This window comes from Candoia aspera, chromosome 4, assembly GCF_035149785.1.
Source record: "Candoia aspera isolate rCanAsp1 chromosome 4, rCanAsp1.hap2, whole genome shotgun sequence".
NCBI classification, from domain to species: Eukaryota; Metazoa; Chordata; class Lepidosauria; order Squamata; family Boidae; genus Candoia; species Candoia aspera.
In genome coordinates, this window is record NC_086156.1 from 89,495,995 (window position 1) to 89,565,660 (window position 69,666).

General features: G+C 37.1%; 8 protein-coding genes across 10 annotated transcripts; 7 read left to right on the forward strand and 1 right to left on the reverse strand.

Annotated features, from left to right (window-relative positions):
- Positions 1-3,514: 3,514 nt before the first annotated feature.
- LOC134497291 (olfactory receptor 6B1-like) lies at positions 3,515-13,495 on the reverse strand. Of its 3 annotated transcripts, XM_063302955.1 has the most exons (3): positions 13,486-13,495; positions 8,984-9,016; positions 3,515-4,449 (listed from the first exon to the last, which is right to left on the reverse strand). In XM_063302955.1, the coding sequence occupies exons 1-3, from the start codon at positions 13,493-13,495 to the stop codon at positions 3,515-3,517; spliced, it is 978 nt and encodes a 325-aa protein (XP_063159025.1). The 3 variants fall into 3 exon arrangements, with proteins under 3 accessions (XP_063159025.1, XP_063159026.1, XP_063159027.1); XM_063302956.1 differs by lacking the exons at positions 8,984-9,016; positions 13,486-13,495 and adding an exon at positions 12,003-12,012; XM_063302957.1 differs by lacking the exons at positions 8,984-9,016; positions 13,486-13,495 and adding an exon at positions 7,410-7,421 and having other exon boundaries at positions 3,515-4,435.
- On the forward strand, positions 10,422-11,357 carry LOC134496088 (olfactory receptor 10A5-like). Its single transcript, XM_063301845.1, has one exon. It carries the CDS (start codon positions 10,422-10,424, stop codon positions 11,355-11,357), a length of 936 nt encoding a protein of 311 aa, XP_063157915.1.
- A 10,277-nt stretch (positions 13,496-23,772) lies between the features above and the next one.
- Positions 23,773-24,696, forward strand: LOC134496443 (olfactory receptor 6Y1-like). Its single transcript, XM_063302171.1, has one exon. It carries the CDS (start codon positions 23,773-23,775, stop codon positions 24,694-24,696), a length of 924 nt encoding a protein of 307 aa, XP_063158241.1.
- An 8,164-nt stretch (positions 24,697-32,860) lies between these two features.
- Positions 32,861-35,390, forward strand: LOC134496444 (olfactory receptor 6Y1-like). The gene is made up of 2 exons (XM_063302172.1): positions 32,861-33,781; positions 35,335-35,390. Exons 1-2 carry the CDS (start codon positions 32,863-32,865, stop codon positions 35,388-35,390), a joined length of 975 nt encoding a protein of 324 aa, XP_063158242.1. The 5' UTR covers positions 32,861-32,862.
- Positions 35,391-39,683: 4,293 nt separating this feature from the next.
- On the forward strand, positions 39,684-40,616 carry LOC134496445 (olfactory receptor 9S13-like). The gene has a single exon (XM_063302173.1). It carries the CDS (start codon positions 39,684-39,686, stop codon positions 40,614-40,616), a length of 933 nt encoding a protein of 310 aa, XP_063158243.1.
- A 6,640-nt stretch (positions 40,617-47,256) lies between these two features.
- On the forward strand, positions 47,257-48,189 carry LOC134496446 (olfactory receptor 9S13-like). Its single transcript, XM_063302174.1, has one exon. It carries the CDS (start codon positions 47,257-47,259, stop codon positions 48,187-48,189), a length of 933 nt encoding a protein of 310 aa, XP_063158244.1.
- A 4,865-nt stretch (positions 48,190-53,054) lies between these two features.
- On the forward strand, positions 53,055-53,981 carry LOC134496447 (olfactory receptor 9S13-like). Its single transcript, XM_063302176.1, has one exon. The coding sequence runs from the start codon at positions 53,055-53,057 to the stop codon at positions 53,979-53,981; it is 927 nt and encodes a 308-aa protein (XP_063158246.1).
- A 5,244-nt stretch (positions 53,982-59,225) lies between these two features.
- Positions 59,226-60,152, forward strand: LOC134497292 (olfactory receptor 9S13-like). Its single transcript, XM_063302958.1, has one exon. It carries the CDS (start codon positions 59,226-59,228, stop codon positions 60,150-60,152), a length of 927 nt encoding a protein of 308 aa, XP_063159028.1.
- Positions 60,153-69,666: the final 9,514 nt, after the last annotated feature.

A 69,666-nucleotide genomic window follows, 5' to 3' on the forward strand; every position in this document is an offset into this window, starting at 1 on the left:
TCAGGCACGAGGGGGGAAATCCTGTTAAAACAATAGATCCTCTTTTACTAGTAAGATTAGCTTCACCATCTGTGGTCTACGTCCCTGCTCTTTCTGACTGGTGAAAACCTGCAGTGGGCAACAGGGGCTGGGTATGAATGGTGGTTAAAGCTACCTTGAGAGAAAGAGTGGGCCCTTTTTCTCTCAAGGGATGATTTCCCTCCCTTCAAGAAGCCATATCTTGACCCAGTAACTTTAGACAACTATCGGCCTGTGTCCAACTTCCCCTTTGTAGAAGCACAGAATTCAAGGGATAGCAGCAGAAATAAGGGAAGTTGAAATAAGTGATTCACTTTATTTGCTGTCTGGTTATAGGAGAAGGCAGAAAGGGAAAAATGCAGATTCTTACTGCAACAAGAAGAGAGAATTCTGGGAGGTTTCTTGTCATAGCAAAGGAGAGAAATTCCCAACTTTTAGCTTTCACATATACTTGCTGAGGGACAATATCTTTTGAGGAGGCACCATTTCACATGGGAATGGAGAAATAACAATAATGTTTCTGAACTGAAGAGAGGGGATGAATAACCTTTCCTTGGCAGCTTGTGCAGAGTTCTCATTTTTGAAGGTCATTGTTAAATGACTTCTCCAATAATTGGAAGGAAAGGAAGGACAACTTAACCATATATAGATTCCCTCCACAACACACACATATCTGCCAATGTTTTACTGTGGATCCAGCAATCCACAATGCCAATGGGAAGAGCTGAGGAGGGTGTCTGCGACATCTTAGCTGACAGATATCCTTGGGTCCTTTTTACTATTATTTGTATTCCCTCTTTCTACTAAAACGGCTGAGCACAGGATGAGTTTGAAGGGACTTTTGAAGGTGCCCCACTTTTCTTCAAACCTGGGATCCTTTTCAAATTACACATGCCCTCCAGACTCCTTCTAGGGCATAAGGATATCAGTTGTGGCTGAAAAAGGGAAATGTTTCCTGGAATCAATTCTGAACTCTTAGCTTGATCATAATACTAAGCTTGTTCAGACCTTGAACTAAATTATGGATACAGTTTATAGCAGGACAAGTTGGGACAAATCACATACCACTTTTCAGGCCTGGACATGGTACCAAAATGACATTGATTGTTCTTGTGGATGACTTGTGGCAGGATAGGAACAATACAACTCTCTTGGTCCAGCTGGATCTCTCAGTAGCTTTTGATGTCATGGATCATAGTATCTTACTTGACTTCTCCCAAGTGGCAGGCATGGTTTTATAGTAGCTCTCCTTCCTGAGGGGTAGGTTCCAGTGAATGGTCATATCCTAGGCCATGATACCCTTGACAGTCCTATTTAACATATACCTTGTAACACCCTTACTTTATGAGCTGCACTGGTTACCAGCCATTTTCTGGGATATTTTAAAGTGCTGATTGTTACCGTCAAAGCCCTGCATGGTTCAGGCCCTGGATAGTTATGGGGACATACACTGCCAACCTAGCAGTTCAAAAACATGCAAATGTGAGTAGATTAATAGGTACCGCTTCAGTGGGCAGGTAATGGCGGTCCATTTAGTCATGCTGGCCACATGACCACGGAAGTGTCTACGGACAAACACCGTCTCTTCGGCTTTGAAATTGAGATGAGCGCCACCCCCTAGAGTCGGACACGACTGGACAATGTCAAGGGAAACCTTTACATTTTACACTGCTAGTAGCATTTGTCCATCCAATGAGATGGAGTACCACAGACTTTCTCCAGATCCCTTCCCTTAAAGAATATTATCTATAGTCCATTTTCTTTCTAATAGTTGATCGTCTAGGACCCCCACCCTCTGAGTTTCATGAGAGCTGTACAAACTTGCATTTTTTAAGAAACCACTGGGAAGGGATCATGTATAAATTGAGAGCCCCTACTCTGGGTTATGCATTTATGTTTACTCAATCTGGGTAATTCTTTACAAAATTGTTGCTAATTTCTTATACTTGCTTTTGTCTGGCCCAGCCCAAGAACAGCAAAGAATCAATCCAGCCAAACTTCAGTTCTTCATTTGCTAATGCTGTATAGACAGAATCTTGCCAGACTAAAATAACTCTACCTAACCTAAGGGGAAATAACCTGGGAAAACTCTAGGGTGGGGCTATTCTGAACCTCTTAGTTTTCCCACAGTCACCTCCTGGACTACGTTTCCTCTTATTTTGTCCCCATTCATGGAATGTGTTCCCTCCTTCCTGAACACCAGCAGCATTACTGAAATTGGTCACATCTTTAATCTCTGAATCTGTTTAATGAAAAAAGAAAATGTATGCTACACTTGGTCCTTCAGGAATTGAGTGGTATATGTCCTTCATTATATAAACAAATACTGAACACAAGAATTATAATATGGGTAAGACCACAATGGGGTGGGGAACAGTTCAAGCATTCAGGCCCTCCACTATACATATAGATCATGAATGTGACATCTACAGCAAGCCCTAATTATGCAAAAATGACCCTATTTGTACATTTATATCATAACTCTAATCCTAAATTTACATACTGTATTCCAGTGTCTGACACAAATATGTTAGTTGCAGTAATGTCAAGGAGAAGAAGAGAAGGAGGGATAATAATGATAGCACTTCTCCATCTATATTTTATTTTGAAGAAAAAATGGGAAATTATGGAAAAAAATTGGACAGAATCGAACAATACATGAAAACCTAATAGTGACAGATATGCAATTTCTTCTATACATGGACTGGATTAATAATTTGCAGAAAACAGTTGTAAGCTTGTCTTCTTGCACTTAAGTCCAACTAAAGTGAGTTGGGCATACTCCCAGCAATGTGTGTTTCAGACTGCAGTGCAAGGAATTGGTTCATTTGTTTGTTTCACTAAAATGAGATGAGAAAGACCTTCAGGCGTAAAGGACTAAACTGATTTTTTGTAATTAAGGTAATGGAAAATTTGCAGGTAGGTAATTGTTTTCCTTATTAGCAGCTTTATTTAGTTATTTAAAATAGCCCTTCTCTGTCTTAAAGATACAAATCCCAAAACACTGCAGCAACTTTTCACATGGAAATGCTAACATTGCATTGGGAATGCCTCCAGGAGTTCCTGGGATCCACCTGATCTGCAGACTTCCTTATTTTCTTCTTCTTTAAATTATCTATTCTACTTAAATATTCCTTTGTCCAAGAATGCACTCCAAGCAGTTAAATATCAGAAAAATTCTGATGCTCACAATCAGTTTGTAAACATTTTCAAATGTTGGCTAGTATAAATCCAAAAGCTGAGTGAAATCATACAAGGTTATTTTCATGAACTGAAACAATCATTCATTCATTCATTCATTCATTCATTCATTCAGGGAAAAAAGGCTGCCAAATAAGTCCACAGTTTTTTTTTTCCTATTTGTTTTGTATATTTCTTTGCACAACATGTATTCTGAAATACTGATATACACTTATACATGCACACAATATATTTTTCTTATCTTAGATAAGGTGGATTCTATTAGATATCAGGCTAAAACCTCCTAACCACATTCTCAGGACTTAAGTCGCAAAAAACACTTTTTCAGTGCTTCCTTGACATCCTGATTCCTTAGACAATAAATGCACGGATTCAGCATGGGAGTAACAATAGTGTACACAACAGACACAAGCTTATTGTTGTTAGAAGAATGGATTCTCCTTGGTCTTGCATACATGAAGAATACAGCTGAGTAGAAGATAATAACCACTGTGAGGTGTGAGGCACAGGTAGAAAAGGCTTTTTTTTTCCCTTGGGTTGTAGGGATATGTAAAATAGTACCTATGATAAACACATAGGAGCCAATTGTGACAGAGAGAGGAATTGTAAATATAAGAAGGGCAAATACAAAGTCCACCATCTCAGCCACACTGCGGTCAGTGCAGGAGAGATTGAGCAAGGGTGAAATGTCACAGAAGAAATGGTTGATGACATTGGGCCCACAAAAACTCAAACGTGAAATGAAAAAAACCTTGAGCATAGAAATTAGGAAACCAGTGAGCCAGGAACCCACTGCTAGCTGCAAGCAAAGCTGGGCAGTCATTATAAGTGGATAGCGCAGTGGATGGCAGATGGCAACGTAACGGTCATAAGCCATGACAGCCAAAAGGACACATTCAGTGCAGGCGAGAGATAGGAAGAAATATAGCTGAGCCATGCAGCCTTCATAGGAAATGCTTTTGTCTGTTACTAGGAAGTTAATCAGGAGTTTGGGAACAGTCACAGAAATATACCAAGTCTCCAGGAAAGACAAGTGACTGAGGAAAAGATACATGGGCTTTTGGAGGTGGCTATTTGTCCTGATGAGGACGATGATCATAGTATTCTCCAAAAGAGTGAGGATGTAAATAAAAAGGAATACTACAAATAGTAGCCTCTGGAGTTCTAGGACAGTAGGAAAACCCAGGAGGATAAACTTCTGGACTCTGGTCAGGTTCTTCACTTCCATGTCTCATACACCAATCTGCAGGATCAAGAGATAGTAGAAGCATGCTAAGATTTAAAAGACAAATGGAAAGCTTTTAGGAGGAGAGCTTTTTTAGCATATGGTGCAAAGAAGTCAGGAGATGGGAAAGGATGAATGGAATTGTCAACAAAATGAAGCAAGTATTTCTTGCAGTTGTTCACCTCAGAGTTTGCTAAATATTCAAAATGTGGATAATTCAGTTCACTTCCATGCCTTATCCACCAGTCTGAAGGATCAAGAGATAACAGAAGCATGCTAAAATTTACTGCATGATTTTGCATCTCAGCAAGTTGAATAACACTTAAATAACATAAGTAAGAAAACATCATATACCACTATATAAATAAATATGGCCTTGATGGCAAAAATGGGGAATGGTTCCAATCACACAAAGTTTTTTGTACCTATTGAACCTGTAGAGTGATACATAGTTCAAGCCTGTCTTGAAAGATAATACAGGAATTTCACTGGGATCTAATATTACCACTCATATATAAAATCAGAGTACTCAAGCTTTTGTGCATGCCACCTCCATATGATGACACTCCAATATTCTAAAAAAACATGTTTAGATATTTTCAATGCAGTTCCTTCCTATTCACCTTTTTTTTGTGGGGGGGGAGCAAAGCTGGCATCATATCTATCTATCTATCTATCTATCTATCTATCTATCTATCTATCTATCTATCTAATCTTGCTTCAGCCTAACTTACTTTTATAATTGTAATGACTCCTGGTATGCTAAGATAAATGATAGTGCTCTGGATATGTCTACGGAATTCTGTGATGAGAATCGTACAGTAGTTGTTTTGACTTTTTTTTTTTTTTTTTTGTAAAAAGTAGAGTAGAAACAAAGGAAGGAAGGAAGGAAGGAAGGAAGGAAGGAAGGAAGGAAGGAAGGAAGGGTTTTGTTTTGTTTTGTTTTTAATCTGTAGATTTCCACACTCAGATGAACAGGTATATTCCTATACCTCCAAGTAGCTAAGCTTGCTTAATACTTTACAAAATAGAAATGAAATCTTATCAAATAGGAATCTTAAGACATATAAGCTAATTATAGCAAAAACCTTCGAGAAACCCAAGTAAATATCAGTAGAATATCAAAGGCAAAATTAAATTATATAAAATAATTGTGCTAAAAGGATTATAATGAACACAAATCTTATGTCTGAAATTATGTTTTCTATAGAAATTGATCTTATTTTCTTTTCATCATATGTATGAAAACTTTAAACCTTGCCAGTCTGACTGTATGTCTTGTTCCCAACCAAATAAATAAAACATTTTAATCACATAAAGAAACATAAACTTCTTTCCTCGAGGCTTCCCAAATAAAATACACTAACACAAACACATAGAATTTGGTATTTTAACAACATGAAATTGGCAGGAATTGTCTGAATATTTAGCAGGCATATTTCAATAAATTCCCCTTCCCCTGTATTTCTTTTAAAATGACTCAAGGTCCAAAAATGCAAAGAAAGCACAGTAGAAACCAGAAATGAAGAACATTCACCTACAAGGATAATAATCTGCAAGCTGCTTCTGGGGCAGCCCTTTGTTTGCTCAGCAAGACATTTCATTTAATTTCCTGTAGCTATTAAAAAAAAAAAAGGCACATGAAGTCTCGACAGAGCCTTTATACCACAGAGCTTTCTGGCTCAAGCGTGCACATATCAACATTTTTTCTTCTTCTTCTTTCAAAAGTCACATTAAAGTTATGAGGAAGAGTAAAAAGAAACACTTGGGTCCTCAAAATCAACACTGCTCTGTAGATGTTAATGTATGTGAGAGGAAAAAAAAATAGCATTCTTTTGTAGGACATTGAAATAACAACTAATAGAAAACAGTTGCACATAATTTCTGCTCAATCAGGTTGACATATATTCATGTTCATCCTAATGAAGTAGAGGGTTCATTGATTAGTTTCAGCAATGAACAAAGCTGCCTACAAGCCAAACAAACAACAGACAAACAAACAAACAAAATAGCATAAATTTAGCAGCTTTTCTCAATCTGGATGATGTTCAAATCTATTGGTAGGCTTGAATTATAGGAATTATAGGAGAGTCCCTCTCTTTGGGGGGAGATGGGCGGTAATAGAAATTTGAATAATAAATAAATAATAAATAAATTCTTTATCTGGTGTGGTTATTGCAGCAATTCTTATAGCTGAAGTTCATACTCCTGGAGGCTGACAAACAGGAGAAAGCGTTCCTGATTTTTGCTATAATCCAAATCATATTTGGTCTTTGAACCCAGATCTCTGCACAACCCTAGCTTCCATTGCTGGCTGTGTGGTATTTGGATACAGTGTGATATTATACTGTAGTTTATACTATATTTACTTATATTCTACCTGGCAGATGTACTTAAACTCTCAAGTTTCTAACAGGGTCTATTGTGCTCTTAGCAAAAAATGTTTATCATTCATTCAAGGAAATTAGACATGACACATCACAGAGATGCAAGTAGATACATTTGAGGTGAGATTGACCTTTCAGAGCTATATCTACCTAGCATTCAATTCAGCAATTTTACTTCTAAAATACTAAGTATTCATGCTTTGTTTCTTTATTTATTTCACACATTTATAAATCTGCCCAACTCAAGCAATGTAAAAAGTAACCATAAATTGAAGAAGATGATGATGATGATGATGATGATGATGATAACCCAAAATATAAAATGATGAACCAAACTGAATAATTAAAATAGCCTGAAGAAATTTATGGTATACAAACCACAGGAACCACCCTTGCCATCCTCTTAGTTTCACAGTTGTTATAGAAATGGGGGTGTGGAGGACCCAAAACATCATTGTCCTGAATGCTAAGGTTTCTTTATTCAGCAACCTATTTTATTTATGGGGTTCTTGAAATATATCATAGGCATTTGCAAGCTGAGGATTCCCAGTTCAATTTTGCAGTTAACAATGGATAACTTCCTCCACCATATTTGAAGAGAATGGAATAGTATAAAGGACAAAAAATAACATGCAAAGCCAAGCATTGTCCTTCCACAGAAAGAAACAGATTATGATTTATATTGCTATGCCTCCAACTTTCTTCAAGTCATGGTGGCTTCCAGAAAAAACAAGCATGAAACATTTGTAGCACAAGAAAACAGTATAAAAAATAAAATATCCACCATAAGGACTATAGAGGAATAAAATGTACACCATAAACAAACTATCAAAATCAAAACCTTTCCAATATTATAAATATTGGATTATTATTAAATAATTTTGCTGGGAACAGTCTCAAAATGATTACACAACACTGCTAAAATGTACAGTTTCCAATTACAAATAAGGTAACAGTCAGCCACCAAAGGACTTCTAGAATAACTTGATCCTTGGCATTTTCTGGTAGGCCATCAAATGAGGCTTGTCTAATCTCCAAAGGAATTTTTCCACAGGGTGGGGATTATAACTGAGAACACTATTCCTTGTCTTCAGTCGTCTTTGTTTTATGGACTCAACTGGGGAGTGCTCAGTAAGAACACATAAAAAAAATTATCACCACTTCCCTGGAGGAAATGATGTCTGAAGGATTTCATTTATTCTGTTGGCTTTGTTTGAAAAGTATTAAAATAGGTATTTATAGAACATATTTTGAGGCAACCTACTATATATTGCTACAAAGTTTGGCAGGACATTTTTTAAAAATCAAAGGAATGAAAGAAGAAACTGAACATAGTGGGAAAAATATGGAAGAGAGAGGAAATAGAGCTCTATTTATTTCTGGCCAAGAAGGGAATTTTTAGGAATTTTCAGGAATTTTCTGGCTCAAACTCTTAATGCAAGTTTATACACATTGCTTAGTTGATGGATCAATATGACTGAACTGCTATTATAAACCAGATTGGAATCAAATAATGGGGGAATACATATCTAAAAAATATTACATACTTATATTAGGCAAAGGATTTTTAATTCCTTGTTATATCACTATTTTTCCATAGGTCCAGGAGAGAGTGAGAGGGGAGAAAAAGCACTCTTGAGAAATGTTCTCTTAATGAGGAGCCAATTCTCAAATAAGCCTACAAAATATGCCACCCCACTATTATTTGGAAGTTGTGTAATGGCAACTTGGATAATTCAGCACAAAATATCAGCCCAGATGAAATCTGTGATAGATCCCTCTGATTTTAAATATTATTACATTGAACAGAATTACAGCAGGGCTGTAAGTGGTATTTTGCAGCAGATGCAGAATGGAAGAGATCTTACAGCTTTCATATTATTAATCAAAGAGAATATCTGTAGCTCAGGGTTGAACTGTGGAGTCCTGTTAACTGTGGAATAAGATAAGTCAGCCATCAACAGGCACAAAGAGGTAAAACAGCTTTTTAACATGTAAAAAGAGACAATAAAAAAGCTAAAAAGGAAACAAAAAGACCAGAACACCTCCTCGCCAGCATTCAACATGCAGATAAACAACGATCAAAACAAGGATTAATACCAGACAAACAATCAAACTGTATACAGTAAAGTTTTCATTTTACTGAAATTACTAAAACCACATAATGGCAAAGTGAAGACAGGAGCTTGATAAGCAAAGAGTAAGGGGAATACAGGCAAGTAATCCTGTTTCATAAGGCTGCGGGAATCAATGTGGGTTTTCTTTCAGGTTCTCTGTCACAGTTCATTTTCAGACTTTCCTTATTGTTATTTGAATTTCTGGTATGCAAGAGAAAAAGGTGAGATCTCTCCCCCCCAAATTCTCATTAGACTCTGAAAATGATTGAGTGTTCTAAGACCTCTCTTTGTCCTGTCCTGGAGTATATTTTTTAAGTGTCTTCATATGGGAGAGTTCCTGGTTCGATTAAACACTTTTGAGAATAACTCCAATTTTTAAATTACTTTCATTGCCATTAATGGGAAATACTTTTTTTTTTCCTCCCACAAAATAGTCCTAGGCATATCCTGCATAACTTTATTATTCCATTCCTCCAAACAAATAAAGGAGAAATAAGTAAGTAAATAGGTAGGGGACTGATGAGTACATAGAGAGGGGGGAGGTTGGGGGGCTGCTGAGTTGTCATTTTTGCTATGTTTTTGTTGTGTTTCCAAATAGTTTTAAATTGTTGCTTTTATTTTCATCAAAATCTTCCTTGAGCACCATTTGCAAGCCGACAGGTAGAAATGTAAACATTATATTTAAAGAGAAATGGACAAAGATCAGATGGAGTCTCATTATTTCAAAACCACCAAATCCAAAATATTAACTTTTTCCCCCTCTTTTGTATTTTTCCCTCTTTGTATTTTGTTTTTGAGAGAATACCTTCCAGATTTTAGCAACATATGCCACTGTTTAAAACGTTTGCAGGGAAAGAAACTTAACCCACCTGCCACTGAATTCAGGTTGTTTATCCTTCCCTCAGGCCAATATCTGCCACTTGTGGGTTGACTTTTTTCTCTCTTTCATACTGGCATTAGCAGATTTTTGTTTTGGAGGAGATATGAGATGCAAACATCAAAAACTGGGGGAAGAAACAGTCAAACACACTGAAGTGCAAAATCATGCACATTTCTAAGGGCAGTCTGCTTTCCTTCATGAGATGGTAAGCTTTAGTTATTACAAAACTTAGCAAGGAATACATGTTTGTTCCGATTCCCTTACAGAATGTTTTAAAGGTTGGTTAGTTCTTCTTTCTCCTCTACTCTTTTAAGCTATATTTCAGGTAGACATTTATACTAGTAGCACTTAATTTTTAGGAAACAAGTCTAGGATGGGGTTTAATGTTCTATGTTTTAATTAACCATACCACTCACACAACAAATAAAAGAACTTTGATAATTTAGTTCCAGTAATAATTACTCTTATGATTCATAGAATATACAGTAGGCTTTTCTGTATTAAACTGTCTTTCCTTTAAAGTGTATCTCAACTTGTGGAAAGATATGTTGACATGCTTCCTCCTTTCTCCCCCCCCCAACTGTTTTCACCAGATGAGAGTAAATAAGAGCACAACAAATAGTTTCCGGCTACTGGGATTTTCCAATTTTCCAGGTCTGGAGGGTTTGTTCTTCACCGCTTTCTTCACCATCTATCTGTTGATCCTGATTGGGAATGCCCTCATAATTATTGTAACACTAGCTGAACAGACGCTCCAGAACCCCATGTATTTCTTCCTCAGGAACTTGTCCTGTCTAGAAATTTGCTACACTTCAACCATTATACCCAAGATGCTTGAAGATCTGCTCTCAGAAGATAGAACCATATCATTTGTTAGCTGTGCTTTTCAAATGAGTGTCTTTCTTATCACAGGGGCAGCAGAATGCTTCCTCCTGGCTGCTATGGCTTATGACCGCTATGTTGCCATTTGCCATCCCTTGAGCTATGCATTCATCATGAACATCAGAGTGTGCTATGGGCTAGTGGTTGCTTCCTGGCTAGCTGGAATTCCTGTGCAACTTGCCCAGACTTTCCTTGTGTTCTCCTCTTGTTTCTGTAATTCAAATGAAATCAATCATTTCTTCTGTGACATTCCTGCTTTGCTTAGCCTGGTCTGTGGAGATATATCTATAAATGAACAGGTAGCCCAGCTAGAGGTTGTTTTGCTTGCAGTGATACCCTTTGCCATGATCCTGATGTCTTACATTTGTATTGCTACCACCATTCTGAAGATACCATCTGTAGAAGGAAGGCACAAGGCCTTCTCAACATGTTCCTCACATCTCATGGTAGTTCTGGGGTTCTATGGGTCTGGAATAATAGTCTATGTGACACCAAAGTCAAGCCATTCTTTAGACACAGATAAATACCTGTCACTATTCTACACTGTCCTGTCACCATTGTTAAATCCTCTTATTTACAGTTTGAGAAACAGGGAAGTCCAAATTGCTTTGGGTAAAGTATTTTTTTTCCTTTTTGCTCACATGTGAAACAAATGCATAAAAAAAGAATTGAAATTCCTTCCTGATAGTTCTTGATATAGATATGAACATGTCAGCTGTGTTGGTGACTGTATGTATGCTACTAAGGATTTGAAAGTTCTCTTTCCTTTGATCCATATTTTTTACCCTTTTTAAGCATAATATACACCATGTTAATGGAAAATGGTTCATGTATAAGGTATTTATTTCATTTAAAAAATTATAATATGAAATTGTAACAAATGCAGGTGGGGAATGAGAACAGCATTAGTTCTTTAGTTCTTGTGTTGTTCTGTATCATCCATGACTGCCATTCTCTTTACCATCAGGTGAAGATGTAATTGAAAAATATAGTATTTTTATTTCCAGCACACCTTCTCACAGAGGTTATTGGGTATCTCAGCATCCAAAAATAGAGCAGATGTCATGAAAAACAATGGCCCTCCTTTTCTGAGAAGTGGATAATCCCATTTTCATCAAAACCAGAGACACATCAAGTCAATACAGGTCATTGATGTTATTGAATCCAAATAACTGTTCAATGCAGAACTATTGAACTATTCAATTCAAGATTCATGACAGATTTTTGTCCCACCCTCCCTTGAGTGAAAGAGAGCCAACCACCTCTCTGGGAAATGGGTTCCACTCCCAAACTTTTCTTCATGTTAGGGTTTTTCTAACATTGCATGCTTATTACTTGTGTTACTGAATGACATTAAACATATTCTGGTATCACTGAGACTTTGGCTAACAATGTGAACTTTTTAATAATCCATATTATAATCTGTCAATAAATTATTTTTCAAGCAATACCTTAGTTAGCTTCACTACTAACTCAGCAGTCTTTGTCATTTCTATTACTAATGGTATAGAATGTGGAATAGAGAGAGAGAGATGAACTAGCCAGACATAGTACCTGTAAAAAGTACATCAAAGAGTCACACAGACTGGGCTCAAGTCTAGTTGAGGGTGCAGGAAGTTCTGGTTTCAAGAAGCTGAAGGACCTTTCTTTCTGGGATAAGGAAAAAGGCTGGCAAATGAAAGGGAAACCTCAGGAATGGCTGCCCCCCTCTGCCTCTTTTTAATGAGTGAGTTCAGCTATGGATGGAGATGGGAAAAGGAGAGCAAGAAGGCTTTATGCTCCAGTTCATACTAATTTTATAAGGAAATTATGCCCTTTTCATAAGAGTGTCATGAAAGCTGTAGAAAGTTGCCTTTTTTAGAGACCACTGGGAAGGGAGCAGGTATAATTTAGCAGCCCCTACCCTGGCTTATTAGAGTCTCATGTGGTGCAGAGTGGAAGGAGGCAGAATGCGGGTCTCCCCCACGATCTGAGTTCAATCCCAGCGGAAGCTGGATTCTCTCTCAGGTTGCCGGCTCAGGTCGACTCAGCCTTCCATCTTTCCAAGGTTGGTAAAATGAGCACCCAGCTTGCTGGGGAAGGTGATGACTGGGGAAGGCAATGGCAAACCACCCCACTATAGTCTGCCAAGAAAATGTCACCAAAGCAGCATCCCCCCAAAGGGTCAGACATGACTCAGTGCTTGCACAGGTGACCTTTCACCTTTCATCCTGGCTTATGCCTTTATGTTTACTCATCCTTGCAATTCTTTGCAAACTTATTGCTACTTTTTTATTCTTGTTTTAGTATTTGAATCTTAGTGAAAGAAGGGAATTTAAGCTACTCTGAGTCCTTCAGGATTGGAGTGTATATCCTTCATTATACAAACAAATACTGGATACAAGAATTGTATTATGGATAAGACCACAATGTGATGGGGAAGAATTCAAGTATTCAGGCCCCCTATTACACGTATGATCTCAGTTCAAATCCAAGACAAACCATTCAACATCACAGTAATCCAAGTCTATACGCCAATCACTGATGCCGAAGAAGCTGAAGTTGACCGGTTCTATGAAGACCTACAACACCTTCTAGAACTAACAGACACACACAAAAAAGATGTTTTTTTTCATCATAGGGGATTGGAATGCTAAAGTAGGAAATCAGGAAATAACTGGAATAACAAGCAAATTCGGCCTTGGAGTGCAAAATGAAGCAGGGCAAAGGTTTTGTCAAGAGAACATGCTGGTCATAGCAAACAATCTTTTCCAACAACACAAGAGATATTTCTACATATGGACATCACCAGATGGTCAATACTGAAATCAGATTGATTATGCACTTCACAGCCAAAAGATGGAAAAGCTCTATACAGTCTGTAAAAACAAGACCTGGAGCTGACTTTGGCTCAGATCATGAGCTTCTTATTGCAAAATTTAGGCTTAAATTGAAGAACATAGGGAAAACCACTAGACCATTCAGGTATGACCTAAATCATATCCCTTATGAATATACAGTAGAGGTGATGAATAGATTTAAGGGAGTAGATCTGGTAGACAGAGTGCCTGAAGAACTATGGATGGAGGTTTGTGACATTGTACAGGAGGCAGCAACTAAAACCATCCCAAAGAAAAAGAAATTGAAGGAAGCAAAGTGGCTGTCTGATGAGGCTTTACAAATAGCTGAGGAAAGAAGGAAAGTGAAAAGCAAGAGAGAAAGGGAAAGATATAACCAACTGAATGCAGATTTCCAGAGAATAGCAAGGAGAGATAAGAAGGCCTTCTTAGATGAACAACACAAAGAAATTGAGGAAAACAATAGAATGGGGAAGATTAGAGATCTCTTCAAGAAAATTGGAGATATCAAGGGAACATTTTGTGCAAAGATGGGCATGATAAAGGACAAAAAAGGCAGGGATCTAACAGAAGCAGAAGAAATTAAGAAGAGGTGGCAAGAATATACAGAAGAACCATACAAGAAAGATCTTAATGTCCCTGATAATCTTGATGGTGTGGTCACTGACCTTGAGCCAGAGATCCTAGAGAGTGAAGTCAAGTGGGCCTTAGGAAGCATTACTAACAACAAAGCCAGAGGAGATGGCAGTATTCCAGTTGAGCTGCTTAAAATCCTAAAAGATGATGCTGTTAAAGTGCTGCACTCAATATGCCAAAAATTTTGGAAACTCAACAGTGGCCACAGGATTGGAAAAGATCAGTTTACATTCCAGTTCCAAAGAAGGGCAATGCCAAAGAATGTTTAAACTACTGCACAATTGTGCTCATTTCACATGCTAGCAAGGTTATGCTTAAAATCCTACAACTAGGCTTCAGCAATATATGAACTGAGAACTACGAGAACTACAAGCTGGTTTTCAAAGAGGCAGAGCAACTAGAGATCAAATTGCCAACATTCGCTGGATCATGGAGAAAGCAAAAGAGTTCCAGAAAACATCTACTTCTGCTTCATTGACTACGCTAAAGCCTTTGATTGTGTGGATCAAACAGACTGTGGCAAATTCTTAGAGAGATGGGAGTATGGGACCACCTTACCTGTCTCCTGAGAAACCTCTTTGTGGGTCAGGAAGCAACAGTTAGATCTGGACATGGAACAACCAATTGGTTCAAAATTGGGAAAGGAGTATGACAAGGCTGTATATTGTCACCGTTTATTTAACTTATATGCAGAGTACATCATGAGAAATGCCGGGTAGGATGAATCACAAACTGGAATTAAGATTGCCAGGAGAAATATCAACAACGTCAGATATGCGGACTATACCACCCTAATGGCAGAAAATGAAGAGGAACTAAAGACCCTCTTGATGAGGGTGAAAGAGGAGAGTGCAAGAGCTGGCTTGAAACTCAACATTAGGAAAAAAAAAAAAAAAAAAAAAACTAAGATAATGGCATCTGGCCCCATCACTTCCTGGCAAATAGGAGGGGAAGAAATGGAAGCAGTGACAAATTTTATTTTCTTGGGTTCCAAGATCACCACAGACAGTGACTGCAGCCATGAAATTAAAAGTTACAAGCTCCTTGGGAGGAAAGCTATGGCAAACCTAGACAGCATATTAAAAAAGCAGAGACATCACCTTGCTGACAAAGGTCCAAATAATGATGTATGGCTGTAAGAGTTGGACCATAAGGAAGGCTGAGCACCGAAGAATTGATGCTTTCAAACTGTGGTGCTGGAAAAGACTCTTAAGAGTCCCTTGGACTGCAAGGAGGTCAAATCAGTCAATCCTACAGGAAATCAACCCTGACTGTTCATTGGAAGAACAGATACTGAAGCTGTAGCTCAAATACTTTGGCCACCTAATGCGAAGAGAGGACTCACTGGAAAAGACCCTGATGCTGGGAGAGATTGAAGGCAAAAGGAGAAGGGGATGGCAGAGGATGAGATGGTTAAATAGCATCACCAATGCAATGAACATTAATTTGAGTAAGCTCTGGGAGACAGTGGAGGACAGGAAGGCCTGGCATGCTATGGTCCATGGGGTCACAAAGAGTTGGCCATGACTTAACGACTGAACAACAGTTATACATATAGATCATGTCAGTGACATCTAAAGCAATCCCTAATTATGCAAAAATTACCCTGTTTGTACATTGTATCATAACACTATTCCTAAATTTACATACTGTATTCCAGTGTCTCATACAAGTAGGTCGGTTGCAAGAAGCAGCTAAGCCTAATATCTGCCTGGGCTTCACAGTAAAGCATGTCACCATTGTTACATCCTCTTATTCACAGTCTGAGAAACAGGGAAGTCCAAATTGCTTTTGGGAAAGTCTTTTTCCTTTTTGCTCACATGTGAAACAAATGCATAAAAAAAGAATTGAAATTCATTCCTGATAGTTCCTGATATAGATATGGACATGTCAGCTGTGTTGGTGATTGATTGTATGTATGCTACTAAGGATTTGAAAGTCCTGTTTCCTTTGATCCATATTTTTTTTTACCTTTTTAAAGCATAATATCCACCACAGTAATGGAAAATGTTATTTTATTTCCAGCTCACCTTCTCAGAGAAGTTACTGTGTATCTCAAAATAAAACAGAAGTCATGAAAATCAATGGCCCTCATTTTTCTGAGAAATGGATAATCCCATTTTCATCAAATCCAGAGACACAGTGATTTAATAGGGGTCACTGAGGTTATTGAATCCAAATATCTATTCAATGGAGAGACCTCAATTCAGGTTTCATGACAGATTACTGTTCCACCCTCACTTGAGTAAAGAGAGACAACACCTCTCTGGGAAATGGATTCCACTCCCAAACTGTTCTCAATGTTAGGGTTTTTTCTAACATTGCATGCTTATCACTTGGGTTACTGAAAAGAGTAGAATCAAAAATACATTTATGCTCTACTTAATGACATTAAATAATATTCTGGTATCACTGAGACTTTGGCTAACAATGTGAACTTTTTAATAATCCATATTATAATCTTTCAATAAAGTATTGTTCAATCAATATCTTGGTTAGCTTCACTACTAGATCACCAGTATTTGTTGCTGTGTTGGTGGTGGTTGTTACTACTATTACTAGTAGTATAATATATGGAACAGTACATAGAAAGGACTTCAAGTAATTGTTAAGAATGTTTTAATTTGTAGATAGAAAAGGGCTAGAGCATGTTTTATGATCTCACCTTGTTTCTGAAATTCTCTTTCAGTGCCAAATTCTCAAATTCCTAGTTCACTTACACTTAGTTCATAAAAAGGGATTTTGCCCAAGCTATTTTAATATATACTGTAATTCTTATCAGTGTTCTACTTGTATTTGTCTTAAATCCTTTCCCTTTTTCTTTTTGGAATAATTCACTAAATTACTGTTTTACTATATTCCCTTGAGAATAAATATCTGTATTTTCTCTGAATATATCAGCCATGTTTCTAACAATAATGTGGGAATAAACCTGTTTCAAAATTTGTTTGACAAGGAAAACTTTTCATCTACAGTAAGTGCTTGGATAAGGAATTCCACATATGGACTACTTACATTTTTCCAACTATTTCCTTTCATCATCACACAGAGAAGACCATGAGCTGCTTAAGAAACATGTTTTGAATGAAGCAAAATTTACCTTGCCTTCTTAGCTATTAGAATTTATAAATAGATGCTTGTCCTCAATTAAACAAGCTCCCCCCTCTTCTACAACAATACTTTCAGTTGCAGCTCTGTAAACAATGTAACTGATTGTTTGTCTGGACACAGAGAGATAAACCACATTTACACGCCATTCAAAAGAAACAATAAAAAAAACTAGAAAGGAGACAAAAAGAATAGAACATATCCCCAGCCAAAAATCAAATAAGCAGGGATTAACATCAGACAAACAATCAGACAGAAAAGAATAATATAATCAAGGAACCACCAAGAAGGAAACCATGCCCCCACCAAAACTGGCAGGGCTAGATATGAAAAGGTAGCAACCCCACACTCACTCACACTGATATTACCTAGTCAGGTAATGAAATGTCTGCAAGCAAACAACCAAGCTTAGAGAGCACCAAGAACTCCACAGTTCAACCCACAGCTACATTTATTATCTTCTATTGGAAATTCAAAGGAGTCTGACAATAATCTGGTTCTTGAGATGTCCTGTTTAAGCTTGTTGCTGTTGTTTATTCGTTTAGTAACTTCTGACTCTTTGTGACTTTATGGACCAGCCCACGCCAGAGCTTCCTGTCAGTCGTCAACACCCGCAGCTCCCCCAGGGATGAGTCCGCCACCTCTAGAATATCATCCATCCACCTTGCCCTTGGTCGGCCCCTCTTCCTTTTGCCCTCCACTCTCCCAAGCATCAGCATCTTCTCCAGGATGTCCTGTCTTCTCATTATGTGGCCAAAGTATTTCAGTTTTGCCTTTAATATCATTCGCTCAAGTGAGCAGTCTGGCTTTATTTTCTGGAGGATGGACTGGTTTGATCTTCTTGCAGTCCAAGGCGCACTCAGAATTTTCTTCCAACACCACAGTTCAAAAGCATCGATCTTCCTTCGCTCAGCCTTCCGTATGGTCCAGCTCTCGCAGCCAGATGTTACTACGGGGAACAACATTGCTTTAACTATGCAGACCTTTGTTGTCAGTGTGATGTCTCTGCTCTTAACTATTTTATCAAGATTTGTCATTGCTCTCTTCCCAAGGATTAAGTGTCTTTTGATTTCCTGACTGCAGTCAGCATCTGCAGTAATCTTTGCACCTAGGAATACAAAGTCTTTCACTGCTTCTACATTTTCTCCCTCTATTTGCCAGTTATCAATCAAGCTGGTTGCCATAATCTTGGTTTTTTTGAGGTTTAACTGCAAGCCAGCTTTTGCACTTTCTTCTTTCACCTTCATCATAAGGCTCCTCAGTTCCTCTTCGCTTTCAGTCATCAAAGTGGTATCATCTGCATATCTGAGATTGTTAATATTTCTTCCAGAGATTTTAACTCCAGCCTTGGATTCCTCAAGCCCAGCATGTCACATGTTGTGTTCTGCATACAAGTTGAATAGGTAGGGTGAGAGTATAAAGCCCTGCCGTACTTCTTTCCCAATCTTAAACCAGTCTGTTGTTCCGTGGTCTGTTCTTACTGTTGCTACTTGGTCGTTATACAGATTCTTCAGGAGGCATACAAGATGACTTGGTATCCCCATACCACTAAGAACTTGCCACAATTTGTTATGGTCCACATAGTCAAAGGCATTAGAATAGTCAGTAAAACAAAATAGATATTTTTCTGAAACTCCATGGCTTTTTCCATTATCCAGCAGATATTGGCAATTTGGTCTCTAGTTCCTCTGCCTTTTCTAAACCCAGCTTGTACATCTGGCAATTCTCGCTCCATGAACTGCTGAAGTCTACCTTGCAGGATCTTGAGCATTACCTTACTGGCATGTGAAATGAGTGCCACTGTTTGATAGTTTGAACATTCTTTAGTGTTCCCCTTTTTTGGTATGAGGATATAAGTTGATTTTTTCCAGTCTGATGGCCATTCTTGTCTTTTCCAAATTTGCTGGCATATAGCATGCGTTACCTTGACAGCATCATCTTGCAAGATTTTGAACAGGTCAGCTGGGATGCTGTCATCTCCTGCTGCCTTGTTATTAGCAATGCTTCTTAAGGCCCATTCAACCTCACTCTTCAGGATGTCCAGCTCTAGCTCACTGACCACACCGTCAAAGCTATCCCCAATATTGTTATCCTTCCTATACAGGTCTTCCATATATTCTTGCCACCTTTTCTTGATCTCTTCTTCTTCTGTTACGTCCTTGCCATCTTTGTTTTTGATCATACCCATTTTTGCCTGGGATTTACCTCCAATGTTTCTAATTTTCTGAAAGAGGTCTCTTGTCCTTCCTATTCTATTGTCTTCTTCCACTTCCACGCATTGCTTGTTTAAAAATAATTCCTTATCTCTTCTGGCTAACCTCTGGAATTTTGCATTTAATTGGGCATATCTCCCCCTATCACTGTTGTCTTTTGCTTTCCTTCTTTCTTGGGCTACTTCTAGTGTCTCAGCAGACAGCCACTTTGCCTTCTTGGTTTTCTCTTTCTTTGGGATGTATTTTGTTGCCGCCTCCTGAACAATGTTGCAGACTTCTGTCCATAGTTCTTCCGGGACCCTATCTACTAAGTCCAGTCCCTTAAATCTATTCTTCACCTCCACTGCATATTTCTTAGGAATATTAGTGAGCTCATATCTCGCTGATCTGTGGGTCTTCCCTAATCTCTTTCGTCTGATCCTAAATTGTGCAAGAAGAAGTTCGTGATCTGAACTACAGTCAGCTCCAGGTCTTGTTTTTACCAACTGTATAGATTTCTGCCACTTTTGGCTGCAAAGGATGTAGTCAATCTGATTTTGGTGTTGTCCATCTGGGGAAGTCCATGTATAAAGCCATCTCTTAGGTTGTTGGAAGAGAATGTTTGTTATGCAGAATGAGTTCTCTTGGCAAAATTCTATCAGCCTATGTCCTGCTTCGTTTTGTTCTCCCAGGCCATGCTTACCTGTAATTCCAGGTGTCATTTGACTGCCCACCTTAGCGTTCCAGTCTCCCATGATGAAAATAACATCTCTTTTAGGCGTGTTGTCCAGTAGGTGCTGCAGATCCTCATAGAACTGCTCTACTTCAGCTTCTTCAGCATCTGTGGTTGGGGCATATATTTGGATCACTGTGATATTAGATGGCTTGCCCTGAATTCAAATTGAGATCATTCTATCATTTTTTTGGAATGTATCCAGCACTGCTTTAGCCACTTTACTATTAATTATGAAGGCTACTCCATTTCTTCTGTGGTCCTCTTGTCCACAGTAGTAGATCTGGTGGTCATCTGATGTGAAGTGGCCCATTCCAGTCCATTTCAGTTCACTGACGCCCAGAATGTCTATCTTTAATCTTGACATCTCACCAATAACCTCATCCAATTTGCCCTGGCTCATAGATCTTACATTCCAGGTTCCAGTGGTGTGTTGATCCTTAGAACATCAGATTCGCCGTTCACCACCAGCACCGTCGGCCGCTAGCCGTCCTTTCGGCTTTGAGCTAGCTGCATCATCACATCTGGGGTTAGTTGAACTCATCCTCTGTTCCTCCCCAGTAGCATTTTGACCATCTTCCGACCTGGGGGTCTCATCTTCCGATGGTATACCGACATATCGCTGGTTGTACTGATCCATTTAGTTTTCATGGCAAGAATACTGGAGTGGGTTGCCTTTACCTTCCCCAGGAATCGCATTTAGTCTGTTTACGCTCCTTACTTTAATTCAGAAACCTTAAATTAGTGAGGTATTTGCTTTTTTATTTTTCTTTAAAATGTGGAAAATTAAAATGCTATATGTAAGAACACACAGTACCTATGATTACTATTATTACCAAAAAAAAAAAAAAAATCATGCTTCTTTTTACTTAGGCCAAAAAGAGATTATCCATTTCAGTTCAGTACTAAGTTTTCTATGGCGTACTTCTGTCTTTTCTCCCAATAACTTACAGGTGGGAACTTTATGCTCATTTGTAAGCTATAAAGAAGAGATGCCCTGATGAGATGTAAGATCTGAAATATATTCTGAAGCTATAATCCTTAGGAGTAGAGTAATCATCTTCAAGCTTAGTCCCTTAGTCCCACGGTACAGAGATGAGAAGATAAGTAGGCAGTCTTATACCAAACAGAAGAAATCCATCTCCATAAGAAGAAAGAGCCAAGAGAGAATTGATCTGAATGCATATGAGGTGATTTTTTTTTCCCCCTTACAGCTTTATGAGTAGCATTTGATTGAAATCAAAAGTACATGCAGCTTACATATGAAGAAAAGAAGTGAATAGTATTAAAAGCATTCAGCCTCTGGAAACTGGGGGTTGTAAATCATATGGAAAATCTTTATCAATAGAGTGGGAGTATAGGGTGATAGAAAGATCTGGAGCTAGTATGCTTGGCCCTGTTTTCTCAGGTATGGACATACAAGTGTAAAACCTTTGAGAAGGGATTAAGATAGTGTGAATATTTATGTGCCAGAAAATTTAAGCGTTTCACCTAAGGAAGAAGATACGTACATGCTGGATTTTATATTTCAGATATAAGAGATTGCTTGTTCATCTCCATAATCCTAGATGCTAACTGAAATCATCACAGCACAAAGCAGCAATCTAATTGGAATGTCTGCTATGTTCCTTTATATTGCATCTTAGGACTATGAGAAAACATGTAGTCCATAGCTTCAAAACTGCCAAGTCATTTCCTTTCCCTCCCCTTTTTATTTAGCATTTGTTGGGAGAAAGCAGGGACTGGCATTTTCTTTTCTTTTTTATGATAGATGATAGATAGATAAATGATAGATCGATAGATCGATAGATCGATCGATCGATAGATAGATAGATAGATAGATAACAGCATTATGTTTATCATTATGTTTATATGTTTGTGTCACCTTTGGTTAAGTGTTGCTTGTTTCTACCTTTTGTATTATGTGGTTAAAAGCCAGTGAGACAAATATGAGAACGCATACAGTATGATCAGAGATTCCTCTACAACCTTATTCCATTCCCTATTTTTAACATTACATTTAAAGAACAGTTAAGCTATATTAAGTATCTCTCACTGTTAGATGGAAAACTGGAGTGATTCTCAAAGTACACATAATTTTGGAGGAGGTGTGAGGTGATTATTAGACATTGTCCTTAGTGTCTAATTAGTGACTTTTCACTGGTTAAATACTGAGGAGAATAAGATTAGATAGATAGACAGACAGACAAACAGACCACCAGACACAGCACCTGTAAAAGGTACATCAAAGACTGTAAGTGATTGCAGTCCCCCATTTCAGCATCCCCATGTATATTGATCCTCTAATTTCTCAACTATCAGATACTGGAAGGGAAGATTAAGTTTTATTTGCTTTTCCTTGAACATGAGTGGAAACTCTACAGAATCCTGGTTTCTCTGGAAGGAAGGAGATCACCTAATCAACAATTAACTGGATTGATCACATCAAAATTGATCTTCTTCAGTATTTTATATCAGAGAAAAAAGTCACAAAGGGGGAAATCTTTGTCCAGCAATCTGAAGAAAACCATGAAACAGATACATAAAATGTTGCCCACTTCAAGAGCAGGACTAAAGCTCTGCTGATACATTTCCCTGAAGGGGTGCAATCCTGAATGTGCAAAGAGAATGGAGCTGTCATGATTCCATTGAACATTTGCGTATTTGAGCAGAAGGTTACAGTCATGCTATGATGACTTTCACTTGCAGTAAATGTAAGGATAATAGTAGGCATGTTCTAGGAATCCAATGAAGCAGAAGTAGTGCTCACTTTCAGAACTTTTGCCAGAAAAAAAGATGAGATCAGGGAAACTCAGAGGCTTAGTTATGTACACAGACCCTTCCTACTCACTGTGACATTTTCTTGTGTTCAGAAAAATGTCCAAATTAGGGACTTTAAATTAGGAAAAAAATGGAGAAGAATTATGGGAGAATCCAAACTCATAGACAATAGGGAAAACATTTTCATGTAGGATTAGAATTTCTTTTGGTTTTACAGATATGTTATGAGTCAACAGAAAGAACTGAATTATGAATATAGGTGACTGGTCCCTTCTTTGTCTGCTATATGGAAGCTGCAATATGGTGAAAATATCTTATACTGTTAGTCAGGTTTACTTGGGAGAGTATTTGGTTATCCTCAATTGGATTTATTTTGTATTTTAGGATAAAAATAATTCCAAATGAATCCATTCTGTTTCTGCTTGTCTCCATCATACATATAGAGATACAAATAACTTAAATCCCATTACTTCAATCCCATTGAAGTTCTCACAATTATCAGGTCAATCTGTATATTTGCATATGTTAGTAATTATCCATCTCTCTCTCTCTCTCTCTCTCTCTCTCTCTCTCTCTCTCTCTCTCTCTCAGGATTATTATTCAGCCTTTATATTTTTAAATCCAATATTTTGAAATCAACAAGAGCAAACTAGATTTGTCATTTATGGATATTATTTTGTCTCACTTCAAAAATGTGAAAGGAATATAATCATAGGTTAATTGATTTTGTTTCATACTTTTTTTTTTCTTTTTTCTTTTCCTTCTGTATGACAGAATGGAAGAAGCCAACCAGACAAATGTCAGCTACTTCATTCTTTTGGGATTCCCTACCCATGCAGAGCTTCAGGTTCTCCTGTTTGTCCTCTTCCTCTTTGCTTACCTGATCACCCTGATGGAGAATATGACAATAATTTTAGTAATTTGGGTCAATAATAACCTTCATAAGCCCATGTACTTCTTCCTATGCAACCTTTCTTTCCTTGAAGTCTGGTATATTACTATTACTGTCCCTAAAATGCTGGGTGATTTTGTCACACAGGACAAACGCATCTCCTTTGAAGGCTGCCTAGCACAACTGTATTTCTTTGTCAGTTTTATGTGCAGCGAATTTGTTCTTCTGGCTGTTATGTCTTATGACCGGTACTTGGCTATATGCTATCCACTGCATTACCCAGTCCTTATGAACAATACATTATGTGCTTGGCTTTCAGCAGGAAGCTGGATATGTGGCTTTGTCACCTCCATGATCAAACTTAGCTTTATTGGCCGACTGAAATACTGTAGCACTTACAAGATCAATCATTATTTCTGTGACATTTCACCCCTCTTGAATGTCTCTTGCACTGATTCTTCCACAGCTGAACTGGTAGATTTTATCCTGGCTCTAATGGTTATCATGGTTCCCCTCTGTCTGGTTGTTACATCATACATCTATATCATCTCAACAGTACTGAAGATTCCTTCAGCTCAGGGAAGAAAGAAGGCTTTCTCTACATGCAGTTCCCACCTCACAGTAGTGGTGTTGTTTTACTCCACCACACTCTTCACCTATGCACGGCCCAAAGCTATGTATGCCTACAACTCAAACAAAGTTGTGTCAGTGCTCTACACTGTGATAGTTCCTCTTTTGAACCCTCTAATATATTGTCTCAGAAATAAAGAAGTAAAATATGCTTTGAGGAAGACATTTTCATGTTGAGCAATTATTCAGAGTAGCTGTTTAACATCATGGGAAACTGGTGGAACAAGATTCAAATTGGTGCCTCTGCCTCAATTTTCAATGTTCTCCTTACCATTTATCCTCTTTTTTTTCATGCAATTTCTTTCTCCACTCTCTTCCCTTTCTCCCCTTTCTCAAAAATACAGCTCCAGTGTTTTTTGGTATTCTTATGTATTGATGTTTCCCATGAAAAAGTAGAATTCACAAGAAACAACCGGTCTCATTTTTCAAGAAAGTATGATTTTATTTCCATAACATCATACAGACATAAAATTGATAGAAGCCATCAACCACCTAGTCAATGCAACGGTGTCAGTTAAAGTATAATGATGGATGTCTATCTTTTGCTTAAATGTATCAATGAATGACAGCCAACCAACTCTATGGGTAATGGATTCAACTGTCAAACTGCTCTTCATGTTAGAAAGCCCCCCCCCCAAGTATTTTTACTTTATTCACTGAACAAGATAGAATTAAACATCTGTTTGGCAAAATACTATGTTGATTTTTTCTAATTAATCTCTTTTGGTATCATTGGAACATTGGCTAACAGGTGGCCAGATCTGAGCATTACATACACACACACACACACACACACACACTATATATATATATAATCTACCTATATTTCTCTGTCTCTCTCTCTCATCCATCTAAAAGCAATCTTTGGATGAAGTATTTTTCAATATTTCATTTGGTTAGCCTCACAACCCACTCACCAATACCTGTTGCTGATGTTTGTCGCTACTAGTACTGCTAGTATGTCATAGTAAATCTCAACTACTTGTTTAAAATACCCTAATCTGGCAGTAAACAAGGCTTCTATCAATGACAGAGCATGCTTTGAGATGCCATCTGTGAAAAATTCTCTTGAATTTTTGAATGCAAGATTTCTATTTCATTTAAACTTCATTCATAAAAAACAATTTGCCCAAGCTATTGTTCTGCATTATTGTCATTATTGCTGTGCTAGTATTTATATAAAATACTATTCCTAACCCTAGAAGAACTGAGGGTACTTGTTAATAGTCCTACTTAGAATTGTGGATGGAATACATGTAATTCTGTGAACCTCTTTGGTTCTTCTGATGTCACAGTAGCTCATCTGAGGGTGAAGTATATATATAAAAAAATGAGATAGTCAAAGCGGTGTAAAGATAGTCATATTTTTAAGCAAACAAATTACCTTTGCAACTAATTGTAATGATTGCCTATTCAAAATCACTATCAGACTCACACAAGGCTTTCATGGATATCTGATTTAATAATGAATAATATGCAGGATCAAAAGCAAAGCTGAGAATAGCAAAAAGGCAAGATGTCTCCCAATAAAACCCCAAATGGCTTCCAGTCCCTCCCAACAAAGTCAGCACAATTCCATGCCCACAGGTGCCCCTAATGGTTCCTGCTGGTCTGCGGGAAAAGTCCTTGACAAGGCAAGATAACCCAAACATGTGTTCCTCATTTTTCACTCCTCGCATTGCAGCCTGGTACAAGGAACAGAAGCAGCTCCTTCCCGTACAGCAACCCGTGTCAGCACCATGGCATGGAAAGTCGTTACGACATTTTCCAGGAACATTGGAAAAGGGACCATGACACTAATCCACTTTATCAAGGAAAATAAATTGTCAGTACAACCATAAAACATTTAGACATAAAGAATGATAATTAAGACAGTAGGAGATGGACACTGTACTGGGAAACAAGATTGCTGGGAGATAACACTTAGCAAACTAAAACCAGCAGTAACTCATGTTCAAAGAACACAGTCTTTCTCTAACCCAATAAAATCTTGTCTTTATAGTGTCACCCACATTACCACATGCCGTTCTTACTGACATGCACGATGTGATGCTAAATCAAATCAAATACTTTGCTGCTGTAGCCAATCAGATACATTGTAAATTAAAATTTGCATAACACTCTGTAGAAGGTTTGCATCCTTGCCCCTTTCCAGATTTTACTTCAGCAGCTTCCACTATTGAAAATAAACATTTTATGTTTCAGTGCAAGATTGTGTCTCATCCCAATTACAAATATATATATATATATATATATATATATATATATATATATATATATATATATATACACATACATACATACATACATATTTCCCTAGATCATGTTGGGTATAAATGTTCTGTTGTATAATAATAATAATAGTATCCCTCCTGGTTGAGGCCATAACCTATATGTCAGGGTAGCCTTACTCCCAATAAGACACGGACTCACTTAGAGGGTCTAAGGATTTCCGATTTATTGAAAGCAGATTGCCTACATAGAAAAAAGATGGGAATGCGGGCGTGGTGGTGGGGCACCCCGTATATACCCGTGTGGCGGACCTTGTCCTCCTCCACCCCCCATTGTCCCACAAGCTGGATCCGGATGGGCGATCTGAAGCGGTATGGGTCTGTTGATGGGTGATTTGAGTGATCTCCGCTGGTCTCCTTTGTCTTCTCATTCTTGTCCCGTGCAGGTGCGTCCCCCGGGGTAATGTGTGGAAGTTCCCCCGATCTGTTAATGGTTCTTAGGTCTGGGCAGAGGTGTGCCTCTATTGTCCTGGTGATTGTTTTAGGCATTTGTGTGCTTAAAGGCTAATGGTTATCCCTTCCTCCTTCCTGATAGACATGTTCCCCGTTGTGATGCACATATGCCTTGCGACGGGGAACATGACACTATATTCTATATAAAGAAGTGGAACCCAAGTATGAAGTTCTTAGCTAGAAAAGTAGATCTCTTCCCTCTTAAGGGAAAATAAATTACACAATCCTGGTCTCAGTATAATGAATAGAGCATATCAAAATGCTAAGTCTGGGGAGTTGATGCAAAGCTATATATTCTATGAAAAGCAACTTATTTGAATTTTTAGAATGTCTGTTGGAAGATAGACAATGTTTATTTGCATATAGATTACTCACATGTGACTCCAGAGTGTGGCTTACAAATTGAACATCCCATTTAGATTTTGTGTTGCCACTTGATGGCCACCCAGGAGACCAGGTTCTTTAGGATTCAGAGACAATAAGTTCAGTCCTGGTTGAAATGCCAAAAAGGGATTTTAGTGAATATATATTAAGAAAGTTACAGAAGAAGATACACAATCCATATCCTTTCAGCTTTCCAGAAACTCCAGGAATTGCAGGGACAGAACCCCTGGAGCCAGCAGTTTGAACATCAAAGTTCAGACTACTTGGGGCTCTTATTACCTTTCTATACTTTTTTAACAGACAGGGAAATACAAAAAAAATAATACCTAGAGATGTGTTAGTAGCACATCTTATCAGGGAACTGGTTATAACTTCAGTGGACTGTCTGCCTGTCAGCCCCATTTGGTAGACCAGACCAGAAAATCACCTCCACAGGAAAACCGGAACTACACTTTATTGAGGTTGGGTACAGTACCAGCATTTTGAAAGTCTGATTATGTTGTCCTTCTTATACTCCACTGAATCAGGGAGGTGTTTGTCTGAGCCACTTCCAAATAATATCTTGTTTCCCAGGACTTAACAAATGTTTTGCTCCTCCTAGGTAATGGTTCTTGCATATTTCTGTCAAGGTCACTTTCTTTACTATGTACACTGCCAGAGATACTTCTAAGGAAGATCGGTCCTAGAAGAAATCATCTGGGATGCTCTGATAACATCTCTGGTCAATAACTTGGGAACTCAGGTAACTGACCTTCTACCAAAAGTATGGCATGGGTTAAAGAAGACAACACCTGGGGATATTCTGATGACATCTCCCATCAATAACTTGCAAACCCAGATAAGTGACCGTAAGCGCTAAGAATATTTTTATGGCAAACACTGTTTCTAATGTGCAGCTATTGCTCCTAAGAACTCATGCTGCCCCCTTTATCTTAATCGTTACAAGCAGGAATATAGTTCAAAGGCTCACTAGTGAGATACAGTAATGCAGTCCACAAAGCTTGCTACCTAACTTTTTCTAAGTATGAACATATGAATTTACTCACACTGGCCAATTAGCCCTTTCTACACAGGTATGTCTTATATGTGCAAAGGGAAAAAGGGGCCCAGGTTACTATATCCTCACCTTTCTTCTGTGGTGCCAGTAAATATTGCTGGGCTCAAAAAGAAGTGTTCTAGGATTTTACAAGCACTGGAGTGTGCTATCAAGAGGGAGGTCAGGAACACTTTTTTTTTTCTGAAATTGACAAAATGTTTAAATATGAGTGGCATTTATTTAATTTTAAACTCAGTTTATTAAATTTATAGTCCAAGTTCAAATAATGAGATATACACATTTATTTGTTTGTTTATTTATTTATTTATTACTCAGATTTAGCCACCGCCCATCTCTCCCAGAAGAGGGACTCTGGGCGGTTTACAATAAAATCCCACATAAAACATAAACATTAAAGTCACCTAAAACAATTATGATAAAACACAATAAATAAATAAAATCCCGGAGAAATGTAAAATCCAGGCTGGTGGGAGGGACTCTAGGGTGCAAGCCACCCCCAAGAATGGTTTTTCACTTTCTCGCCCCAGGCGAGGCGGCAGAACCAGGTCTTCAGGGCCTTCCGGAAGGTCAGGAGTGAAAGGGCCTGCCTCACCTCTGGGGGCAAGATATTCCAGAGACTGGGGGCCACCACAGAGAAGGCCCGCTTCCTGGACCCTGCCAGATGAAATTCTCTTATGGACGGAGTCCGTAACATGTCCTCTCTGGATGATCGGGTGGGGCGGGCCGATGTAATGGGGATGAGACGGTCCCTCGGGTAACCTGGCCCCATGCCAAGTAGGGCTTTAAAGGTAATAACCAACACCTTGAATTGGATCCAGAAGCAAACTAGCACCCAGTGCAGCTCGTGCAACAACAGTGTTATATGTGCCCACCTAGGTGTACCAAAAATAGCCCATGCGGCTGCATTTTGGATCAGCTAAAGCTTCCAGATACTCTTCAGAGGTAGCCCCATGTAGAGCGCATTGCAGTAGTCTATATGGGAGATAACCAGGGCATGACTGACTGTTCGGAGGACTTCATGATCCAGGAACAGGCATAACTGGTGCACAACCCGAAGTTGCGCAAAGGTCCTCCTGGCCACGACTGCCACCTGCTCTTTGAGCAGGAGTCGTGAGTCCAGGAGAATGCCCAGATTATGTATTGAGTCTGTCTGGGGCAGTGCCACCCCATCCAGAACTAAAGATGACAGTTTGCTGGAAGATGAAGCCCTATCAACCCACAGCCACTCCATCTTACCAGGGTTCAGTTGAAGCCTGTTGTTCACCATCCAGACCCCCACAGCCCCCAGGCACTGAGAAAGGGCAGTCACTGCATCACTTACCTCACCCGGGATAGAGATGTATAATTGGGTATCATCAGCATACTGATGATACCTCAACCCGTGGTCACGGATGATCTCACTCAGTGGTTTCATGTAGATGTTAAACAAGAAAGGAGAGAGAACCAAACCCCGCGGCACCCCACAATGGAGGGGTCGAGGGTTGGATCTCTCCTTTCTTATCACCAATGACTGGGACCGGCCCTGGAGGAAGGAGGTGAACCAGCGCAGAACTACGCCGCCCACCCCCAACTCCCTGAGCCGTCCCAAAAGGACACCATGGTCAATGGTATCAAAAGCCGCTGAGAGGTCAAGGAGAGCAAGGATGAATGCACTGCCTCCATCCGACTCCCACCAGAGATCATCCATAAGTGCTACCAATGCAGTTTCTGTCCCATATCCTGGCCTGAAATCTATACATATGGTATAGATACCAAAGGAACTATTGAGAATGAAGTAACAGCCTAAAACAAGTACTGTTGGTAGGCAACTAGCTGTAAATCTTTGTTTTGTACTCTAAGAATTATGAATATGGAATGCAGAAGAAAGTGAGTATTTTAGGCACCAGCGGTTTCAAGAATCTGTCAGTAATTTGGCTCCTAGATGCCCTGTTTAAGCTCCCTACTGTAATTCATTTATTTTAAATTAGTGTGTTTATTTATTTTGAAATGTTGAAAATTAAAAAGCTTTGTGTATTATGTGTTCATACACATAATAATTCCTCCTCCTCCCTCCTTTTGTCAGTGTATTATCCATCTCTCTCCTGATAGCATTCTATTTCCTACTTTTAATTTGTCCTTTCTCCTAAAACAGCTTTTAGCTGTGATCTCTTTGCTCAATTAGGGAGTATAAAGAACATATACTCTGATGGGAGGAAGGGATTAACATATCTTCTGATGCTGCAATCCTTTGGAGAATTGTAACAATTTTCAAGGCTAGTCCCAAGCTGGAGAGATGAGAAAATAAAGAGCAGTATTGGAATAGGAATAGGAATCTCAATAAAACGACAGCGGAAAAAAGAAAAGAAAAAAATTAACCTGGACAAATGTGAGGTGAATATCCTTATTTATTTCTTCTACAACTTTGTGTGTGACATTCAGTTGAATAGACAATATAACATATAGGCAGTTTTGGTATATAGAAAAGAAACTGATGCTATAGTATTCTTAAGGAGTTCTAAAGGAAAGAAGTCTATGAAAACGTGGAATGATATATCACAAGGGGAACATTGATATAGATCAGTTCCCAGAAAAAGGGGGAAAAAACATGTAGCATTAGAATTCCTTTTGGTTTTACAGGTACATAATGGGACAACTGAAAGCACTGAATTGCAACCAGATCCTTCATGCAGTGTTGCATGGAAGCTGAAACATGGTGTCAGCTTGGCTTGGGAGAGCATTATATCACTTTTAATTAACTTTACCTAGTATTTCAGTATTCAGTATGCCTCCTGAAGAATCTGTATAATGACCAAGTAGCAACAGTAAGAACAGACCACGGAACAACGGACTGGTTTAAGGTTGGGAAAGGAGTACGGCAGGGCTGTATATTCTCACCCTACCTATTCAACTTGTATGCAGAACACATCATGTGACATGCTGGGCTTGAGGAATCCAAGGCTGGAGTTAAAATTGCTGGAAGAAACATTAACAATCTCAGATATGGAGATGATACCACTTTGATGGCTGAAAGCGAAGAGGAACTGAGGAGCCTTATGATGAAGGTGAAAGAAGAAAGTGCAAAAGCTGGCTTGCAGCTAAACCTCAAAAAAACCAAGGTTATGGCAACCAGCTTGATTGATAACTGGCAAATAGAGGGAGAAAATGTAGAGGCAGTGAAAGACTTTGTATTTCTAGGTGCAAAGATTACTGCAACTGCTGACTGCAGTCAGGAAATCAGAAGACACTTAATCCTTGGGAGAAGAGCAATGACAAATCTCGATAAAATAGCTAAGAGCAGAGACATCACACTGACAACAAAGGTCTGCATAGTTAAAGCAATGGTGTTCCCCGTAGTAACATATGGCTGCGAGAGCTGGACCATAAGGAAGGCTGAGAGAAGGAAGATCGATGCTTTGGAACTGTGGTGTTGGAGGAAAATCCTGAGAGTGCCTTGAACTGCCAGAAGATGAAACCAGTCCATCCTCCAGGAAATCAAGCCAGACTGCTCACTTGAGGGAATGATATTAAAGGCAAAACTGAAATACTTTGGCCACATCATGAAAAGACAGGACAGCCTGGAGAAGATGTTGATGCTAGGGAGAGTGGAAGGCAAAAGGAAGAGGGGCCGACCAAGGGCAAGGTGGATGGATGATATTCTAGAGGTGATGGACTCATCCCTGGGGGAGCTGGGGGTGTTGACGACCGACAGGAAGCTCTGGTGTGGGCTGGTCCATGAAGTCACGAAGAGTTGGAAGCGACTAAACGAATAAACAACAACAGTATTCCAGGATAAAACTATAATTCCTAGGGCAATCCATCCTGTGATTTCATATATCTGTCTCTCACATACATAGACACGTTACAAATAATTTAAATACCATTGCCTGAATCCAGCTGAAGCCCTTGCATCTGGTACAGCTCAATCTGCCTATTTTAGGACTGTAGCATAAATTTGCTAGGAATCCATTTTGAATATGCAGTCAGAATGATAAGGTATAATTTCCCTCCTTTTTTTAAATAAAAGATTTTGCACTGCAAGAATGAATTATATTTCTCATATATAGATATTTTTGGTCTTGCACTTCAAAAATGGGAAAGAAATATAAGGGGTCATAGGTTAATGTATGTTGTATTATATCTTTTTTCTTTTGTTCCTGTTAATCACAGACCCTACCCAGAATGGAAGAAGCCAACCAGACAAATGTCAGCTACTTCATCCTTTTGGGATTCTCTACCCGTGCAGAGCTTCAGGTTCTCCTCTTTGTCCTCTTCCTCTTTGCATATTTGATGATCCTGATGGAGAATTTGATAATCATTGTAGTCATTTGGGTCAATAATAACCTTCATAAACCCATGTACTTCTTCCTGTGCAACCTCTCCTTCCTTGAAGTCTGGTATGTCACAGTTATTGTCCCTAAAATGTTGGGAGATTTTCTATCACAAGACAAGCATATTTCCTTTGAAGGCTGCCTAACACAGCTATATTTTTTTGTTACTTTTGTGTGCAGTGAATATATTCTTCTAGCTGTGATGGCTTATGACCGGTACTTAGCTATATGCTACCCACTTCGTTACTCAGTTCTCATGAGCAATAATTTCTGTGCTCAGCTTTCCACAGGTTGCTGGATATGTGGTTTACTCACCTCCATGATCAAACTTAGCTTTATTGGCCAACTGAAATACTGTAGCACTTACAAGATCAATCATTATTTCTGTGACATTTCACCCCTCTTGAATGTCTCTTGCACTGATTCTTCCACAGCTGAACTGGTAGATTTTATCCTGGCTCTAATGGTTATCATGGTTCCCCTCTGTCTGGTTGTTACATCATACATCTATATCATCTCAACAGTACTGAAGATTCCTTCAGCTCAGGGAAGAAAGAAGGCTTTCTCTACATGCAGTTCCCACCTCACAGTAGTGGTGCTGTTTTACTCCACCACACTCTTCACCTATGCACGGCCCAAAGCTATGTATGCCTACAACTCAAACAAAGTTGTGTCAGTGCTCTACACTGTGATAGTTCCTCTTTTGAACCCTCTAATATATTGTCTCAGAAATAAAGAAGTAAAATATGCTTTGAGGAAGACATTTTCAGGCTAAATACTTAGGCAAAGTAGTTATTTCATATGACTGGAAACAGAATAATTCTACAAATACAGACAAAGTTTTAGGTTGAAATACATTTGCGGTCACTGTCACTTAATTTACACTGTACTATCATCTTATCCTTCCACTGTTTTATTTCAGATGTTAATTTTCTTTTGGAAAATTCACTAATGTTTGTGGATGGTCTTCTGAATTATATACCTTTTTTAGAAATGCAAATTAATACACATGCAGTGGATATTAGCACTCTTAAGATTGCAGAAAAGATTCAGTAAATCAGTCTTTATTTTGGTCATACATCAGTGTGAAATATATAGAATTATAATGAACCAAGAATAATAATTTAAGGTATAGAATAAGATATCAATGATGCAGTTATAGGAGTTACTAACAGAACATTTGAACTTTTTAACACCAAGATCTAACTATAATAATTGTTCTTTCTATTCATATTAAAAGGACTAAAATATGGTGTATAGTATAAACAATAAAATGAAATCACTTTAAATAAATGAGATAAAACAAAATAGATTAAATAGTCTTCATTTTTTTTAAAAAAACCCGCTATATTGTGATTTTATCATAGATTTCATAACATAAAGAATTCACTAGTACCATAAGAGGGCTACATGAAATTACACAAATTAGAATTTAAGATAGAAAATTATAGACTGATATCAAGGTTTTAAAGACCATTAACACAAAACTATAAATAACCTTAAGATCTAAGTATAAAAATAGTACTTATTGCTAATATTAGGTCATGATATGACAATAATAATAATAATAATAATAATAATAATAATAATAATAATAATAATAATAATAATTTATTAAATGTATATACCACCCAACTTCCAGCAACTCTAACAGATGGTAAAACAAATAAAGCAAAACAAATATTAGAAGCAGTAAACCTGGAATATAAAGTATCATAAATTAAGAATGTCCATTACTAACATTAAACTATAAATTGGTTTATTTAATATGAGCAAAGATAAGAAAGGAAAGGAAAGGAAAGGAAAGGAAAGGAAAGGAAAGGAAAGGAAAGGAAAGGAAAGGCATAATAGGCACATACAAAGCTCCATTGATAACATTTGTTTCCAAATAGCCATTGTTCTAGAAGCAATTTTGCTTCTTTATTAATGGTATCTGGTTGAAATCTGATAAAAGGAGGTTGAAGTAACAAGTATTTGGTCTGCCTCGGTATTTGCTTTGAATATGTGTTATGATTAAATGTTGGGAGTCCCTGTAGAGAGAACACTACAATAGTACATGTCTCACTACCTGAGTCAATATAAGGCATTTATCATATGGGACACCAGCAAATCTATCTTGCATAATTGTAGAGGGTAAGAAAATGCATACTAGTATTTTGAGGAAAGGTCATGAAAAAGGGAACAAAGGAAGGATGAAAACATTACTTGGATTTCCAACTGCACATCAGTGGGTGGTTCTGCTAATGGAATTTTACAAATTGTCCACAGACATTGTTTTATGGTTTATTTGGCTTTTGCATATCCAACATATGTCATAACAGAGGGGGGAAGGCTGCAACCCTTGGTTTTGATTCCAGTAAAATCATCTACCTGGGGTGATGTTGATATACAGGATTTTAAAGGGGCTAGACCTTCTAACAATATATCTGCTTAAGCCAATACATGACTATGCTTTGCCAAATCTTGGGTTCTGAGGAAAAGCCCAGCTTCAATTCATAGCATGGGATTTGGAACACAATAGGATATACTAAAATATTGCCCCCAGGAATTTATATTATATGTATGTACTGCACATATCCTTAAATCGTCTGATGAAGTTACAACTTGTTCTTTCTTCCAACTCTTGTCCCTTTATTCCCAGGAATCCCAACTGGAAGACTATTTTATAATTTGCATACCATATAGTAGTTTATTCCCTTAATTTTATTTTTTTTCCTCTTAATGATTAAATAAACTCATTTAAATGTTAAAACAATTAGTTGTATTACAGGATGTGAATTTATATATAAGCCTAATTTTGATCAGTATGTAAGAGTTTTATGTTTTCATGTTTTTTTTCTCCCTTTCCTTTTTTCCATTTTGCATATACAATGATAAAAATTCTCTTATACTTCCAATGCCGAAAATGGACTCTCTTCCTCTCCTTCCTCCCCTTCTCCTCCCCTTCCTCGTCTCATATTTGTAGCAATACTCTACCTATTTTTTTCTTTACTGTTTACTTATTTTATTGACAACCAATAAAATAATGAAAGTTTTCTGTGATTCAATTCGTTCTTTTAGAAAAGAACCTCTCAAGTGCATCTGTATGATGCAAAGATAATTATTTAGCCTGACACAACCTCCCCACATATGGACATCCATATATTGATGGCATAGAAGTAAGGAACAAAAGCATGGACCTGGATCAAAGTCAAAGAAAAGGGGAATTCAAGGATCCTTCAGTCAAAAAAAGTACTTTCAAAAATACATATAATATGTAGTATTCAATACAAATGTTCATACTCACAGTACTCTTCAATTAAGGACAAATCAGACTTACAGAACAGACCTACAGCATGTATAAGTGCATGCAACTGTTGGAAAATGTTCTGATCCATCTTCCCATTTCTGTCTCACTTTGAGTTGTTCCTATGTCCTCCTATGTTAAAAATCCCGATCTATGATTTTCTTGCTCACTTGCTTATTGCAGTTATAATTCTTTGAATGGAAATGTTGCTGATTTCAAATGTTTCCACACTTCAGAGTCCAGCCATACAGAACATCAAACTGATGCACTGATACTCATCAACACACACAAACATACACATACACACTTTAATTATATGTGGCATAAGGACTTGTGAGAGGTAACACTGCTGAGGTTTAGGCAAGATAAGAACAATCCAGACTGAAATGTCAACCCAGTCATGAACCTTGAGTTGCTTGGAATAATGTAAGATACCACTGCAATTAAACATACAGACAAATTAATTATATTGTGAGAGTGAGGACAAAGGCTACTTGTTTGTTTATGGTATTTGGATCCTGCCAAAGTCAGTCTCAGGGGAATTCAAACATAACTGGTAAAACACAAAAACACACAAAAAAAATATATTTTAAAACACACACACGTTTTAAGCATTGTAAGAAGCAAAATCAGAGTGGCCCTGTCTTTACCATAGAGCAATTAAAATGTATGTTTCTGCCAGCAACAGGATGCTTTTTTTTTGACATGTTTCTAAAATTCTCTCACACATCTCCACCAGAAATACCCTTACAAAACAAATTTGCAGTGCATCCTGTGCAGTTTTGGTAGGTTATTGTATCATATTGTCTAGACTGTTGTTTTCCTTTGGCCTGACTTATTGCAGGGTTGTCTTGACTGATTATTTACAATCAGTAAATAATATGGCCACAGTGTAGGTTAGTGTGGCTGTAGGTTAATCCCTCTCTAGTAATCTGTTACCAGTGATGGGCAGGGCTGAAACCAGCAGTAGAAAGAGATAGATTAAAAAAGAAATGGTGTGTTAACCTCTATCTCTGTTCCCCTCAATCTTTGCTGTTCATTTCCCCACTCTCCTTATTTCTGCCATCTTTTTTCCCTCCTCTTTTCTGCCTTCTATCCTTTTTTTCCAGTCACTTCCTTCCTGTTGATCACAAAGGGAAGGCTGTACTCTGGCCATAACAGATCACTGTTTTAGGCCTTTGAAAGTAGCTCAGTGATGTGTGAATTAAACAGTTGCAAATGTTCAATGCATATCCAATCATGCATCATGTCACTTAACCCATGTGCCTATAGGTAATATGAGGATATCATACAACCAGCGTGGGGCAGAAGTTAAAATGTTGGATGAAGACATGGAACAGCCCCTCACTAGATGATTTGGGCCAGTGAATGAATATATCTTTGCCTGGCCTTCCTGTGAGATTGTTTTGGAAAAATAAAACAACAACAACAACAGAGAAGTACTGTGTATATTGCCTTGAATTCCTGTAGGAAAGGTAGGATATAATGACGATCAGTGTCTAGATTAGTTTACTGTTGGCAGGCTGTCATTATATGGATTTGAGGTCAAACACATAGGAAGTTCCTATCAATATTGAACAATAAAATATAAACAGTGATATGACAATGTCCCAAACCCAAATCAAAAGAATGCTTAAAATTTAATGGATGTGTAATTCCTTCACAGATTAAAGTATTTGGAATTCTTTTTTTTTTACTTAATTCCCCAGAGAGCAAATACATTTCTGTTGCCTACATTTAGAAAATAGAATTTTCTCTTATATATTCTGGAAGTCTGCAGTATAAGATAAGATGCATGTCTTACCTGGATGCAGAATTAAAGCATTTGATCTTAGAGGCAGTATAAGGAAATAAATAAATAAATAAATAAATAAATAAATAAATAAACAAACAAACAAACAAACAGACAGACAGACAGACAGACAGATAGATAAATAGATAAATAAATAAATCGGTTTTGAGTTCCTTTGTATAGAGATTTAAGCTGTTGATGAAAATGACTGAGACCTGTCTAAGTGCAAAATTAATTTTATGTCAGCATTTAATAATTACTTTTAAATAAGGGATTCACTCAATTTATTTATTTCACTCTGGGAACGAACCCTGTGTTTTCTCATTATTCTTTCTTCTCCTCCCCTTCTCTTTCTCTCTCTCTTCTTCTCCCTCTTCCTGTCACCCTGCCCAAGACAGTAGTAAACTTCTTATTGGCAATCTAATCTCCTTTTTGGCTGCATGATGCAACTCTATTTCTTTCTGGAATTGGATTGCATTGAGTGTGTCCTTTCTCCTGTCATGGCCTATATAAATACTTAAGAATTAACAGCAAGAATCACTTATCTATAGAAGATCTATTCAAAATGTCTCAGAATCTTATCCTAGAAAATTTATTGAATGCTGCTTTAAACTCAATAAGGGCTGCATATAAAGTGAGATCAGAATGATTTGTGTATAGATTGGCCAATTGTTGTAGCACTAAGCAATGGTCTGTAGTAGATTATTCTGGTTGGAACCTCTGTTGCTTGTGATCAGTTATTCCTTCATCTACCAGCCAGGTATGCAGTTTGGTGAATAGATACCTGGCATATAATTTGCTAATGATGTTCAATAGACACTCTGGCCTGTAATTAGCTGGCTCTTTCCTGTAACACTTTTTATATAGGGAATACTGGTAGGATGTCCTTCATATCAGATATATTAACGAAGAGAACGGAGTACTGCAGTGGACTGAGATTCATTATCTTCTGAGTGCATGTGCTTGTCTTTGCTCAAGAACTTTCAATATATATATATATATATATATATATATATATATATATATATATATATATATATATATATAATTTGATTCTGTTTGAAATAATGTGTGGCTGGATTTAATTCCCCCCACCCACCCACCCACCAAACTGGGATAAATTGTATTTATGGGCACACTAAGAAAACTTCCACAAATGTATTATTTGTTTATTATTTAAGTAGTTTTGTTTTATTTTTTGTTGTTGTTGAGGGATTCCAAATGGAGTATCTGCAGAAACAATACAAATAAGAGAGTAATACTAATATCTGAGTGTACTGAAGGTCATTCAGGCACACAAGTAAGTCTGTTCAAACCCTTACACTTTACCAGTTGTTGTTGTTGTTACTTATTTCCTTCATTGACAATGTTTTACTTTCTATTTACTATATTCTGGCTTCTTTCCTTCCATTTAAGGAACAACATATCTCTTGGGCAATATTTAATGACACATTCTATGCCTTGCTCTTAAAAGTAACTGCTTTGGTCTGTTTTTGATATGTACCAGTTCTGGAAAAATCTACATAAGCACACCTGTGTACAGTCTGCAAGCAAAAAGATTCTTTGTGGCTTTGTATCTTGAGATAAGTGAGGCATGGAAAACAAAACTGAAATGACTGAATTCATTTTGCTGGGATTTGATGTCAAGCCACAGATGCAGTTAGCTCTCTTAAGTCTTTTCTTACTGATATACATCATCACTCTGTTGGGAAATATTGGTATGATTGTAGTCATAAATGCTGATTCCCATCTTCACGCACCTATGTACTTCTTCCTGAAGAATTTGTCTTTTGTTGATATATGCTACTCTTCTGTTATTACTCCCAAAGCCATATCAGGTTTAGCAATGGAGAGTAAGATAATTTCTTACAATGGATGTGCAACCCAGATGTTCTTCTATTCTCTTCTTGCAACCACTGAGGTTTTTCTCCTGGCTGGCATGGCATATGATCAATTCATTGCTATCTGTAACCCATTGCTTTACCATGCTGCCATGTCCAAGAAAACCTGCTTATTTTTGGTGTCACTTTCATATTGCTTTGGTTTCCTAAATTGTTGCACACAGACTGGTCTCACCTTCAGTTTGTACTACTGTGAATCAGGGAAGATCAACCAGTTCTTCTGTGATGTTCCAGCAGTCCTGAAGGCTTCTCGCTCAGACACTTATATAAATGAGGTTGTGCTCTTAGTCATCTGTGGGTCTATTATAGGGACAACATTTACAATTGTCATAGTTTCATACAGTTGCATTGTAGCTACAGTCCTTCATATGCCCTCTTCAGAACGGAGATTCAAAGCCTTCTCAACCTGTACTTCTCATATGATGGTTGTAAGCTTATTTTTTGGAACAGCTTTCTTTATGTATGGTCAACCTGGAGCCATGTCTTTTCCTAATCAAGGCAAGGTTGTGTCTGTCTTCTATACCATTGTTGTACCTATGCTGAACCCCCTAATCTATAGTTTAAGAAACAAGGAGGTCAAAGATGCTTTGGGAAGGCAGCTAAAAGGATTTCCTTTTTTTCACTAAACTTTGTTGATTAATATATAATATTTACACTGATGTTCAAGATATTTTAAAATAAAGGCAGTTCTGATTTGATAAATCAATGAATACCTCATGATGTACTATCAACAAACAATCTATTTTGATATTGAATGCTTAATTAGGTAATGTTTGCCAACATTTCAAAAACATAGAGAAAATAAGGCTTCCTCAATGAAATTTTAATATGCCAAGCAGCAACAGTTCTCCAGGTGTAAAAGTGTTCTAACTTCAAACAATATGCTACATTTAAATGGGTAACCTGATAACAGGCTGTCTTTAATAATATTAAGACAGGGTAGAACAGTTCTGCTTTTCCCTACCTAGAGGAATGTTTGTACAAAAAAAAAAAAAAAGGTGAAAGATGACAGTTGAATAAATAGAACAATGTCTACATTCCCCATTAAATTCTGTGAATGAAGCAGGGAGTTTGCATAATGAAAGGATCTTCTGGAAACATCTGCATATTTAATATGCCCTTTCTAACCAGTGTCATTTTCTGACACTTGAATAGTTCTTCAAACAGATGCTTGCCGGTTCTTCAATTTTGATATAAAATAAATACAGAAAGTAAATATTATAGGTGCATTTTCTTAGCTTTTTTAATGTGTGTTTCTGCTGTTCAGTGGTTTGTATCTATTTCAGCCCTAGACTGGGCAGTTGAAAAATGACTTGGTTTTTGTGAAAGCCATAAACTGTATACATTTGAGATAGAGAATATATTGCCTTCTGTTACACATTTCCATCAGAAGTTCACATTTCATATCATAACACAGCATTCCTCCATACCTCATGTCATTCTCTATTGATGATTGATTAAGATTTTGAGAGGCTGGAGACAATAAAATTCATATGAGACCTGCCCTGCACTTTCTTCACACTGCACCCCATGTCAGTCTGTGTATGTATATGTGTATATAGACACAGAGACTGACAGAGCTACAGACAGAGACAGACAGACACAGGCACAGGCACAGACACAGACATATAGTAGATCAGCCCAAATCAATCCACTGAAATATGAAGGCTTGTTCGCTGAAGATTAGGGACTGTGATCTACCACACTGGTCCATTGCTCATGAGTAGATACAGTAGTTATTTTTCAACTGCCCAGTCTAGGGCTGAACTAGAGTTACTGGCCCAAAGTTACCCAGCTGGCTTCCATGCCTAAGGGAGGACTGGATTTCTCTTTCCTAATCCAATGCTTTAACCTCTTCATCACACTGATGTAGATATATTCTCTTCATTCTTTTACATCAGTAGATCTTAAGGGGCTCTACTTGACAGTCATGGGCAATAAATGTTCTCTCTCTCTCTCTGTACATCTCTGGGTGACTGTCTTTGAATGTATGTGTTAAAATATAGTATATCACTCACTTCACCAGATTCCAGAAGTCTCATAATAATAAAACTTCATAAAAATCATTAAAATAATAAAAGCTTCACTAACAATAAAATAATAAAAAACAATGTAATGTTTTTTTTGCTGCTGAAATATTATTGAATAGTATCTAAATCCCCCTTAAAGCTGTTTATCCTTAGGAACCAGGTATGAAGAGGACTGCATACAGTGATTCCACAAGATCCTGGGTGCAAGAAATATAAATCTTCTGAGGCTCTGCTTTTCTTTATTCAGAGGAAGTTGCAGGACTGACTACCAATAGGTTTATAGGCCATATTCTGCTGCTGATAACCCACAAGATCTTATATGACATAGCAGCTGGTTACATCAGGTAGCACCTTGTCAGTAATGAATCTTTCTGTCCAGTGGGGGGTCAGAATTGAGGAGCTCTGTTAGGGTCCTCCTTCCATCAGAAGTTAGGTGGAATATGGCTAAAATGGCAAGTCTTTTCCATGGCAGTCCACAAATTTGGAATTCTCTACCCCAAAATTTTGATAAAGATCCCCTCCCTAATGACATTTAAAAGATAGTTGAAGACAGTTTTATTTCACTGACACTTCAACCCTTTATTGTTGTTGTAGATATTTAAATTAAGGTGTAGTAACTCTTTTTTATTTTGGTGGGCTATAAAATTGCAAATGAGTAAAGAAATAAACAAGCACAATTAACACCATAAAAAAGAGACCCACACATATGGATTAATGCCTCAACTATGGTTTCATGTGGACTAATTATCCCATCAGTATTGAGAGATGGATGCATCTATGTATCAGACATTATCTGGGAGCATTATTCTGAGGAAGAATAAGAAGTTTCAGTGAGCATACAACCAGTATATATATTCAATAGAAGCATAAAATATTCAGCGCATAGAATCAGGGTAATGGTTAGAGTAACTTTCCAAGAACTACTATAGAAACTACTGTATGGAACACTACAGAATTCTGAAACCCAAAGGACAATTCTGTACATATGATGGGGTATATAAACACAGAGGCATAGAACAACAGCCAATGGACAAGGATCATATCTTGAATTGTGCATATCTTTTACAATCCAGTTTTGATTCTATGCACATAATTCATTTGCTAACCATTCAGCTAGTGGATCTCAGTTTGCAGAATCCTGAAATGCTCCCACATTCAAACCTGGAAAAAATGCACGGATGTTATGTTTAAAAGTAACACAAACAGCACTCCACTTTTGGCATCAAAAATGTTGGCTGTACATAACCAAAGATATATGAAAAGTCAATGTTTCCATTTCATTTTGGCTGCAAAGCAGGCACTGCCTATAAGAGAATAATTCTGTTGAATTATTTCCTGCCTTTTTAAGTTATACCTTATTACGTTTTCCCCAACATGTTTGAGCTCCCAGTGACTTCTACAGCCAAAGTGAAATGCATTATATTTTGTTTGATTGAGTGATTGACTAATATCGATCCTGTCTTAACTTGAGGAGCTCAAGGTGGCATATAGAATGCTTCTTCCCTGATATTCATCCTACAGCTGAGTTGGGCTGAGGCAGAGTGAGTGGCTCCAAATCACTGGGTAAGCTTCCATGGTTAAGGGTGGATGTGAACCTGAGTCTCCCAGGCCTGAGCCCAGTATCTTAATCACTATAAACATTGGCTCTCTATCAGCATCAGCTTCTCTGTAGAGAACATCTGTTAAGAACCAACTTCATTGCACTAATAGAAAAACACTGTTTCATTTCATTTCATGTTATTATGTACTTCTGCTTGTGTACACTTCCAGGGCTGCACATAGCCCCTAAAGCTTTTTCCCCCCTTTTTTTGCTCACCCAGGGCAATTTGCTGTCATTTCTTAATCACCTCCTGATTGGACTATTGCAATGTGCTCTACATGGGACTGCCCCTGAAGAGCATTTGGAAGCTGCAATTAGTCCAGACTGCAGCGGCAGAAGCAGGAGTGGGTGCATTACTGTACAGACATGCAACACCATAGCTGTGCAAGTTGCACTGGCTCCCAGTAGATTTTGAGGTGCAACTCAAGGTGCTGCTCATCATCTGTAAAGCCCTACAGGGCATGGGGCTAGGTTACTGGGGGACCATCTATCCCTGGTGGTTTCTCTCCAACCCACTAGATCTGACAGAATGGGCATGCTCTGAGTATCCCCAGTGGAATAATGTCACCTGGTGGAGCATTGGAAGCATGACTTCTCTGTTATGGTGCCTGCCTTATGGATCAGTCTCCCCCCAGAGATACAGATACCTTTATCCTTCAGGAAAGCAATGAAGGCATGGTTTTCCCCCAGGAAGTGGGGCCAGGATGTTGATGGAGCTGGCACAGTGTGGTTGATGGATGCAAGTATTATTTGGGCATCAGCATTGTTTTAAATGTTTTGTCTCTTTGTTTTAATTATACAGTATTTTGGTTTTGATTCTTGTTCATTGCCCAGGGTTCCTTCTGGTAGGTGGGTGGCTATATAAGTTTGTGAAACAAACAAACAAACAAACATTTTGAGGAGACACACATACATATACACACGAAACCCTTGCAGTGTCAACTGTAACAGTTGTACACTTACAGGTGTAAGGTTGCTAATCCTTAATTCTAAAATTTGTCACCATTTGCAGATTTGACTGTTATTTTAAGACAGTTAGAATTTGTGGTTTTGCTATCCTTATGACTTCTGAGAAAAGAAGGCAAATGCAAAGAAGTTATTTTCCCTGATTACAGTTCTTGAGAATCCAGGAGTAGTCTATAACTACTGCTGTTACATTTCTGTGATGCTCCCTGCTTCTTTGAATCTATGATAATAGGCCTAGAAGCTAAGCCTTCCGGCTTAAAATCTAAATAATTGCAGCTGTAAGATATTCTGTCTTTTAAAAAATGGAAGACATGAACAAAACAGAATCTTAAAATAGAAATGTTCTCATAACTTATTCTGAATGTCTGAGAAATCTACAACTAGTCTTGGAAATCAATCAATTATGTATACATGTTATTTACAGTTAAGAAAGCTACCTCTCCATTAGATGCTACAACTCTAGGGACTCTAATTGAAATGAGCAGTTGCTACTTTAAAAAAGAGAGAATTATTGTAGGAAGAGATAACATTGCCTATTTAGTGAGTGTTGATGGAGATACGTCTACTATATTGCTTTGAGAAATTTTCTTCCATTTCAACAGAAGAAAAAACACAATTTCCTGGTTATTTTCACTCAATTACGTATTAAGAATTTGCAGTGCCTTGAAGTAGTGAGTCTCCATATAAGCTACAAGTGTGGATCCTATCCTTCAGTTACTGAAAAATAAGGTGAAAGATCATTTCTTTTTATATACCATACTGGGGGAAAACAAAAACAAAAACGAAACTGCTGTACATGCTATTTGTGGAACATTTTCTAATTCTATTAACAGAATGAACTAATTAGTCAATATATTTTCGTGTATAAAGTTGTTTTCTCTTATTTTGAACTTTCGATCCTTAACTGTGTTAAGAAACAGAACATTAAAAACAAATGATTGAGGCATGCTGCTGCTACCACACCGCTAAGAAAAATCAATGTCCCCCTTTGATGGTTAAAAAAAAAGTAATATAACCTGAGGCTTTTTGGAGGGGTGGGGAATGAAGTTGTGGATAACTCTCTGCGGGGGTGGTGGGGGGGAATGTGTGTGTGTATGTGTGTGTGTGTAAGAATGAAAACCATTTCTGAATTAGTGTGAATAAAACCGCATGAACTTGTCTATGTTTTCAAAAGGACTTAAGGTTGAGCCAAAGAGCCCCCCCCCTCTCTCTCTTTCTTTCTTTCTTTCTTTCTTTCTTACAGACTTTCAGAAACCTTGTCCTCTGCAATCAAAATCTAATTATCTAAGATTCCCAATCATACAAATTCCTGTTTAAGTGAACACTGTTGTGGTTTTCTTACATTTCCACCAATATGGGGAGACTGGGTGGGGAGGACATAAAACATGCTGGTTCCTCTCTCTGAGAAATCTTTCCAAATCCTGAGTTTTACTGCACTCATATTAATTTAAGGGCTGGATATTTCAGTGGATACACTGCATAATGGCACCATTTTTGAGATGGCATTGGTAGGATTCCTCTCCTATAAAATGTATGAATAAATAGAATGCATTACCACAGAGGAGTGAGATTCATCATTCTCTGATGACATGTGCTTGTTTTTGCACAAGAACTGTGCAGCTCCCCTATTTATTTATTTATTTATTCAGATTAATTATGCATAATATTTATATGTTACCTACTAATGATGTTCCTTGGATAGCTCATAGACTGTAACATATTTCAGTATAATAACTGGGCAGGGGAGAAATCTCTTAAAAATGGCATCAGATTTCAGTAACAGAATGCAATAGAACATGAAAAGGAAGGGTTAATAATTTCTATATAGCTGCCACACATTTTCATAATAAGGGAAAGCATATCCTGTCTAATCTTAAAGTGATAAAATTTAAGGAAGTTACAAACTTCTTTTTACAGTTGCCTTCTTGTACGTGTGTGTGTGAATGCAGATTGCCTGTGGTTGGAATGTATTACCATGTATCTGGATACGAGAAATACTGATACTAATAACAATACTACTAATAATAATTCAACTTGAAAACTGAAATATGAAATGTATCATAGGAATTGACTATGAATTTTTAATATATTTGGGGAATGAATCTTGTGGTGAGGTAAGAACAGAGGCCATTATAGGATTCAATGTACGAAGGAAGACAAATACATCAGGAAATTCTCAGATAAATGCATAATAGATATTAGTTCAGTGTGGCTCTATCCAAAACATTTAAATTTAATAATTGAACATGAAATTGAATATTAAAACTCGGTATGTTACTACTCAGTACATGATACATTTTGCAAATATATAACAGAAGAACTTGTCTTCTATGCCTTCAAGACTAAATTTGTTCATGATATTTTAGAAGTTTATTTCTTGGTACCTGAAGGAATCCATAACATCAGCTCCAGCAATGATTATGATCACAGCTGATTTACTTTTTCAGGGTTGAATGCTTTCAAGCAAGATAACAACTATTTGATTGTATTCATCCACTATTCAAGTATAAATAGGATACACTGATAATGGACTACACTGGGAAGTTAGCAAGACATTTATGAACCATGCACTGAAAACTTATCTTCTGAGTTAGACAGTAAAAAGGTCACTGCTACATTTATTATTCATTATGTTTTTTTATCTCACACATTTTTCTTTTAGAAGGCAACATGGGAAACCACTCCAAAATCACACAATTCATTTTGGAAGGATTCTCAGGCCCACTAGAGCTACAGCTGGGTTTGTCTTTTGTTTTCATGCTGCTGTACGTCATAACTTTGATGGGAAATACTGGAATGATCACTATTATTACTCTTGATCCTCAACTCCAAAGCCCTATGTACTTCTTTCTGAAGAATTTATCCTTCTTAGATATCTGCTACTCATCTGTTATAACTCCCAAAGCCATGGTGAGCTTTGCAACAGGGCATAAAGGCATTTTCTATCATGCATGCGCTGTACAAATGTTCTTTTTCTCTCTCTTTGGAACAACTGAATGTTTCTTCCTAGCTGTGATGGCATATGACCGATTCACTGCCATCTGCAGTCCCCTGCTTTATAATGTCACCATGTCCAAGAAAAACTGCATACTTCTAATAACTGTTTGCTATTTCTTTGGCTTACTCAACTGTTGCACACAGACAAGCCTCACTTTCAGCTTATCTTATTGTGAGCCAGGGGAAATCAACCAGTTCTTCTGTGATGTCCCAGCTGTCATGAAGGCAGCTTGCTCAGACACTTTTGTAAACGAGATTGTGCTCCTAGCACTGTGTGGGTTTATCATAGTGATAACGTCCAGTATTGTTTTGATTTCCTATGGCTATATTGTGGCCACAATTCTTCGCATGTCCTCTGTAGAGGGGAGACACAAAGCTTTTTCAACCTGTACTTCTCACATCATGGCTGTTAGCTTGTTCTTTGGAACAGCTTTCTTTATGTATGGTCAGCCTGGAGCTATGGCTTCTCCTAATCATGGCAAAGTTGTTTCTGTTTTTTATACTATTGTAATTCCAATGTTGAATCCTTTAATCTACAGCCTAAGGAACAAGGAGGTCAAAGATGCGTTGAGGAGACAACTAAAAAGGATGACATTTTTCAAATAAATACCAACCCTTATAAAAAATAAAGAGGAAAAAAAAATATTATGAATACTTGTTTGAAAAAGTTAAAATTTATAAATCAAGATGTAAGAAATGGATATCATACCACACTATTTTATAATGTAAATCAATCTTATATGGATCTATGTACCCCTTTGTAAATGATAGCATATAAATTTATAATACAACTAAGACAAAATTGTTTACTTTTCACAATAAAGTTTTTACTGTGTTGAGGAACATTTGATGAGTACAATAAAAGCACCCACCACTGCAAAATTTACTGTAGTTAAAAATGCAAACTACTTACTCAAACATGTATGTAAGAATCATATTATATTAATACCTATGGATAACAAAACCTCTTCAGATGGAATATTAATAGAGAATATGACATCGTATCTTTCCTAGTGACATGTTTTTGATCCTTTTTTCTGAATGTGCAGGGAAATGGCTACCTCCCTCTACCCAGTTATACTTAGTGTAGATTTTGTCTTAGAAATTAGATACATTTATCACATACAAAGCACAAATAAGAGACTAGGCATCACTACCCACTTCCATATGCACATATGCTTATATTGACCTTAAGACTGTTTTGGACATTTTAAGCACATGTAACGTTTACAAAAGAACAGGGATTCAAAATGAATGTTTTCCACTGTCATAACTTTTTACTTTGCATGGTAAAGGGTGGCCATCTGCAGCAGTGAAACTCTTCTAATCATGGAGGATCACCCTGATACTTAGAAATGTGATTTTTTTCAGTCATCTACATCATGCCAAAAATTCCTTGTTGCAGTCAGTTGCTACGTACATGTACCAGTCAACAACAATAACAGTAGCAGGGACACAACACATCTATAAAAAACCTTAATGCTTAAAAATATTGGAAAAAGGATTTAGAATCTTTCAGAAGTAGAGTACAGAATTCAGGAAGTGAGAGGTCATAAACCTGCATGTTTCAAGGAATTATTCAGCAGTCAGGAAATCAACAGCAAGGGGTAATTTGGGGGAATCATCTAGCATGAAATAAAGGTAATAGACTCAGTTTGATTCATAATTTCAGAATTATGAAACCTGATTGTGCATAAGGCCTTAGTCAAGTGTATTTTAGTTTTTGGAAATTCCTGATTTCTGTATCCACAATTATTTAGTGACATCAGTCATTTCTTTTACATCATTGGTTTAATGAAATATTGATTGCTGTATGCAGTACCTTGAACATGGCATGGTTGAAGTGCTGAGAACAGTTCCTATTGTATCCTATTATATAACTATTCTGGAAAGTTTGTTCACAACTCTGGCTTAAATATTTCAATAACAAATTAATAATATCATTTAATACTGAATTTTACTTTGTAAAAATACAAACTAGAATAAATATTAGTATAATAATCGCTATTATTGTTGTTAGATAAAATGAATTGGCATTTAGTAAAATGAAACTTGTTTTATGTGTTATACAAGGTGCTTTTGGAACATACCTGTGAGAAAGAAACATAAAAAGAATAACAACAACAACAGGAAGTTGGGTCCAAATTCAATAACAGATTTAAAGTAATAATACTAATACTAGTCATGAGTAAAGCTTCAAAAGGATTTTGCCAATTACCTTGCTGGGAAGAAAGGGATTTGGGTATTTGAACATAGTGCTTCCATGGGTATTTCAGGAAGTACTTGGGAAGAAATCAGTACTTTTTTTGTGAGTATATTTATTAAGAGTGCTGGGTTTTGTAGTTAAAGATAGAAGTCATCTTTAAAATTCTACAAAGCATACATATGTCCATCCTTTGGGGTGGGAGTGGGGGCCAAATGATAACATGTGTGTTGCTACATCACAACACAAATTCTGCCCCTATTGTACTTACATTGATATATTGCAAACAAGTGTACAAAGTATTGAGCTTGTAACATGATATTACAATGCATATTTTATTATTTTTGACAAAATCTTGGCTTCCTGTTGATGCTACTGAATATATGCTGTCCTTATCTGTATTCAGGATGAATCTGGAACATTTTTTTTTCTATAGTGTTTTAATTTTATAATTGGTTTGAAAATTTGCTATGTCAGAAATCTGTTCCTTAAAATGGTCAGTGAAATTAAGCAAACATACTCTGATCTGTAATCCCTGTTTCTGTGACCTTGGATTCATCATCCTCTTATAATTTTTAACATTGACAATTAAAAATTTAAACATAATAAGTTCTGTATAGGGTTGACTGTTCTGAAACATTAGCAACAGGTTAATCATAGTGGATCTAAATCAAATTAATCGTTCTTTAACTGAAACCAATGAGAAATGAAGATTAATTAGTAGTGGTTAGCTTAATTCCTACTGATTTCAATACAATAAAGAATTATTAACTTGGTCTGGATCCAATTCATTAATTATGGTGAAAACAATCATTTCAAACTAGTGGTTTAATCTGAAAAGCATCACACCAGGAAGTTGGTCTCTTTAGGGTTTATTATACCTTTAATCTATTATGGTCAAGAGAGTATAGTGTTCTCCCCCAAGTATTTATGGGATATTTCCTGAAGTATGGAACTGTAATGGAACATTGTTGTCTCATTTATATTAAAAGTAGATGTGCAGGAATATCTTTGGGGATAATGCAAAACATTACAATATCTAATTCCAGTCTTGGACTATCATTTGTCAGCATCTTTCAAAGCAAATATACAATACATATAAGAATGAGGAATCCTGAAGGAATGCTTCTCTCTCTCTCTCTCTCTCTTACTGAAGACACAACTGCAGTTTCATTTAGAAGCTATTGTAGTTTGTTTGGAAGAATAATTCAACACAGACTTGAGTGAAGTAGCAAGAAGAATACCAGAGCATTGAATGAAATAATTAAAACATCTCTCTTATAGTGGAAGCAAGACCGTGAGACAATAAATCAACTCATCTCCAAAATGATGTATGATTTTTTTAAATACTTCTTAAACAGTGTGAACCAGCTTATTGTGTAATCAGAACTATTTTGCAAGGAAAACAAATCCAAGTAAGTGTGAGAAGCTATGAGTTATATAAGAATTGAGATGAAAAGAAAGCTAGACTGAGAATTTAGGAGAGATGGTAATGTTAGTTTGACACCTTTCCACTTTCTTTGGCCATTAGGATTCTTTAACTGGAGAAAAAGCATGGTTAAGTGTAGTTACAACTATTTCATGACCTATGATGTTTGGACTCCTTGCTGCTGAAATGTTTTCTTCCACTTTTTGAGAATACATTACTGAACCTTGTCTTTGCTAACTGATTATGTCCAAAACCTTTTATATTTTTGGCCTTTCTTTTCCCCATATTGTTTTAAATATGATTAGATTATTTCTTTCTTTACTGTTATATCCTGTTTCCTGTCATGTAAGAAGAGTACTTTTCGCCAATCTAGCATCATCCAGATCTGTTTGACTGTAACTCCCATCACCTCCCATAAGCAAGACATTAATGGCCTGCAAATATATGGCAGTTGTAGTCCAGCACATTATGACCATGCTAAATTGGACAAGTCTGAATAGAGGTTCAGGCTAGGACTGGATATACTGTACTTTATAACTCTGTTATGTGTTAACATGAGAAAGGTCACAAGCAGATGACCATCACAAGACTAGGTCTGTACTATGTCTGATGTTGCATCTAAACTATCAGACTACTATCCACTAACAGGCCAGTCCCAGTTCTTGAAATTTGTGATAACAAATTTGACATTATGCTGAACTGCATATCCAGATGTTCTTGTACTGGAATAGCTTGATATCAATTTGATATCAATAGCTTGATATGAAGTTTATCAGATCCAGTAAACTATCAGTAATTTACCACACTGCTAAAGAAAAAAAACTTCTCATATTGTTCTTTTTTTCTTCTTCTTAATCTCTGCATGTTCATTTAACTTTGAATTCACTGAAGCATTCAGAGATATTGAAAGGGCCTTCAACATTTTAAATTTCTTCCATGATAGATTTATTACTATGCTAATGCAATGACTACTTCAGCTATGGTCAAACCTTGACCCTACAGCTGCTTTTGAAAAAGAGCTCCCAGTAACCACAGCCAGAATAATCAATGAAGAGGAATGAACAGCAGAAAGAGATGTTTAGCAATATCTCAAGGTTCACTGACCTACTGAGTTCAAGATCTAAAGTATATATTTAAATGGAAAAATGGTCTTCATATGGATGGTAATAAACAATCTAAAGGTAATTATTTTCAGGACTACAATACTGCATTCAATGCTGCTTGTAATAATTGAGGTTGATTTCATTGTTCCCCAGATTGGGATGTTTTATTTATGGGCACATTCAGAACACTGGAACAAATTTTATTAGTTTATTTATTTATTTATATATTTCAGAAGAAAGTTATAACTGTTCCTAAGTCTTGACTGATTTTTTTCCTGAGGAATTTTGAATGGAATATCTGAAGAAAGAAGGCAAATTGTATTACTCTATTATAAGGTGTTACATTTCAGGAAAAAGCTAAGATTATGTTGACTCCCTTATACTTTAATATTTTTTTAAAAAAAATGTGTGCATATATCTCTGTTTCTATCTATCTATCTATCTATCTATCTATCTATCTATCTATCTATCTATCTCCATCATCTATATATCTTTCCTTCTTGATTATGTTCTAATTTTCATTTACTATATAATGACTTTTCTCCTTCTATTTTAGGATCAACAGATGTGTGTGGCAATATATACTGACATGTTCTATGCCTTGCTAAGTAAAAGTAACTCCTTTGGCCTGCCTTTGATATGTACCAGTTTAGGGAAAATCTACATAAGCATACCTGTATACAGTCTGCAAGCAAAGAACCTTCTTTCTAAATTTCCATCTTGAAATAAGTGAGGCATGGAAAACAAAACTGAAATGACTGAATTCATTTTGCTGGGATTTGATGTCAAGCCACAGATGCAGTTAGCTCTCTTAAGTCTTTTCTTACTGATATACATCATCACTCTGTTGGGAAATATTGGTATGATTGTAGTCATAAATGCTGATTCCCATCTTCATACACCTATGTACTTTTTCCTGAAGAATTTGTCTTTTGTTGATATATGCTACTCTTCTGCTGTTACTCCCAAAGCCATATTGGATTTAGCTATGGGGAATAAGATAATTTCCTACAATGGATGTGCAACCCAGATGTTCTTCTATTCTCTTCTTGGAACCACAGAAGCTTTTTTCCTTGCTGGCATGGCATATGATAGATTCATTGCAATCTGCAAGCCATTGCTTTACCATGCTATGTTGTCGAAGAAAACCTGCTTATTTTTGGTGTCACTTTCATATTGCTTTGGTTTCCTCAATTGCTGCACACAGACTGGCTTCACTTTCAGTTTATCCTATTGTGAACCATGGGAGATCAACCAGTTCTTCTGTGATGTGCCAGCTGTCATGAAGGTATCTTGCTCAGACACTTTTACAAATGAAATTGTGCTCCTAGTCATTTGTGGGTCTATTGTGTTGACAACATCTCTAATTGTCCTATTATCATACAGTTTCATTGTGTCTGCTGTCCTTCATATACCTTCTCTAGAAGGGAAATGCAAAGCTTTTTCAACCTGTACTTCCCATGTCATGGTCATAAGCTTATTTTTTGGGACAGCTTTCTTTATGTATGGACAACCTGGAGCCATGTCTTCTCCTAATCAAGGCAAAGTTGTGTCTGTCTTCTATACCATTGTTATACCAATGTTAAACCCTTTAATCTATAGTCTAAGAAACAAGGAAGTCAAAGATGCTTTGGCAAGGCAGCTAAAATATTTATTTGGCTGATATGTTATAGGATAATTTACAATTCAATGGAAGAGACTCCAAAATAAAGGTAATACCATTAAAATATATCAATGAGTGTATGTTGTCATGTACCAAGAACAAGACCATTAATAAACATTAAGCTTTTTTTTTAAATATTTAATGCTGATTTAATGGGTTATGTTTTCCAGTATTTCAAAACCATAGGCAAGAGGAAGTTTTCCCAGTGAAATTCTAATTTGCTAAGTAGCAACAGTTCTCCAAATGTAAAACTATTCCAATTTCATTCAAGACCTAGAATATCTTAAGGCAGACGTCTTTCATATTATTAAGGCAGGGCACAACAGTTCTATCTTTTCCTTCCTAGTAGAATGTACCTGCTTAATGAAAAAGATGGAAAAAGCAAGGGAAAGCAATGGTCATTGACTAAATAGAACAATGCCTTCATTTCTCATTAAATTCTGTGAAAGAAACAGGGTATTGTACAACCAAAGCCTTTGCTGGAAACATCTGCAATTTTAATGTGCCCTTTCTAGCCACTGTCATTATTTCACATTTTGAGGAGTTCTTAAAATAGATACTTGCCTATTTTACAGTGGTGATATAAAATAGATATAGGAAACAAATATTCTGGGTGTTTTTTTTCTTGGTTTGTTTAGTGATTGTGTTATGCTGTTTGGTTCTTTGTTGGTCAAAGCTGTAAGTCAAATGTATACATTTGAAACAGATTTAATATTGCTGTCAATTACATATTTCCATCCAAAGTTTGTGCTTCATTCAATAAGACATCAGTCACCCTAAACATCATGTGACTTTTATTGGTTATGCCAAGATTTTTAAGATTTGAGAGGTGGGGGAAATAACATTCATATAAGCTCCCTTTATCCTGCAGTTTCCTGACACTACATTCTGTGTGTGTGTGTGTGTGTGTGTGTTTGTGTATGGATAGATTAGATTAGATTAGATTAGGATTAATACAGAGAGATAGAGATTCTCTCATTAATGGCCTAATAAATTTGGGAAGAATACCCAATGTATTCTTAGTTATTGAACTAACCCTTGGGATTTATATTTTAACTTCATTTCATGGGCTAAAATAGAATATATTGATCTACAGTATTAGATCATTTTAAATACTGCACCATTCTTTGAAGAGCTATGCTCTCAAATTTAGTTTAGCACTACCTGTGATAATTCTATAAATATGATAAAAATCAGCAGCTGTTGTAGAATTAAGCATCCTCTCTAGGAGTGGATGAAAGCTCCTATTATCAATGGATGTTGAATGCTCCAAACTGATAGTTCAGGATGATAAATGTTTCTGTTTTGTTTCTGTACATTTTATGTACATCTTTTTGTATCTTTGTGTGTTACACTGTATGCTGTCCATTTTACAAAACCCCATGTCTCACAATAATAAAACATGATAAATTAAGATTAAAATCATAAAACCTTCATTAACAATACAATAATAAAAACAGAATAAAGTTTTCAATTGCTGAAACATCTTGAGTACTGTCTAAAATTGCAGTGCTTCCCCTTAAAGCTACTGTATGCATCCTTTGGAACCAGCTATGAAATGGATTATGTAATTCCATCAGATCCTGGATGCAGGAGAGAGAAATCTTCTGAGGCCCTGCTCTTCTTCATTTCTTTTCAGTTTCTTTTATGTGGTGATCCATCAGTGGAATTATTTTGTCTGGATTGGCTCACCTGAGTAGTATCCAAAAGATATATAGGAATAGTTTCTCTAAATTAGGGACATTGAAATAGGAGTAAGAAGAGCTGTTTCAATCTCAGCAACTGGAAGCAAGAAACCGACTGGTAAGGAGATAAGAGATTATCAGTTTCTGACCCCAGAGCCATGTTGGGGGAGAGTGGGATGGTAGGGGGAACACTTAAGGATTTTTGTTTTAATCCCATGGAAACTGTTTCAAGGGCCATAGGGTTCACCCTCAGTCACAAAATATTACTGCTGTTTAACATGGACTTTGCTGTTTCAGAAACATGAATTCCCCACAGGAGTATGGAATAAGCTGTGTGACCTCTTTGATCTGGGCATCTGTTGCAATAGATAAATTGATGCACGAATCACATTGTTTCCTAGGTTTGAAAAATGATTATTTTAACTTCAGCCTCAAAATATTAGTTGCATTTAAGTCCCACTGAAATCAATGACACCCCCTCCCCCAAATAGTTTCCAGTGGAGTTTGATGGGTGGTGTACAACTAGCTTCCAATGAAAATGCTAGTCTGAAAATCAGAAACATCACTTATGATGGGAAGAACTACAAATGATCCATAGTAGATTCTTTACAAGAATGCGCTGTTTTTCTTGGAAAGCAAATTACACCAATACATAATTCCCATTTGGGTTAGTGTGTCTTAAAAGTGTGTTATACTCAAGAGATCATACTTATGTGTAATACTGGCCCTCAGGCGTAATGTGGTGTTCATGGTTGTGTTAAATTTGAACACAGAAAAGAAAAAAAAAAAAAAGATTAGCAGAATACATTTGCTTCATAGGCTAGTAAAGAAACAATGTGTTGAGAAGTTAGATGGAAATACATTTCGAGTTTGCTCCAGTTCCAGTCCTAGTGAATGGGAGGATGAGATATGCACTGTGAGTAAAAACGCGGAAGCTGAACATTGCTCTTAAGGAAGAGATAGGAGGATTCCAGATGAGTTCATTTAGTTTGGTGATTCAGTATCCAAAACCTGTGCAAAGAGATTTCAGTGGCACTTCAAAATCATCTCATTCAGCATGTAAGACTTTGACATTGGAATTCATGTATCTATTCAGTGTGTATGTGCGTGTGTGTGTGTATAGTGTATATATTTGTGTGTGTATGTGCATGTCTGTGTGTATGTCTGTGTGTGTGTTTGTGTGTATGTATACATATATATATATATATATACACGCACACACAGACACACACACAAACACATACTCTTGCCTTCAGTACATTGTAGCTCAAATGCTTTACAGTCAAACTGCATAAAACGTGAAACAACATTTCAATAAATTAAAAGACAAAATCAGTAAGCTTGGCAGAAATTCACTGCAGGAGGAAAATAACCAGTGACACAGCAAAATGAAAATGAAGAATCTCTGAATATAAGCAGCAGCAGCAGCAGTTCCAAGAACAAAATCCTGGATCCAGCACAGATTCAGTGGAGTTGGTCTTCTCTACAATGTAGAGAGTCAGCAGTTGACTCATTAGCAGCAAAAGGGAAGGTTTAGGATAGCAATAGTGTCCAGTTCTTTCTGATAACCTCCCAGTTGTGATGACTGTCATGGTTTGGCCAGATTTTTGGTCAGGAGCTCAGGAGGGCAGTGCTTCACTCCGTAACTAACTGCAGTCTTTCAAACTTTTGCAGAAGTGGTTACTGTAAACCAGATCAGAATTAATCTTAAAACTAGCAGCTTGTAAACCTAAAAGCAATTCAACAAAAATATGGCAAGATCAGATTTGTGTATACAGAATAAGAAGAAATGGCATGAGTGGGTGGATGTGGTTTTGTGTGTGTTTATTAAGCAAGCAAATCATAGCAATGTAATACTGATGCAAACAAACATGCAAATAACACAAACATTGCAGCACTGTGGGACTTAAATTAACAGTTTTATAAACAGTCCATTTATGAAAGAAGATTAAAGTGAGAGGGGAAATTAAGGGAAAGGGCTGGAAATTTGTATCCTAATTTTCTTGAAATAACTCAAGAAAATTTGACCAGATAAATGTTTTAAAGATGTCAAGCATAAAACCCATCACAATGAATGACAATTTTTTGTTCTTTTTTTTTTCAATTCAGTTATGTAATATAATTTACATCTATTCACATGAGCCTTTCCCTTTGACATTGCTGACACATAACATGCCAGTGTCCTTTTTCTGCAGCATTTCCTACCGTCAGCTGTGCTGATGGTTTGAGGAAGGAAGGAAGGAAGGAAGGAAGGAAGGAAGGAAGGAAGGAAGGAAGGAAGGAAGGAAGGAAGGAAGGAAGGAAGGAAGGAAGGAGGGAGATAACATGTCCACAAGTAGCTGCACCATTCCCTAAGAGCTCAGTTCATGGCAAACAAGATCTCTTGCAGTCACCAGAAACTGGAACTTACATCCAGTAGCTAGAGTAGGAAATGTTCTAGTCCAGGGCAATATATGAATCTTTAAAAGACTACAGAACTCTTACCTGTGTGGTTGTTGTACTCATCAACATCATGATGCATGATCATTCATCTTCTAATAAAATAGCAGGAGGAAGGAGTATTAGGTAGGTTCGCCGCCTTGAATTATCTATAAAAATAATAAAGGTGGGATTGAAAATACATACATACATACATACATACATACATACATAATACATTTTAAAGGATTGTGTGAGGATTCCTGCCTGGGCAGAGGATTAGGCTAGACAACCTTCCAACCCTATAATTCTATTCTATGAAAAAGGTTATTTTTGTTGCATTGGACAAATATTTTGTATTATATGTTTTGTTTTTTAATGCAATTTATTTGTAATGAATATGCTACATTCACCAAAAAACCCATAATTCAAATATTTTAGTTCTATAAAGTTGCTTTCTTCAACACAGTGCAAAGTAAGTTTATTTCCTTCTCAATAGTACATCTCCCCTCTAACTCTCTGGTGCAGTCACTTGTTCTTCCCTAAGGCACATCCTAGTAATATAGCTTTGCTCACTTGTTTATATCATTTTTCCCATTCTTTATTTAGAATTTCTAACTTCGGCACTGCTATATTCTTGTCTTCTAGGCAATGTCTAAAAAAAAAGTTTAATTCTTTTTCCTTCCCCACCCTGGAGACATTTCTAGTATTTAACAGCGAAATCCATGTAGGTGTATTGCACTTTTAATTTCAAATAATTCATATCCATTCTTGTACCATTTCTTTAACAAGGTTTCTGTGCTGCTCAGTTCCAGATGACTTTTAATGGCTTAGAAGCCACCAAAATATTAACAGAATATGATCCTGATTGATAGAGCTCTTCTATGTATACCGTTATCAGATTCTTATGCATTACTAAAATGACAGTAATATTAGTGTTAATGAATGTGCATCTCTTTCAGGTTTCTGCTTACAGAATTTCACAAACAACTATTATTTCACTTGCATGCTGACGATGACCTCTGCCGACTTTCACATGTGGTGCAAAGGCAATTATCTACTCAAGCACTGATTTCTAACATTCACAGAAATATTGGCAGGTGACTGTTTCTCTGACATCTCCTCTAGTCATAATCAAACGATGGAAAATCATACTGAAATGACTGAATTCATATTAATTGGCTTCAAGGATCAACCAAACGTGCAGAGAACTCTCTTCTTTCTCTTTTTGGCAATATACATCATCACCCTGATGGGGAACATAGGCATGATCATAATTACAACGGCTGATGCCCAGCTTCATAGCCCTATGTATTTCTTCCTGAAAAACCTGTCCTTTTTGGATGTTTGCTACTCTTCAGTCATCACTCCAAAAGCAATGCTGAGTTTTATAACTGGGAACAAGACCATTTCCTACAGTGGCTGTGCAACTCAGATGTTCTTATTTTCTCTTTTTGGAACTACTGAGGCTTTTTTCTTGGCTGTAATGGCATATGACCGATTCATTGCCATCTGTAATCCACTGCTGTACCATATCATCATGTCAAAGAAAAAGTGTGTTTGCCTCCTATGCATCTCTTACTTCTTTGGTTGTATCAACTGCTGCACCCAGATTGGTTCTACCTTCAGTCTGTCATTTTGTGGCTCCCTTGAAATTGACCACTTCTTTTGTGATGTCCCAGCTGTCATGAAAACCTCCTGCTCAGCCACTTTTGTGAATGAACTTGTGCTCCTTTCAGTGTGTGGCTTTATCATTGTAACCACAGCCTTGGTAGTCCTAGTATCCTATGTCTACATTATTGGTACCATCATACGCATACCTTCTGTCAAAGGAAAACAAAAAGCTTTCTCAACTTGTACCTCGCATTTGATGGCAGTCAGCTTATTTTTTGGGACAGTTTTTTTTATGTATGCACAACCTGGGGCTTTGTCTTCTCCCAATGAAGGAAAGGTTGTATCACTGTTTTATACAGTTGTCATCCCAATGTTGAACCCCATCATCTACAGTTTGAGAAATAGGGAGGTTAAGGAAGCTCTGAGCCGACAATTAAGGAAAATTGATACATAGCTTCTAACATACATTTGTTAACTAGTGACATTTGAAATACTGTTGATGTTTCTCTCTATATGTATGGCATTATTTCATTTTCATTTATTTTTCAGATGTGGATTTTTCTGAAGTAATTGTTACACACAAACACCAAACATATATTTCAATAATTTTTAATTCAGTGTTCCACTGAAAAGAAGTATGTCTGGTAAACCTCATGATATTTCTGAGAATGTTTGGGCAGAGGATGCTAGAAGTCTACGTTACCAAAATTGTGACTACTTTGTATCCTGAATCCAGAAGAAAGTCATGTATCATGGTCCCATAAAAATAAGGAAGATGTAGTCATGTAAATGAGCAAGCAAGTGCTATCATGAGCATTTCATTTCCAAATAAGTGTTATTGATGCAGCTGGAGAGTAGTGATTAAGTATTTTTTTTTAAAAAAAAAATCTGTTCAGTCAGGTCCGAGTCTCAGTGCAAATTGGATGGAATTTGCTAGGTAATGGAAATAAATTAAAAATTAAGTCCCAAGGGTTTAAGGTCTGTAGCAAGAAGTTGAATAAGGGGGTAAGGTGAGTATGAGAACTTATAGGTGGACATTAAGGTAAAAATAATGTATCTACTGCTAGACAGCTTGGAATCAGTACAGGGAATTAAAATTTGAGACTTCCAGACAAGGGACGGGCTATCCCAAAGAGGGATGAGACAGAAATGAGACTAAGAGCAATTAGGAAAGATATAGTAATCAAATCAAAATTTTATTACAAGTCAATGACCCAGACTAAATAAAAGTTATTAAATAAAATCTACAAATTGGAGTACAAGGTAAAACATAAAACATAAAATAAGACATAAAACATAAAACATAAAAACATAAAATAACATGTGCAAGATAAATATATATATATATATATATATATATATATATATATATATGCCATCATGCTTGCACTATTTTTCTGTCAGCAATGTATGAGTTTTACAAGCTGCAAAAACAAGAGTTACCTTGGGGTTCTTATCTGCTAGTAAAAATTGCACATAAAATTATTCAGTCCATCCAAAATGGAATTGGAAGGAGGGTCAGGAGCTCTTTGTGTATGGCTTGACATAAATTACAGTATAACAGAATATGAGTTTGTGTTTCAGTATCACCATCTTTACAAGGGCAGTCTTTCTGCATATGGAATTTTACGAAATTCTCCCTCCAGTTTGCTGGTGGCATAATATTGAACCTTGGTAATGTAAATGCTCATAGATAACAGTAATTTTTAGTGCTGGCATTGCTGGCTGCCAGCCAGTAAGATAGCAAATTGGATGCCTGCCCAGTCCAGAGGTATGTAAACTCAGGCAGACCTTTTAGAAGCAGAGTCCTTTTTACCTATAGCTACCAATAGCAACTGTAATGTAGTCAAGGCTTGGCAAGGGTCAAGACCAGAAATCAAATAAAAAAACACAGATCCAAGGGAAAAGACAAGAAAGACAGTCAGGTAGAATCCCAAACTCAAAGCACAGTATGACAAGGTAAACATGGTGGGATAATCAAAGCTCCACCTGTTTTGATGCAACGGACACAAAAAGGGGTGGAGCTTCAATTTCACCATCACAGCCACAATCTTGACATTTTTGACTATACCCACTGAGTACCCCTGGAAAGATATAGAAAGCACTGGAGCCAGGTATAAAAGAGACATCCTCAGGGGAAAACAAGCAGAAGTTTATGACTAGGAAAAAATTAAAAAAGGAAAGGAGCAGCCTAAAGAAACAAAAGGGAAAAAGGACTACTGTAAATAAGGAAGAAGTAAAAGTGAGAAAGCATAAAGATTTCCCCTGTAACACTCTTCCTCACTAGGATTTCATTTCCTAACAGGAAGGAGGGTCAGTTTGAGGAGTAGAAAAAATCCAGAGTCTTGTCAGCAGAGACAGGAGCTAAAAGCTTCACTGGCAAGGAAATCACCCACTGAATCAACAGCTTTTGCAGCACTACTGTCATGAGTACTGATGGTGAGCAGGAGGGGGCCCCTATCCAGGTGGCAAAACACATGCGTAGTACTGAGGAGTTAAGAGACACAGATCAGACCCGCCTTAGCTCTTGGGGTTTATCTGTCTGTTTTTTTCCCACGCTTCTTCAGTTTGTTAGGATTTTCTGTCTTATTAGCAGCAACAAACATAGAGACCTAATCCTCGTCTCAGCGTGTTTCCTGACTGTTAGGACAACTACAATCAGTAGTGATGACATTAAAGCATGGAGTCTGCAACTTTTGTTTTTGTTTTTTTTCCACCTGCAGATTTTTAAATAAAAAAATAAAATATAATCTAAAAGGACCAGTAAATAACTGTGCCGCTCTGACTCTTTATGATATTGCTATAAAAGCTGAGTAAAGTAAGTCCAAAGCCCAGTAAGTTTTAAGGTGAAAGCTTTGAAATTTAGCTAGGCATTGATTGATTGATTGATTGATTGATTGTTTGATTATGTGTCATCAGGTCATTGCTGACTTTCTGCCACATAGACCTTCTGCACATAGACCTTCTGCAGGATTATCTATCCCCAACTTGACCCTTCAGGTCTTACAATGATAAATTCATTGCCGCTGTAATTGAGACCATCCACCTTGCTGTTGGTTGTCCTCTTTTCTTTCGTCTCCCAGCAGTATGGACTTCTCAAGAGAGCTGGGTCTTCACATAATGTGCCTAAATTTGATAATTTGACTTGTGGCTATTATTTCCAATGGATGATGGTTCCTCTGAGAATAAGACTTTTACATTTGTTCCCAATGGGGCTTGCCTTAGCCTTAGATTAGGCTAAAATGGTCAGGCCTGGTTGATATTTGAATAAGAGATCATCAGGGAATACTTTTGCTTTCGGCTGTTTTGGGAAGTAAAAAACAGTCAAAGAAGCTAGTGACAAATAACTTCTGTACTATTGACAATAAAAATGCATGGACATGTCCGTAAAGTCTCCAGGAATCAAAGAAGATATGACTTCTACTGTATACTGAAAAGGGTAGAAAAGAAAAGAAAAGAAAAGAAAAGAAAAGAAAAGAAAAGAAAAGAAAAGAAAATGGTAGTATGTTCACAATCATAAATGGTGATCCTCCTTTCTCTCCTATAAGAATTTCATGTAGCAAGGGTAATTGTCTTACTGTTCCTCCAAAGAGCTCACAGAAAGTTCCAGCTCTCTTCTCAGATCCTACTCCAAAGCACACTGTGTGAGGAACATTAGCAGAGAAATACATCTAAGGAGGATTTAAATCATGTTTTGACATTCAAAATGTGACCATATCAGTTTATTGTGTTCTTCATGTCCCAAGAATATGTGGAACTATGAATTTGAAGTAGGCTTTAGACCCCTATCAAAAGGTTCACATCTCCAATGCCATTTCAGTACTCTTCTTCAAGTCTGAATCTTATGGAATAAAGAAAAGCAAATAGTCCTTTGAACAAGTACACAGATATAGACCATGTAATCAGGGTTGAGAAAGGCATGACTCAAAGGAATTATGAGGCTCCTAAACTTTTTGGCAAGGGATGCGGTGGTGCTGTGGGTTAAACCACTGAGCTGCTGAGCTGGCCGATCAGAAGGTCGGCGGTTCAAATCCATGTGATGGGGTGAGCTCCCATTGCCAGTCCCAGCTCCTGCCAACCTAGCAGTTCGAAAACATGCAAATGTGAGTAGATTAATAGGTACCACTTTGTGGGCAGGTAACGGCGTTCCGTTTAGTCATGCCGGCCACATGACCACGGAAGTGTCTACGGACAAACGTCGGCTCTTCGGCTTTGAAACGGAGATGAGCACTGCCCCCTAGAGCCAGATACGACTGGACTTAATGTCAAGGGAAACCTTTACCTTTACCTTTACCTAAACTTTTTGGCATCCCAGAGCTTCCTCTGAAACCATCAGCAAACTTATGAACATGGTTGCTGAAAACACTATTGTGTTTCATTTTGAGATGAAAAACAGAATGCACCCGGTGGGGGAGGGGGGACAAATAATAACATGTAGAAATTGTAGTCCTGCCCATCTGTGTGTTATGGCCATGCATACTTTGTGTCACCATCCTATGCACTTCACATTTTTGCCTAGCTGTTGAATCCTACAAACAAATCTTAAGTGTGACCATGATATGAGGAATCATCACTTACAAAACAAATCTGTATGTTAATGAAAGTATATGCATAGCATAAACATATCAGGAAGCATTGAATAGAGAAATGCTTACATAGGAAACAAGTTCACTGAAATGTATAGCATTTTTATTCAAGCTTTAAAAAAAATAAAATATGATGCGGAAACTAACTGAAACAACATTTGTAAAATAAGAACAGAGGGAATGTGATGGATATCCATCTTAATTATATGCAGTTTGTATGCACAAATTACTACAGTTGATAATATCTGATATGATAACTTGAATGCAAATCAGTCAATATCTGAAAGTTTCTAGACCGTATTTAACTTTTAGCAATTAATATTCAACATTGATCTTTATTCCATAGAATATAATAAGTAAATTATTAAACTTTGATCATCACTTAGTAAGTCAACAAGTATTTTCTTTTGTTTCTTTTTTAAAGGTAACATATTGATCCTCAAATGTAAAATTTGGATTTTAAAATCAGTTATTCAACTTAAAATTTGCATTTCAACGTTTCAACTTTCATAATATTTCTTCTGTTCAACATTTGTTTCATAAATTACTTGAGATGCAGGAGAGCAATTGCTTATCACTATGCAGTACAAAATAATAATTTGTTGACCAGAATTATCCAGAGGTATATTGGGGACTGTGCTCTAAAAATACTTAAAAATAGTTAGTGGGATTAATTGCCACCTATTCTTTTATATTTTATGTTAATCAGTCTGATTTACTAACAACATTTGGAGAAGCCCTGAAAACTATCCAAAACCCTTTGCAGGGTTCAACATAAAACCCATGGCTAAATTCAGCTAACTTATGATATGAAGTTTTGGAAGACTTACACAACCCTGGAGTGACACAGTGTGCATCCCTCTCTTAGTTGGTGTTTTACCTGCTTTCTGCTCTGCTGAACAAACAAGACAGCTAACTATGTTTTAAAGTAAAAAAAAAAAACACAATATAAAAAGCTAAAAATGTATCATCATCATATGCTATTGAAATCATTCAACAGTTATAACCTTCAGAGAGTGTGCACAAAAGTGAGGGAGTCTACAAACACTGAGGAAGGCAGGGAGGGAGGGAAGGAGGGAGGGGCATCTGGGCACTATGCTGTCCCTTCCATCCTCAAAAAGTGAGCATAGAAATGGGGTGGTGCTAAACATTTTATAACAAGTTGTTTCTATTTCTTGAGTGTGTTGTTATTGTTGTTTATTCATTTAGTCGCTTCCGACTTTTCGTGACTTCATGGACCAGCCCACGCCAGAGCTTCCTGTCAGTCGTCAACACCCCCAGCTCCCCCAGGGATGAATCCATCACCTCTCGAATATCATCCATCCACCTTGCCCTTGGTCAACCCCTCTTCCTTTTGCCTTCCACTCTCCCTAGCATCAACATCCTCTCCAGGGTGTCCTGTGTTCTCATGATGTGGCCAAAGTATTTCAGTTTTGCCTTTAATATCATTCCCTCAAGTGAGCAGTCTGGCTTTATTTCCTGAAGGGTGGACTGGTTTGATCCTCTTTCAGTCCAAGGCACTCTCAGAATTTTCCTCCAACACCACACTTCAAAAGCATCTATCTTCCTTCTCTCAGCCTTCCTTATGGTCCAGCTCTCGCAGCCATATGTTACTACGGGGAACACCATTGCTTTAACTATGCGGACCTTTGTTGTCAGTGTGATGTCTCTGCTCTTAACTATTTTATTGAGATTGGTCATTGCTCTTCTCCCAAGGATTAAGTGTCTTCTGTTTTCCTGACTGCAGTCCATATTCTGAGACGGGCAGCCATATGAATTGAATAAATGAATGAATTTTAAAAATAATGGATTTAAACTTTTAATCTTAGAAAGCCTAAAATAAAGACTTTTTTTTTAATGCTTTAGTATTTTTGGACCAACACTCCAGTTCAACTGTATGATTAGTACCATAACTCATTTAAGCTTGTTGTTGTTTATTCGTTTAGTCACTTCTGACTCTTCGTGACTTCATGGACCAGCCCACGCCAGAGCTTCCTGTCGGTCGTCAACACCCCCAGCTCCCCCAGGGACGGGTCCGTCACCTCTAGAATATCATTCATCCACCTTGCCCTTGGTCGGCCCCTCTTCCTTTTGCCTTCCACTCTCCCTAGCATCAGCATCTTCTCCAGTGTGTGTCTTGAGTGTATTGACATATATTTTACTGGTGGAACGGATTATTCTTTTCCACCTGCTGGGACCCAAGGGGCAGGGCAGACTGGGGAACCAAGAAGAAATCGGGACGTTCATACAAACTCTCTTCTCACTTTAAGGTGGATTGTTCCTGGTGAGTGACAGAAGCAACATTCCCTTTACTTACTTAGAATATATACATCTTTTTATTGAGAACTCTCCAACCTGTCCCCACTCAGAACACTTCGGGAATGGATGCACTAATTCTTCTTTCAGAGTGGACCCTGCTTCTCTGCCACTTTGGCCACAGAAATGTCTGTTGAGTGTTTTGCTTTACTCCATCTTTTGCTGTTATTTCCTTATGGCAATGTTTACAGGAAAGTAAGCACGTTATTTTGTGAATATTTTGCTATGTAGGTAAATTTTAGCAGTTAGATCTATTAACTTTGTAATGCAAATATAATGTTTCCACTTCCTCTGCTCTCTCTTTTCAAACATTTGATATATTTGATTCATTTCATATAAATAATTATATAAAATATAATTATATGGCTTATTTTTAATACTTGATGCACCACGTTGGCTGTCAATTACATTTATTCACTGAAGAACTGTGTTCTTTAAAAAGACCAGTTTCTTCTTGTGACTTAAAAAAAAAAAAAAAAAAAACTTCTTACGGTCTCTTGAATTCGCTCAGGCTAAGAGATTCTTTAGAGAGTGGCTTCTGGATATTGATTATCAGAATAAATATTCCTAAATCTATCTCAGCATGGTTTGACCATCCCAATGAAAAACAGCTAATTATATCAATTCCACAGTTGTTGTATTTGATGCAGGCAAGTTTTGTGAATATGCAGAAACAATTGTTCTCAGGCTTACATTAGCAATTACTTTGTATTTTTGTGATTTTTGCTATCTATGATTAATACCTGAGATTTTGAACTTTAGTAAATGATTTTTGTCTATATTGTCAATTAATTTTAAGTTGAGTATTTACTTCCTCTTTCGATACAAATTTTATTTAAGAATTTTAGCATCAATAATGTCCACAGCTGTATCACTTATCTTATTATGTGTACTCATCCCATATTTGTACACTTGATTTTATTCTGTTCTTTGTTTCTTTCTCTTCTTTTTATTTTATTTATTTATTTATTCCATTTATATGGCCGTCAACCTCAACAAGGGACTTTTTAATGCTGTCATTCACCAAAATTAATAAACTCTATAATTTCCAAATGCCTATTGATACATTTGTTTTGAACTGAGAACTGCTGGACAAAATTCTGAGAAATCCAAGAGTTAGGGATGTAGTTAAATAGACAGTTAGATGGATAGTTAGATAGATATAAGGATATTATTTCAGGTTGTTGAAACCAGACCACCACTATACACTGGAATTGAATATACCAAGCATTCACAGGATGTTCCTCTAATCCCTTTTTAAACTATCCATCACAAAATGTTCTATGCAGAATATGTTTTAGTCATTTTAGTGACTATAAACCCTTTTTTCCCTTCCTTACAAAATAATAATTACTTTGTTGGATGAGATTCATATGTTTGAACATACCATAGCAGTCATGGGTCATAGTATACTCTCCAGGCAGTGAAGCCATTAAGGCATTCGCAGATTGTTAAGAATATTCAGAATAACCATAATGGATAGCAGTACCTGATAGATGTATAAATATAGCTAACACCCCATTCCCCAAAGTTAGCTAAATCAGAATGCCGCATATTTGGCAGTAGTACTGTATATGACCAGTTGATATGCCCCAGGTGACGACTGGGGAAGGCAATGGCAAAGCACCCCGCTATAGTCTGCCAAGAGAATGTCACAAAAGCAGCGTCCCCCCAAAGGGTCAGATATGACTCGCTGCTTGCACAGGGGACCTTTCACATCACATATGACCAGTTACATTCAGAGAACATGAGATACTATAATTCATTTTAAACCAAACAGTTCTCAGAATTCTCCCAAGCAGAAAACACAATTCCTGTGATATCATTTTGATAAAGTTTGATAAATCAATAGGCCAATATTTTTGCCTCAAAGAGGTGCTTCACAATACTGTTTGCCTCACTGGGATGCAATGATGACATAATTCTCTCCACTGAGGTGTTTCACACCATTCTGGGGGTCTCTACTGGGAAAAAAAAATGCTGGAAGAGGCTTTTGTGTAGTTTTGCTTTACTCTTTAGAAGTTGTGGGGGGCAAATATTGCTTCACAAATCTGCTTCAAAGACATGTTTCACTTTTAGCTCCATTTAAATGAAGCTCCCCTTGAATTTTGCATAGCCCTCTAAGATAGGTTATTCTAATGAATGTCAGAAGATCCTGTGATAAATTTGAATGTGATGATGCCAAATAACCTTGTAAAAGAAGGAAAGGTTAAACATAGCAATAGTCACATGATGAAATATTTATTTATTGCCTTAATATCCCAACATTTCTCAAAGTATTATACAATTTTTCATAAATGCATTTTTTCCAAATCCTGTAGTAAAGCAGGATCAGAGATCCAGTCATTTAATGTAGGGGTAAACAATACTATGTATTTATACAATTTATATAGGTTCCTATCTCACAATTAAGCAACTCTGGGCAGCATACATCAGGGCTAAAACAGTCAATAAATACATTAAAATATATAAAAAACCAAGTTATTTACTCCTATTCTCTTGCTTAAGAGGTAAAGCAGATTCTTTTATTTTTCCTTTCATGGGTCTGAAGAGCAGGGATTCTAAGGCAAGCTAAATCTATTAGTAATGGGAGTGCTCGGTTCCTTATTCTTATATATTTAAATTATTTTTGTCTTACTTCCTCATCAATGGAAGTGATCAATCCTCTAAAAAAAATTTGTTGGCATGTTTTGGCTTCCTATCTCCCAATACGCACTATTTACAAGCTATTTTCTGTAATATAATATCCTTTTTGACATCAATTTTCAATAAAGAAACATAATTTATGGACTTGACTTGTAATACATTAAATAATTTAGAAGTGCATTTTTATATGTACCTTTTGATAGCTATATACTGTCCCCAGAATCAAATGCAAAATGCTATAAACACCACTGGCAAGGGAGCAACAATAAATCAGAACAACTGTCCTCATAATCTCTTTGTGAGCTTTCTGAATATTTCTGTTCATCCACTGTACTGGTTTAGCTAGAGCTCTTGACTGATCTCTTCTTATGCTTTTGCTTCTTGATCATCTCATCGTTTCACAGAAATAAAATAAATGTT

What these genes read in the sequence shown, in the direction of transcription:
- LOC134496088 (XM_063301845.1), top strand. Translation starts at nt 10,422, where the DNA reads ATGAGAGTAAATAAGAGCACAACAAATAGTTTCCGGCTACTGGGATTT.
- LOC134497291 (XM_063302955.1), bottom strand. An exon ending in TTTGCCATTATGTGGTTTTA is followed by an intron (nt 4,450 to 8,983) that starts GTAATTTCAGTA and finishes TTGGTGTATGAG; the next exon opens with ACATGGAAGTGAAGAACCTG.
- LOC134496443 (XM_063302171.1), top strand. Translation starts at nt 23,773, where the DNA reads ATGGAAGAAGCCAACCAGACAAATGTCAGCTACTTCATTCTTTTGGGA.
- LOC134496444 (XM_063302172.1), top strand. Translation starts at nt 32,863, where the DNA reads ATGGAAGAAGCCAACCAGACAAATGTCAGCTACTTCATCCTTTTGGGA. An exon ending in TTTGAGGAAGACATTTTCAG is followed by an intron (nt 33,782 to 35,334) that starts GCTAAATACTTA and finishes GTCATAACAGAG; the next exon opens with GGGGGAAGGCTGCAACCCTT.
- LOC134496445 (XM_063302173.1), top strand. Translation starts at nt 39,684, where the DNA reads ATGGAAAACAAAACTGAAATGACTGAATTCATTTTGCTGGGATTTGAT.
- LOC134496446 (XM_063302174.1), top strand. Translation starts at nt 47,257, where the DNA reads ATGGGAAACCACTCCAAAATCACACAATTCATTTTGGAAGGATTCTCA.
- LOC134496447 (XM_063302176.1), top strand. Translation starts at nt 53,055, where the DNA reads ATGGAAAACAAAACTGAAATGACTGAATTCATTTTGCTGGGATTTGAT.
- LOC134497292 (XM_063302958.1), top strand. Translation starts at nt 59,226, where the DNA reads ATGGAAAATCATACTGAAATGACTGAATTCATATTAATTGGCTTCAAG.